A 72,089-nucleotide genomic window follows, 5' to 3' on the forward strand; every position below is an offset into this window, starting at 1 on the left:
CAACAATCGCTGCAGAACCTGCTTGACATGCTGGACGTGGCTGGAAAGCTCCTTAGAGAAGATTAGAATGTCATCCAGGTAAACGAACACAAAAAGACCGATCATATCTCTCAGGACGTCATTCACCATACTCTGGAACACTGCTGGGGCATTGGTCAGTCCAAACGGCATCACCTGATACTCGAAATGACCCATCGGTGTATTGAAACCAGTCAACCACTCGTCCCCCTCTCTGATCCGGACCAGATGATATGCATTGCGTAGGTCCAGCTTGGTGAACACAGTAGCACCCTGTAAGGAGTCGAAAGCAGAGCTCATCAAGGGTAGGGGATACTTGTTCTTGACCGTGATATCATTCAACCCCCGATAATCAATACAAGGTCGAAGAGAGCCATCCTTTTTACTCACAAAGAAGAATCCTGCCCCCAGGGGTGATGACGAGGGACGAATGAGACCAGCAGCTAGGGACTCCTTTATGTAGGTCTCCAAAGCCTCACGTTCAGGTCGGGAGATGCTGTATAACCGTCCCTTGGGATAGGCAGCTCCAGGGAACAGGTTTATGGCACAATCATACGGTCGGTGGGGAGGGAGTGACAGAGGCCTCTGCTTACTGAACACTTCCCCCAAATCGTGATATGTCTCGGGAACCAGGGACAAATCTGGGGGGTTAGCCTCAATAACCTGACTGGGAACAGAATGGGAACAGGCAGTCTTGAGGCAGTTAGCATGACAATCAATGCTCCAACTAGTTACCTTGCCAGTCACCCAATCGAACGTGGGATTGTGTTCTTTCAGCCAGGGGTATCCAAGGACCAGAGGAACATGGGAAGAAGGCAGAATGAAGAATGAGATAACCTCAGAATGATTCCCTGACAACAGCATCTTAACCGGTTCAGTCCTCATCGTGATACGTGCCAGACTACTGCCGTTCAGAGTGGTAGCTTCAATGGCTTCCGGTAATCGCTCCTTGGACAGCCCCAGCTGTTCCACCACGCCGGCATCAATAAAGCTTCCATCGGCACCTGAATCGACGAAAGCGTTAATCGCTAAACTCTGATTCCTGTTCATGAGGGTAGCCGGGAAACGGGGTCTGACAGGGGTATTGAGAGGTTGAAACTGGCTCGCTAAAAGTCCTCCCAACTTTAGCGAGCCGAGCAGTTTGACGGCCGCTGGGAACAAGTGGAGATGTAATGTCCCGAACTACCACAGTAGAGGCAGCGGTTGGTCTTACGTCTATGTTGGCGCTCCTCCTTGGTTAACCCGTGCCGCCCCACTTGCATGGGTTCAGAATCTGGAGGCAGGACCTCTCCACTAATCCCGTGTGGTGGACAATGATCGACGCATTCTGGTCCACCTCCTGACCCGACTGGAAACTGAGAAGCTGATTGATTGGACGGGCCCCATTGCTTCTCCCTCCTTCTCTCTCGAACTCTGTTATCCACCCGAATAGACAAAGCTACCAAACTGTCCAGGTCACTAGGCTCCGGATAGGAGATCAACTCATCCTTGAGTTGCTCCGACAGCCCCTGGTAAAAGGCTGCTTGCAGTGACTCCTCATTCTACCCACTCTCCACAGCCAATGTCCTGAATTCGATTACGAAGTCGGCAACGCTGCGAGTTCCTTGGCGAAGAGAAAACAGGCGCTTAGCTGCGTCCTTACTTCGGACTGGATGGTCAAACAGCTTCCTCATCTCTGCCGTGAACTGCTGGTATGACGCCATGCAGGTGTCCTGTTGTTCCCATACGGCTGAAGCCCACTCCAGGGCTCTACCACGCAGCAATTCAATAACAAAGGCTATCCTAGCCTTGTCTGTGGCGTAACAGTGGGGCTGTAGATCGAACACTAATCCACACTGCATAAGAAAGGAACGGCATCTTCCCAAATCCCCTTCATACTTCTCAGGCGTCGGAACCTTCGGCTCACGGAAGGGCACAGCTCCAGAAGCAGCAGGCGAGAGAGGCGAAACCGGCGGTGGATTCTCCACCGGAAAACTGAGCTGAGCCTGGATCTTCGTCAGACTGGTAGAAAAGTTCCGAACCGATAACGCTATCTCCTGTAGCGCCGTGCTGTGTTGTCCCAACATCATTTCCTGATGGGTAATGGCATGGCGAACAGAGTCCAGGTCCGCTGGGTTCATTTATGGCCGGATCGTTCTGTCACGGTTCTCTAAGACCGAACCCAGAAGCAGACCAGGACAAGGTGAGTTGAACGAATGTGAGTGTTTATTTACAGATAAAAAGATGCAGAATAGTCCAGGAGACGGAGCGGGTGGCGGAGATGAGTAGGTGGTGGTGAAGTGGCAGATGAACTGATGGCACGGCAGGGGTTGGGTGAAGGTTCCGGGAGAATGACTGTAGACAGAAAAAACGGAGGTAAGTACAAGGCAGGTCAACAAGGTGCAAAATACAACAAAACTAACGCTAGTACTCAGAGGCTGATACGCTGGCAAAACATACTGTTTATGGCTAACGATCCGGCAGGGAATGGATGTCAGGTCAGAGCTTATGAAGGGGTGATGATCAGGACCAGGTGTGCCGAAGCTGATGAGAAGCAGGTGTGGGTAATCGAGAGATCACCCGCCTAGCAACGTCGCCCGGCAACCGGACAGGGTGCGTTCAGGCACCTTCGGGAAACAGGAGATTCAGAGCAGAAAAACGGCAACACAGGCAGGAACAGACTCAGGACGCAGGGTTCATGACAGTTCTACACTGACTGCAGTGTGCAAATGCATGCTTTTTAGCATTAGAAAAACTCACCAGTTTCTAGAATCCATAATAAATTCCAGTACGCTCCTTCACCTGTCTTCTTGAAATTTTAATCAAAATGTGTGCTGATCAACAGAGCCAAACTAGCAACTCTGTCATGTGTTGGATATTTGTCAACAACTCTGACATGCACGGCCATTCCAGTGTCACGGCTCTAGGGGTGGGGGAGGGGGGAGGGGGAGGGGGCTAGGATTATATAATAATATAATAATAATAATATGCCATTTAGCAGACGCTTTTATCCAAAGCGACTTACAGTCATGCGTGCATACATTATATATATTTTTTGTGTATGGGTGGTCCCGGGGATCGAACCCACTACCTTAGCGTTACAAGCGCCGTGCTCTACCAGCTGAGCTACTGTATAGGATGCCGAACTCTGCAACACTTTAGGTTAGAAACAAGCTGTTAAAGGCACAAGAAAGACACACCTCTGGTGTAAATGGGGATATCTTTGTTTAGTCTCTATGGCTGAGTTATATGACCTTCAAAAGTAAATAACTTAAAACAGTTTTCTTTTTACTTTCAATGGGAATTTAGTCATATTTTACAATGTAAGACTGTCACAATCAATTGAGGGATCACCTTCTGAAAACTGCAGACAATTACTTTTGACTAACCATGGTAAATTCTACACATACTTTAATAGTTAGTTGAAAATGTATTTGAGCTATTAAAGTGCAACAGCCAGCAGACCAGGGTTTAAACCAGCAACCCTTGCAGTTATGCAAGCACACCACCTGTGCCATTAAGGTCCAGACCTTTTGTTAGATGCCGCATTACAGGTTACAATAGCACTGCCAATTACAGCCTTTTGGTTGCTCCAAGAAATCTGGCTTTGCATGTGGAAATGTTGTATAATGCTCCTTTAATAGAAAATCACCCTCCAGTGTAAAAACCATGGAAATAAAAAATAAACCTTCTTGTTTTTAATAGATAATGTATACTCAGGTTGGCCTAATTAACTAACCTGGACAATTACTAAATGTGCCAACAAATGGGTTTTTATCACAACATTTCAACCCCCAATTCTTCATAGCATAATTCTGTAATCCCTGAACATTTTCCAACTGACGTTTGCATCTTGCTGCTTGGAGAAAGGGTTGGTGATATTTGTGGGTAGTCTCTGACATCCAGGAGTGTTACTGATCCCCTGTTCTGTATTCAGAACCGAGTCCCACCACACTCCTCACCCACAAACACACCCAGCCTGTTTACCCATTGCCCACCCATTGTCACTGTGTGTGTGTGTGTTTGTGTGTCACACAGTCACGCCCCTTCAAGTGCCTGACCCCCCCTCCCATCGCCCTACATGCTCCCAATCCTGACATGGCACGATTTCTAATCTCTCCCCTTCTGCCCTCCTGGGTCTAAGACGGACAGGATCACCACTCCTCCCTCGCCCTCCCTCCCTCCCTCAATCATGAGCTCAGAATGTGTTATGTTACTGTGTCTCTGTACATTCCCATGCCACCCTGCCTGTGGCCCTCCTCCTGCAGCTCAGCCTACCTGCTGACCCCATCATGTAAGAAGTCTTTTCCACTCTCTCTCTTTGTGTGCGTTTATCTCACACTGTCGGCTGGCCTATCTTACATAACTGTTTTCTGATTGAGGTAGTTTCCTACGTGTATGCACTGTGCACCATTGGTGGCAGCTTACTGTGCTATTTTAAATATATACTGTACACTGTGTTTGATTTACCGTTCCATCAAATGAGTTGTGGCATATGTTAAAAACTGTTAGCACAGATTTAGCACAGATACAGAACCTATCAGCAAGCTGTTTTGGGCCAGAGAAAGCAGGTGATACAGGGCTGGAGCAGGGAGTGTCACTGCTCCCATGTGGGCTGGGTCCATTTCCTGTGTGCTTGGCCGGTGGTGGGCTAGGTGGCAGGTGTGCTGGAGGGGGACAGGGTACAGGGTACAGGGTTAGCCCTGCTGGAGGCTGGAGCAGGACAGGGGCTGGGGAGGAAGTGCTCTCCCCATGTGGACTGGCCCTCAGCCTGGACTGACTGCAGCCTCAGCCGCTGCCCTGTCTCTCCCCTCCTCTCCTCAGAGGTGACTAATTCCTTTCCACTCTTACTCACTGCTCTGGAGCTGTTCTGTTTGTGATTTGGGCTTTGTGGATCTCTTTCTCTGGGTCTCTGTGTCTCTGATATGGACTCAACTCCGTTTTGGAATTTGTTTAATAAACGATCAATAGCACCATTTCACTGAACTCTGGCTAGCCGCTTCCATTCTGGGATTTCTGGAGCCAGCAGCTATGCATGCTGTCTGAAGATATTTGGACCACAGCGCATGCAAAGTGCAGCCCTGTTTGTAATCTCTAAGGATTTAGATCCAATTTTGGATTATAGTTAGACTAAGTGAAAAGTCATTATGAAGACCCCCCCACTGGGCTGATGGGCACTGAGGACTTCAGCCAGAGCACCAACCCACACCCTGTAAGCTCTTAAGTATGTATAATCTACGCTTTTCAATTTGAAAAATAGGCATAAAAGGTTTAAGTCATTATCTGTCTGGGGCTTGGTTTGGGTTTAGCCCGTGGCTGGAGTTCAGCTGGCAGACTTGGTGTGGTACTGGTAGGTTTTGAGGGGGCAAGGGGGTAGATGGTTTCTGGAATGGTCGCTGGGGACCTTGGGTGCTTCGCCCGTGCCCGGTACGGTGGCAGAGATGGCATGCTACGCCCCTGTGGGGGTCCCTCCGGCCAGACCGTTCCTTCAGACTAAATGCCAAACCCGACCAGTCTAAACTTCCTACCTAGCCCTCTCAGGAACATTTTAGTTAAGCTCTGTAAGTTGAATTCTAGCAATACCTATAATATGGCTGTGATTGGCATTTCCCCTGGTTTGTATACAATTTGCATACGTTTTGTTTGTACCCCAGCAGCATTTTGAGAGTGGTTATGCAAGTCGTTGCACCAGAGGAATAGTCACAGTTTTAAATGCATAGGGACTTATTATCAATTGTCTGCAGACTTATTGCATTGAAGTTATTACATGTTATGCACTTTAATTTTTTTAGAGACTTGAAATGTTAGTTTCTCTCAAACAGTAAATTGCAAGACCTTGAAATTTGTCTGGAATATTCCCAACATAGCAAGCCTTTGATGTATCAATTTAAATTAGTTGGACAGATTGCCGTGTTTAATGTGGTGGAATGTAAGTTGATAGGCTTGGAATCCATTTCTCCCTAAACTGCAAGTTGCGTAAGTTAAACTGTAGCACTTAGCTTCCCTTTGATTTGCCAATTACAGCGCACTTGGCTTGATCACATGGTTTGATGGTCAAATTGCACGTCTCATTATGTTTTCCCACCAGGACTTGATAGGCCTTTGAGGATGGTGGCCATAATGATAATAATTAGTATCGATTGCACTTGAAACTTCATAGGAATAATATGTGGCCCTATCAGTCCTAGAGGATAATCCAGAGAGCTCAGTATTTGGTGCTCCCTCATTTCACAGTTTATCTGGTAAAGCTCCTCTGAATCTGTGCTACCTGAGAGGAATCTCTCTCACTTAATTCCCATGGTAATCCTGAGAGACCAGAGACAGACAGAGTACACTGACACAGCCAGAAGAGCACTAAAACAACAACAACATTGTCTGGGCGGCAGGTAGCTTAGTGGGTAAGAGCGTTGTGCCAGTAACCGAAAGGTCGCTGGTTCTAATCCCTGAGCCGACTAGGTGAAAAATCTGTCGATGTGCCCTTGAGCAAGGCACTTAACCCTAATTGCTCCTGTAAGTCGCTCTGGATAAGAGCGAAGCACGGGGGTGGCAGCATCATGCTGTGGGGGTGCTTTGCTGCAGGAGGGACTGGTGCACTTCACAAAATAGATGGCATCATGAGGAAGGAAATGTATGTGGATATATTGAAGCAACATCTCAAGACATCAGTCAGGAAGTTAAAGCTTGGTCGCAAATGGGTCTTCCAAATGGACAATGACCCCAAGCATACTTCCAAAGTTGTGGCAAAATGGCTTAAGGACAACAAAGTCAAGGTATTGGAGTGGCCATCACAAAGTCCTGACCTCAATCCTATAGAAAATGTGTGGGAAGAACTGAAAAAGCGTGTGCGAGCAAGGAGGCCTACAAACCTGACTCAGTTACACCAGCTCTGTCAGGAGGAATGTCCCAAAATTCACCCAACTTATTGTGGGAAGCTTGTGGAAGGCTACCCGAAACGTTTGACCCAAGTTAAACAATTTAAAGGCAATGTTACCAAATACTAATTGAGTGTATGTAAACTCCTGACCCACTGGGAATGTGATGAAATAAATAAAAGATGAAATAAATCATTCTCTCTACTATTATTCTGACATTTCACATTCTTAAAATAAAGTGGTGATCCTAACTGACCTAAGACAGGGAATTTTTACTAGGATTAAATGTCAGGAATTGTGAAAAACTGAGTTTAAATGTATTTGGCTAAGGTGTATGTAAACTTCCGACTTCAATGGTATGTTTGGACCTTTGCCCTGGCTGTATTATATCTTACTGTCTCCTAGGACATGAGGTCTCCCTGCTCCTCTCACCCCCATCCTCACCATGACCAATAGTTCCCCCCAGGAATCATTCTGTAATGCAGTTAAACAGATGTTTAATGAAGATGTTATTCCCTCATTACTGGCAGTGGGATGGGGATAGAGTAGAGGGGGGTAGAGTGGGGTAGATAGACAGCATAACAAAGTACCAGTTTTAATATTCCTCTCGCCCATGGGCCTGAGATTGTGTCGGCCTCGGACGTCAATATTACATCCCTCACCCACCACAGGCAGTCTTAATAAGGCACCAGGCTAGAAGATGGATCAGACTCGGCAATTACAATTCAGCCAGAATTAGTTAATGGAATCTATAGAGCAACATTTATATATCAGTGGTGGCTGCCTAATGACTTTGTTAAAATAGCAGCAGCGGTATAAAAATGGCTTTCTATGAATCGAATAAACATAGGATTTCTGTAATTAGTTTTTTTCTGTTTTGTGTAATTTTTGTGTGTTGGGCTGGAGATTAAGATGGCATTCTGGGAGAAATTGTCATGTCAGTGGCTGCATTGTTTGAGCAGGGTTATGGTGATTCATTTTGCACGCACTGTGTTCGGGCGGGCGCTCTCCTGGAGTAGGGGTGTCTGAGCCTCATTCTGCTCTCATCCTTTTTACCCCTTTCCTCATCTCTCTCTTCTCTCCTCTTCTCTCTCTTCTATCCTCTTCTCTCCCTTCTCTCTCTTCTCTCCTCTTCTCTCTTCTCTTCTCTCTCTTCTCTCTTCTCTCCTCTTCTCTCTCTTCTCTCCTCTTCTCTCTCTTCTCTCTCTTCTCTCCTCTTCTCTCTCTTCTCTCCTCTTCTCTCTCTTCTCTCTCCTCTTCTCTCCTCTTCTCTCTCTTCTCTCCTCTTCTCTCTCTTCTCTCCTCTCTCTTCTCTTCTCTCTCTTCTCTCTCTTCTCTCCTCTTCTCTCTTCTCTCTCTTCTCTCCTCTTCTCTCTCTCCTCTTCTCTCTCTTCTCTCCTCTTCTCTCCTCTTCTCTCTCTTCTCTCTTCTCTTCTCTCTCTTATCTCTTCTCTCCTCTTCTCTCTCTTCTCTTCTCTCCTCTTCTCTCCTCTTCTCTCTCTTCTCTCCTCTTCTCTCTCTTCTCTTCTCTCTCTTCTCTCTCTTCTCTCCTCTTCTCTATCTTCTCTCTCTTCTCTCCTATTCTCTCTCTTCTCTTCTCTCTCTTCTCTATCTTCTCTCCTCTTCCCTCTCTTCTCTCCTCTTCTCTCTCTTCTCTCCTCTTCTCTCTCTTCTCTCCTCTTCTCTCTCTTCTCTCCTCTTCTCTCTCTTCTCTCCTCTTCTCTCTCTTCTCTCTTCTCTTCTCTCCTCTTCTCTCTCTTCTCTCCTCTTCTCTCATCTTCTCTCTCTTATCTCCTCTTCCCTCTCTTCTCTCCTCTTCTCTTATCTCCTCTTCTCTCTCTTGTCTCCTCTTGTCTCCTCTTGTCTCCTCTCTTCTCTCCTCTTCTTTCTCTTCTCTCCTCTTGTCTCCTCTTGTCTCCTCTTCTCTTCTCTCCTCTTCTCTCCTCTTCTCTCCTCTCTGCTGATGTTGCTGCCTCTGCCTAATTGGAGAGTTTAAACAGAAATGTGTGCACATTGAGGAAGGTTAGTTTGCTAGCTGCTGGAAGGCACGTACTAGGTATTATGAATGCATTTATTACGTTTTAATATTTATATATGTAGCAGCCATACTGTCATGTTTATGATCTACTATACATGTGTAATGTATGCTTTATAGGAGATAGTTAAATTGTTACCCCTATTTTTCCTAGCTTGGCCCAAAAACAGGGTTGCATGCCTGTTTTCCAAATGTGATACAACAGAGCACTAAGCCACAAACACTGTCATATTATCTAAAGAACCTCAGTGTTCAGCCCACTGTCCTGTCCTGGCCACAGCTAAGCCCTGGGGTGTCAGTGTTACTGAGCCAAGGCCAGCTGGAACCCTCTGTCACACCAGACCAGACCATGCCGGGACACCACTTCATGGGCTTCATCCTAGCCTCTTCAGGAATGTGTGATTCTTTTCCAGCCATGTCTCTCTCAAAGCGCCACTCTCTGGGTGAGGGAACAGTGGAGGGCCGATCTGCGATGGCACAGCTGTGGCATTATGTGGTCCCTGGGGTGGTGTGTGACAGTCCATCCCCTGGCCTGGCCCTTTGTGTTGCCTCATTCACTACACATTCACTACAGACAGCTGCTGCTGCTGGTGTGGCACTTTGTGTGGTATTATTGTGGCCAGCCCAGGCAGGCAGGCGTTTGGTGCTGGGCTGCAGTGCAGGGCTGGCAAGCCTCTGGCCCATGTTTAGGATCTGAGGGGGTAAATGAGGGAGTTTCTGCTTTGACTCTTCAAAGTGACAGGGGCAAGCTATTAGTGTCCTACTGTCTGTCCTTGTGGAAGACACTGGGAACTACAGTGCATTCAGAAAGTATTCAAACCCCTTGACTTTTTCCACATTTTGTTACGTTACAGCCTTATTCTAAAATGGATTAAGTTATTATTTTTCCTCATCAATCTACACACAATACCCCATAATGACAAAGTGAAAACAGGTTTTTAGACATTTTAGCAAATGTATTAAACATAAAAAACATAAATACCTTATTTACATAAGTATTCAGACCCTTCCATTGATCATCCTTGAGATGTTTCTACAACTTGATTGGAGTCCACCTGTGGTAAATTCAATTGATTGGACATGATTTGGAATGGCACACACCTGTCTATATAAGGTCCCACAGTTGACAGTGCATGTCAGAGCAAAAGCCAAGCCATGAGGTTGAAGGAATTGTCCGTAGAGCTCCGAGACAGGATTGTGTCGAGGCACAGATCTGGGTAAGGTTACCAAAACATTTCTGCAGCATTGAAGGTTCCTAAGAAAACAGTGGCCTCCATCATTCTTAAATGGAAGAAGTTTGGAACCACCAAGACTCTTCCTATAGCTGGCCGCCCGGCCAAACTGAGCAATCGGGGGAGAAGGGCCTTGGTCAGGGAGGTGACTAAGAACCCGAAGGTCACTCTGACAGAGCTCCAGAGTTCCTCTGTGGAGATGGGAGAACCTTCCAGAAGGACAACCATCTCTGCAGCATTCCACCAATCAGGCCTTTATGGTAGAGTGGCCAGACGGTAGGCACTCCTCAGTATAAGGCACATGACAGCCCACTTGGAGTTTGCCAAAAGGCACCTAAAGGACTCTGACCTGTAGCTCAGCTGGTAGAGCACGGCGCTTGTAACGCCAAGGTAGTGGGTTCGATCCCTGCGCGACCACCCATACACAAAAAAAATGTTTGCACGCATGACTGTTAGTTGCTTTGGATAAAAGTGTCTGCTAAATGGCATATTATATTATTATTATAGAAACAAGATTCTCTGGTCTGATGAAACCAAGATTGAATTATTTGGCCTGAATGCCAAGCGTCATGTCTGGAGGAAACCTGGCACCATCTCTACGGTGAAGCATGGGGGTGGAAGCATCATGCTGTGGGGATGGTTTTCAGCGGCAGGGACTGGGAAACTAGTCAGGATCGAGGGAAAGATGAACAGAGCAAAGTACAGAGAGATCCTTGATGAAAACCTGCTCCAGAGCGCTCAGGACCTCATTCCCAATTCACAAAATACAATTTCTTTACAGAATTTCTGTTTAGAATTCCTTAGTCATCCAGTTAATTACCCCAGTGATGAGACTGAGACATTCTGGCAAGCTGGATCAGTTCAGGGTAAAATACCGTCACTGAGAACATGTTATTCTCCTGCCATGTCTCAACCAGACAGCTATTGTCACTGAGCCACAACATTACAGCACAGCAGCACCCTGCACCACATTGAGCTTTGATAACAGGAAACATGGCCACAATGGTGTCATATCCCCTCCCTCTTCATCTCCTTACCATCGGAGCAGCCAGCCCCATCCCCAGCCAGCCCCATCCCCAGCCAGTCCCATCCCCAGCCCAGAGAATGAGCCACGGAGAGGCTGACTGGGACCCAGGTGGCCCTCTGCAGACAGACAGGTCATTTAAACCTGAGTGTACACACATCACTGGGTTCTAACACACTGACAGGCCCTGAGAGAGAGATGTGTCAGCCTCTCAGAAGGAATAAAGGGCCGGGGGACAGGAGAGTGTGTGTGTTCTAGACAGGCATGTCTTTAGAAGCCATAGCGAGCCTGGTGTAATATCCCCATTACTTCCAAGGACCCCCACTACCTCTCAGCACCCTGCTCTACCCTAAAACTAGCACCCCTGCTAAGCGTGTGGGCTGGGGGTTAATTGCCGCGTAGGGGGGTAGAATTGAGGGTGAGGGGCGTCCCTGGACCTCAAGAAAAGTCCCCATCTGCCCCCCACCCCCTTCTCCTACCATTCAAGTTACAGCTAATTCCTGGAGTGGTGCAGTGAGAAAGACGCTGCTATCTCTTACTAAGACTGAACCCCCCCCACCCCATCAACACCCCCCCCCACAATCCTGCATCACATAGAACACAGAGCAAAAAGACTGGCGGAAAGGAGAGGGAAAAAATGAAGGAAAAAAGTAGTCGGCAAGCAATACTTTTTTTTACTCTCCTCCCTCTCCTTTTTTTTCTGATTTACCGCTTTCCTCAGAAAGCTCCATTGTTCCTCTAGCCTAAGTCTCATCAGGCCTTTTGTGGCTGACTATCACAGCGGCAGGCAGAGAGCTGGAAATGTATAAATGGTATCATGCCTTGTGATTAATGGCGGTGCTTATGAGTCAGGTCTGATATCGGGCCTGCTCTCTACTCAATTTCAGATACCGTTAATGGAATCTGTCTTCTGCGATTGTAATGTGGGAGCGCCTAATTTGCTATGGAGCTTGAAGCTGTCACCGGCAAGGGATTGTGGGGTCATAAGGGACCTGGCAGCCGTTTGGCCTGCAGCTTGTATCTGCCGTGCTGAATAGAGCAGCTCTCTGCCTGTCAGTTAGCTGATAGGCTGATGAGGACTCTAAGCCACTCTACACAATGGCGGAAAGGGCCATACTGCCTGACTTCCCTAATTGTCGAGCCCGCTCATATTTCAGAGCCAGCATGCCGTGGACTGGGCTGCTTTTTTCTTCCTATTTTTTCCTCTCTCTCCTCCTCAACTTTTTTTCTCTGTTTTCTTCATTTCATCCTCACATACTCTCACCCCCAACTCTCACACATCTCTGTACTATTTTAGTTCTCTTCCCCTTCTTCTTCTCCTCCTCATTTGTCGTCCCTCTCCCTCTGTGTCTCTTTTTAGTAAGTGGTGGGTCTCGCATATGACAGATTATCCCAAGTTTGCTTCAATTACCACTAAAGAGATGGAGGCAGGAGAGGAAGAAAGGGGGGAAACGTTTGTGCACACATTATTGAGGTAAAGGAGTATACAGTGCCTTGCAAAAGTCTTCACCCCCCTTGGCGTTTTTTATATTTTGTTGCATTACAACCTGTAATTTAAATGGATTTTTATTTGGATTTCATGTAATGGACATACACAAAATATTCCAAATTGATGAAGTGAAATGAAAAAAATACTTGTTAAAAAAAATTCTAAAAAATACATTACGGAATAGTGGTGCGTGCATATGTATTCACCCCCTTTGCTATGTGCAATCTAAGTGTCACATGATCTGTCACATGATCTCAGTATATATATATACACCTGTTCTGAAAGGCCCCAGAGTCTGCAACACCACCAAGCGAGGGGCACCACCAAGCAAGCGGCACCATGAAGACCAAGGACCTCTCCAAACAGGTCAGGGACAAAGTTGTAGAGAAGTACAGATCAGGGTTGGGTTATAAAAAAATATCAGAAACTTTGAACATCCCACGGAGCACCATTAAATCCATTATAAAAAAAATTGAAAGAATATGGCACCACAACAAACCTGCCAAGAGAGGGCCGCCCACCAAAACTCACGGACAAGGCAAGGAGGGCATTAATCAGAGAGGCAACAAGGAGACCAAAGATAACCCTGAAGGAGCTGCAAAGCTCCACAACGGAGATTGGAGTATCTGTCCATAGGACCACATTAAGCCGTACACTCCACAGAGCTGGGCTTTACGGAAGAGTGGCCAGAAAAAATACATTGCTTAAAGAAAAAAATAAGCAAACACGTTTGGTGTTCGCCAAAAGGCATGTGGGAGACTCCCCAAACATATGGAAGAAGGTACTCTGGTCAGATGAGACTAAAATTGAGCTTTTTAACCATCAAGGAAAACGCTATGTCTGGCGCAAACCCAAAACCTCTCATCACCCTGAGAACACCATCGGCAGGGACTGGGAAACTGGTCAGAATTGAAGGAATGATGGATGGCGCCAAATACAGGGAAATTCTTGAGGGAAACCTGTTTCAGTCATCCAGAGATTTGAGACTGGGGCGGAGGTTCACCTTCCAGCAGGACAATGACCCTAAGCATACTGCTAAAGCAACACTCAAGTGGTTTAAGGGGAAACATTTAAATGTCTTGGAATGGCCTAGTCAAAGCCCAGACCTCAATCCAATTGAGAATCTGTGGTATGACTTAAAGATTGCTGTACACCAGCGGAACCTATCCAACTTGAAGAAGCTGGAGCAGTTTTGCCTTGAAAAATGGGCAACAATCCCAGTGGCTAGATGTGCCAAGCTTATAGAGACATACCCCAAGAGACTTGCAGCTGTAATTGCTGCAAAAAGTGGCTCTACAAAGTATTGACTTTGGGGGAATAGCTATGCACACTCAAGTTTTCAGTTTTTTTGTCTTATTTCTTGTTTGTTTCACAATAACAAATATTTTGCATCTTCAAAGTGGTAGGCATGTTGTGTAAATCAAATGATACAAACCCCCAGAAAATCCATTTTAATTCCAGGTTGTAAGGCAACAAAATAGAAAAAATGCCAAGGGGGGTGAATACTTCCGCAAGCCACTGTATATTACAGTATCTTGGAGCTTTACCACAAACTCCAATGTGGGAGGGATGGTAGTGATTGTTGATGTGTTTCTTTCTTTAATAATTGACCCTAGGCCAAGACAGAGGGTACTGTGAACCTCACCATGATTCTACAGTGAGTATTATTAGTCATTGCTATAGCATTAATTTATGTTTTAGATTTTTGGTTGGCACAATTCACACATTTTAATTGAACACTTTGTTTTACACATTGTTTCCATTTATTTGAGCTTTTAGGGTATTTTATTTCAAATAGTTTTTCTGGTATATTACATTAAATGTTGAATATTTAAGGTTATTTGTTGGATAATGTGATCTGTAGAAGTGAAAGAGTGGTTTTCTAATGCTTTTGGCTCTAGACATCACACAAAAACCCATCAGTTCTGTTCTGAAGGAGGGAATCCATCCATCGCCAGGACTGGAGCCTGTCTCTCCCTCTCTTTCTCCTCTCTCCCCGGCGTTTGTTCTTCCCGCTCCCCTCTCTCCCATCAAAGCAGAACTGAACCTGCTTAGAGGGCCAAATCTCTGTGTTCTGTTTCTCCAGCAGTTTGAAATGATCACTCAGCTCTGGTGTTTAAGCATGACAAGCTGTGATGACAGACACTGCAATATAGCTAGAGAGATTGTGTTTTCCTCCAACAACCCCCTCTATCGCTCCCCACCGTCATCCAGCTTTTGGTATTTTTCTACGGCTGACTACGGGCGGGGAGTGTGCGCTTCTTAAGACCCCCCACCACCAGCCCCCCTCAGCCCGGCCCCCACCCACTTCCATCACCCCCGCTGGTTGATGGACAAGCACACCTTCAAGACGAGGGAGAGAGGCGAACATGACAAGCATGTCACATTGGGGACGTAAACCTCTCTAGAGAAGCTGACACAGTCTTACACACATAACACACACACACACATCGGCCTACACTCCCCGATATAGAGACTCAATACGCTGTCAAAAAGAGATGGGTATTAAAGAAGAGGCAGGGAACTATCTCTCTGCTCTGGGGAACTGTCTCTGTGACTGACAGGCTCTCTGACAGGGGTTGGGTGGAGGACACATTCATTGGTGTCTGTCAATCGGATGGAAGGGTGCATACAGTCAACAGAGTTAGTCTGTTTGAATGGGGAGAGGGCAGTTATTTGTGTCTTCCAGTCGCAAGAAAAGGAAGTGGGAGGGTATTCAGTAATTGGTGTCCTTCAGTTTGATGGAGGTTTGAGGGATGCGGTCATAGAGACATTGGTGTCTGCTAATCAGAGGTTTTTGGTGTGTGTGTGGCAGGGCTCAGCTGGACCACTGTATGGCTGACCTGTCCCTCCCTGTGCTGATCCTGGCTGGACTGGGCCTGTCCTCTCCTCCTGGGATAGGTAAGGAAACACACCAGACAGACAGACAGACAGACAGACAGACAGACAGACAGACAGACAGACAGACAGACAGACAGACAGACAGACAGACAGACAGACAGACAGACAGACAGACATTCATTCTCTCAGACAGGCACAATCCAAGTCCATATACACTCTATCTTCATTCCTTCTAGAGAAATAAAACCATTGCCAAGTGCTTTTAACATGAAAATAAACTATTCTAGCTGTCGTGCTGTCAAGGCACTGTACAATTAAAAGAAGAAAGGGAGATTTTGATGTATGTGTGTGTTTGTCTACTAGGTGTAATGATGTGTATGTGAATGCATGTATCTGTATGTAGCAGTGCTCTCTGATGCAGTAATTCATTACAGTAGTGCCTATGCTGGGGTCGGTTGGGTGCCACTGATAAGGCAGAGCAGAGCCAGGAAACCCATGAGCAGGGCTGTCCCCAGGGCACTGCCCACCCCCTGCCTCCCCCTGCCTCCCCTGACTCCCCCTGCCTTCCCTGGGGGGCACCCAGACACACTTGGCTTCACACACACATGGAAACACAAGCATGTATGTGCGCGCACACACATGTGCGCAAACACATGCGCAACATACGTGGGTCATTCCATTGAAATTCCATGAAAATGTCAGCAAAGTTTTCTGAAATACAGCACAAATAAAGATGTAATTTTTTTCCACTTTTCGTTTTCATTCACATATGTGTTTTGATTACCACTAGGGGATAGTGTTTTCTCATTATTTGATAAAACCATTTACAACCATCCTCTGTGCTGTCATGGTGATGTGAGGCAGAGTGGTAGGCCCCGTCACACAGTGACTCACACTCTGTCATCCAGACCCAACATTAGGAAAGTAATCATGCTGTGGGCTACAGAACATGTTAGCTGTGATAGTGTGTCTGTCTACAGGCGGAGTGATGTTATCTCTCTTGTACCTCGATACATTTGGGAGGGAATTGCACTGCATGTACTGTATTTTCATGTACCTATTGGGAGGTTGAAAATAAATGTGATTTGTTAAATGAACAGATACCCTGCACATACAGTACCAGTCAAAAGTTTGGACACACCTACTCATTCAAGAGTTTTTCTTTATTTTTACTATTTTCTACATTGTAGAATAATAGTGAAGACATCAAAACTATGAAATAACACATATGGAATCATATAGTAACAAAAACGTGTTAAACAAATCAAAATATATTTTATATTTGAGATTCTTCAAATAGCCACCCTTTGCCTTGATGACAGCTTTGCACAATCTTGGCATTCTCTCAACCAGCTTCGCCTGGAATGCTTTTCCAACAGTCTTGAAGGAGTTCCCACATGTGCTGAGCACTTGTTGGCTGCTTTTCCTTCACTCTGCGGTCCGACTCATCCCAAACCATCTCAATTTGGTTGAGGTCGGGGGATTGTGGAGGCCAGGTCATCTGATGCAGCATTCCATCACTCTCCTTCTTGTTAAAATAGCCCTTACCCAGACTGGAGGTGTGGTGGGTCATTGTTCTGTTGAAAAACAAATGATAGTCCCACTAAGCCCAAACCAGATGGAATGGCGTATCGCTCTAGAATGCTGTGGTAGCCATGCTGGTTAAGTGTGCCTTGAATTCTACATAAATCACAGACAGTGTCACCAGCAAAGCACCCCCACACCATAACTCCTCCTCCTCCATGCTTTACGGTGGGAAATACACATGCGGAGATCATCCGTTCACCCACTGCGCGTCTCACAAAGACACGGTGGTTGGAACCCAAAATCTCAAATTTGGACTCCAGACCAAAGGACACATATCTACCGGTCTAATGTCCATTGCTCGTGTTTCTTGGCCCAAGCAGGTCTCTTCTTATTATTGGTGTCCTTTAGTAGTGGTTTCTTTGCAGCAATTCGACCATGAAGGCCTGATTCACACAGTCCCCTCTGAACAGTTGATGTCTGTTACTTGAACTCTGTGAAGCATTTATTTGGGCTGCAATTTCTGAGGCTGGTAACTCTAATGAACTTATCCTCTGCAGCAGTTAACTCTGGGTCTTCCATTCCTGTCACGGTCCTCATGAGAGCCAGTTTCATCATAGCGCTTGATGGTTTTTGCGACTGCACTTGAAGAAACTTTCAAAGTTCTTGAAATGTTCCGTATTGACTGACCTTCATGTCTTAAAGTAATGATGGCTGTCGTTTCTCTTTGCTTATTTGAGCTGTTCTTGCCATAATATGGACTTGGTCTTTTACCAAATAGGGCTATCTTCTGTATACCCCTCCTACCTTGTCACAACACAACTGATTGGCTCAAACGCATTAAGAAGGAAAGAAATTTCAGAAATTAACTTTTAAGAAGGCACACCTGTTAATTGAAATGCATTCCAGGTGACTACCTCATGAAGCTGCTTGAGAGAATGCCAAGCGTGTGCAAAGCTGTCATCAAGGCAAAGGTTGGCTATTTGAAGAATCTCAAATATAATTTTTGTTGTTGATTTTTTAACACTTTTGTGGTTACTACATGATTCCATATGTGTTATTTCATAGTTTTGATGTCTTCACTATTATTCTACAATGTAGAAAATAGTAAAAAATAAAGAAAAACCTTGGAATGAGTAGGTGTGTTCAAACTTTTGACTGGTACTGTATGTGAATTTGTCCCAACACTTTTGGTCCCCTAAAATGAGGGGACTATGTACAAAAAGTGCTGTGTTTTCTAAACGGTTCACCCGATAAGGATTAAAAATGTAAGCTGACAGTCTGCACTTTAACCTCATAGTCATTGTATAATTTCAAATCAAAAGTGATGGAGTACAGAGCTAAAACAAAACAAAAATGTGTAGCTGTCCCAATAATTACGCAAGGCACTGTATATGGTATTTCTATATACAGTAACTATTGTAAATCCAGTGGTCTTATGGTGATAAATGCCTGTCTTTCCCCTTCAGGAGGCGCCGTGTTGTTCCCTGGCTGCTGATGGCCATGCTGCTACTCTACTCCCTGTTCTTCGCCTGGAGAGCCAACCTGGACACCAGCAGACCCCTACTGCTGGGAGTGGTGAGTGTTGAGCCATGGGGCTTAGTTAGGGCAGGGAGGTGACTGGATGGGCCTGAGTTGGGCTGCCACAATCTCCTCTGGCCGTGTTGTGTGTTTGGTCTCTCTGCAGGTGGAGTGGCTCTGGCTCCAGAGCGATGCTGTGGTGTGTGTGCTGGCTGGGCTGGGCCTGAATTGGACACACACAGGCCTGGAGAGGAGGCTAGGACATGGGAGTCTGTGGAGGGCCAGATGCCGGATCTTCACTGTAGGTCTCCTGGCACACATGGCGCAATCAACCATCGGTAAGCATCATATCTAGTAAAATGAACATCAACTGACTTTGGCTTGATGGCACCATCCTGTGTGTGGTGTTACAACACTGTAGTATTTTTACTGGCACCAACTGATTTCAGGATGACAGACAAACTAGAAAATAAATGTTGACTTGTAGCTAGAGCACGTGTCAAACTCAATAATATTTATTTTGCGGGAAATAACGATCTCAGTCGACATTGAAATGACTTAAACTAAATCCAAACTGTGTAGAAATGATAATGACCTGCATTTATGGTCTCCTCACTCTGTCCAGCTTACTAACAGTCATCAAATGAAAGCTTGACAGTCAGGGAGCATCGAAAATGTTAAAAGCGATGGATAGAGGACTCGTTTTTGCAGATTTAGACGGCAAGAAAATATAATCCATTTTAAGTGCGCTCCTCCGGACCTCGATGGAGACAGAATGCGGCCCGAGGGGAAAATGAGTTTGACACCCCTGAGCTAGAGGGTCACACACAAAACATCTTGAGAATTTTACTGACAAAAATCTCTCTGCACTTGTTTCACCTGAGCTATCCCAATCATTGTCTCTGTACTTCAAACTGGGGCCCTGCACTCCACATGCCAGGTATTTCATTCTCCCGTCTCTCCTCACCCCATGGTAGGGGCTAAAAAGAGGCACGGTTAGCACATAGATTCCACTGTGAATGCTGAGTGTGAGATGTTAGCCATGAGAGGCAGCAGATTACACCAGTGTGGTGCTGCGCTCTGCCAGGCAGACTGAGGGAGCCATCACACAGCTGCTTTGATCAGGGGGAGAGCCTGTCCTACGCTGTCAGACCCATCGCACCTGTCTACCCACGATTAAATAGACAGAGCTGGGGTGGGGGGAATGACAACTTACCACAGAGGCACTTGAAAGCATGCATACAGTACAAAGACACACACACACACAGAGACCATCCTCAGTAGTGGAGATGTACAAACAGAACTTCACTAAAAGGAAATGTACACAGACACACAGTTGTAAGAGAAGATATGTTAACTCCTGTTGACTTGTAAAGGTTTGTGTTGCATCCCTCCCAGGGGGTGTGATCAGAGCAGTAACAGTGTGGTGGAGCGGTTTGGGCGGGAGCTTCTGGTCCCTCCAGACTCTATCATCCTGACCCGGGGAGACCTCCCAGGGAACTCCCTGCGCTACCTCTACTACTGCCAGGGGGTCCGGCCTGATGTATGCCTCGTTGACCAGGAGGTCGATACTTTGCCACTTAGGGTAACTTGCATTGGTTTTAAGTCCAGGTCAGGAATTCCATTTATTCAGCTTTATGATAATAGCTTTGTAAATAGAGGTCATACATGATAGACAATAGATGATCCTAGTAAGGCTCCTGTTTGTTGACCTCTCTCTCTGCTCCTCCAGATGATGACGTAGAGCTGGTACGTGGCCAAGCTGGGCCAGCATCACCCTTTGGTTCACTTCCAAGGGCGCTGGTGGGACCCGGTCTACACTGAGGAGAAAGACACCTTCAGTCTGGAGCAGTTCCTCTCTCACAACACATAGTGAGTCACTGGGAGAGAAGGGAGGGAGAGGGAGAGAATACCATAGAGATACATACGGTGTCTTTCTTTATGGAGAATGCATGGATTGACTGAATGGATGAAAGGACGAGTGAAAAATGAGAGTGAATGAAGAGGACAACAATGGAATGAGTAGAAAGTGTGAGGAATGGTGAGATTGAAGGAGAGCACTGAGTGGTTGATACAATGAGGAGTGCATGGAGGAGATAAGAACTACAGTATTAAGGACTATAACACCAGGCTACTGCCCCATGAGGAGTCATAATACTTCGTCCATGTCTGTGAAAGACTGTGGAGAAAGACTGAAAATAAACATATACAGTGCATTCTGAAAGTATTCAGACCCCTTGACTTTTTCCACATTTTGTTACGTTACAGCCTTATTCTAAAATTGATTTAATTGTTTTTTTCCCCTCATCATTCTACACACAATACCTCATAATGGCAAAAAACTGAAATATCACATTTACATAAGTATTCAGACCCTTTACTCAGTACTTTATCGAAGCACTTTTGGCAGCGATTACAGCCTCAAATCTTCTTGGGTATGATGTTACAAGCTTGGCACACCTGTATTTGGGGAGTTTCTCCCATTCTTCTCTGCAGATCCTCTCAAGCTCTGTTAGGTTGGATGGGGAGCGTCGCTGCACAGCTATTTCCAGGTCTCTCCAGAGATGTTTGATCAGGTTCAAATCTGGGCTCTGGCTGGGCCACTCAAGGACATTCAGAGACTTGTCCTGAAGCCACTCCTGTATTGTCTTGGCAGTGTGCTTAGGGTTGTTATTCTGTTGGAAGGTGAACCTTCGCCCCAGTCTGAGGTCCTGAGCGCTCTGGAGCAGGTTTTCATCAAGGATCTCTCTGTACTTTGCTCTGTTCATCATTCCCTCAATCCTGACTAGTCTCTCAGTCCCTGCCGCTCAAACACATCGCCACAGCATGCTGCTGCCACCACCATGCTTCACCGTAGAGATGGTACCAGGTTTCCTCCAGACTTGACGCTTGGCATTCAGGTCCAAGAGTTCAATCTTAGTTTTATCAGACCAGAGAATCTTGTTTCTCATGGTCTGAGAGTCCTTTAGGTGCCTTTTGGCAAACTCCAAGTGGCCTGTCATGTGCCTTTTACTGAGGAGTGGCTTCCGTCTGGCCACTCTACCATAAAGGCCTGATTGGTGGAGTGCTGCAGAGATGGTTGTCCTTCTGGAAGGTTCTCCCATCTCCACAGAGGAACTCTGGAGCTCTGTCAGAGTGACTATCAGGTTCTTGGTCACCTCCCTGACCAAGGCCCTTCTCCCCCGATTGCTCAGTTCTGCCGGGCGGCCAGCTCTAAGAAGAGTCTTGGTGGTTCCAAACTTCTTCCATTTAAGAATGATGGAGGCTACTGTGTTCTTGAGGACCTTCAATGCTGTAGACATTTTTTGGTACCCTTCCCCAGATCTGTGCCTCGACACAATCCTGTCTCGGAACTCTACGGACAATTCCTTTGACCTCATGGCTTGGTTTTTGCTCTGATATGCACTGTCAACTGTGGGACCTTATATAGACAGGTGTGTGCCTTTCCAAATCATGTCCAATCAATTGAATTTACCACAGGTGGACTCCAATCAAGTTGTAGAAACATCTCAAGGATGATCAATGGAAACAGGATTAACCTGAGCTCAATTTCGAGTCTCATAGCAAAGGGTCAGAATACTTATGTAAATAAGGTATTTCTGTTTTTTATTTTTAATACATTTGCTAACATTTCTAAAAACCTGTTTTCGCTTTGTCATTATGGGGTATTGTGTGTAGATTGCTGAGAATGTTTATTTATTTAATCCATTTTAGAATAAGGCTGTAACGTAACAAAATGTGGAAAAAGTGAAGGGGTCTGAATACTTTACGAATGTACTGTATACAGTATATTTATGTTTTATCCATCTGACTATATTACTTGAGGGATACAGAGAACAAATGGGTTGGACAGGACTCCTGTAAATGCCAAGCCCACCAGGGGGCAGTGTTTGCTTGGCCAACAGGGGGGCAACACTGACCAGTGGGATCAACCCTCAGGGCACAGCATAGGAGAGTGGAGCAGTAGGAATGGGAGAGAGTTGAAAGGTGTGCGTGTGTGCACATGCTTGTGTTTGTTGGGTATGAGGTGGAGGCACATATGCTTCCCATGTATGCTTATTCAATTCTATCAGAAGTCACCTGGGGTGAGAGTGAGTATTGTTTGAGGGGAGATAGATAGCTGAGGGTAGTTCCCTTTAGGGCCTCCGGCACTGTGGTTCAGCTCTGTCCACCTCAGCAGCATGGTCACAGTGCCTGCCTGGTCTGCAGGGGGGCTGTGCTGGCCTACATCAGGCTGCCTGACGGGGACCCCAGCTGGGAGAGGAGCTTCTCTCGCTGGCCCCTGGGCGTGTGTGACCACTTGGTGCCTGTCCAGGAGCCCTTCCACCCGGAGGAGTGGGCCCGCCGCACCCACTACATCTACATCTGGACCGAGCCACACAACAGATACACAGTACACTACACCTACAGCCCAGAGGGCCCTCTGGAGGGGTGGGGGCCCCGCTCAGCAGGAGAAGCTTACAGTTCATGGGGAGTCTGTGGTGTTCTGCTAGCTGCCATGGAAATGGTCATATTGTATGCCATAGCATGACGAACATGCTAGGCAAGTTAGTTAGGAATCCAGTGATCATACACTTCTATAGCACAATAGGAATCTTCTGTTCAGTGATACTCTTTGGTGTTGACTTCTCTATGTGGTCTTTCACAATACTGGCAGAGACTTAACGGACGTTCCTACAGCAAGGTTTCCTCTGTTCTCCGTGCTCTGATCCAGCAGCTCTTTCTGCGTTATACCAAAGCAAGACATTAGGCCTTCAGCCATTTGAAATGAGACTGAAGATGAAACATAATGAGTTTCTTATTGCGTTTTGTCAATAAGTGTGTCAAAAGTGGAATTAGTCAAAGCTCCGTATTCTGTTGCCGTTGCCAGCAGTCCCTCATTCACTGCGATAATCATGGCTGAATACTGTGACATTATTTCCTTTGCCCTCACTACAAGCGTGTCCGTCGATGCCCGCAAGCCAAATATTAGCTCGGAACCCTGCTAAAATATTATTTTGAAGAAGAGGTCGTGTTTATACGCAACAACATGAAACAGGATATATGGTTCCTTCCATGTCTAATGTGTTGGTATTATTGTTGCTCAACAGTACTGTACTGTATATTCACATTGGGTTTGTGAAAACCTAAACCTGCACACTTTGAACAATGTATATTAACATCCATAATGATACAGAATTAATATGATTGTGTGGAAGGAATGATGCGTAAGAAAAGCCCTAGGGGTGTTGAGATAAAGAGCTGTTTTTGTGTCTGGTTCCAGTTTCCACCCAGGGTCCTGGGAGAGGGTGGCTAACGAGGAGATGTGGCAGGCCAGGTACAGTAAAGAGTTAACATTGAAAACACTGACTCCCTTTTCTCTCTTACGGTCACTGTATATATGTATAGTTTACAGATAGAGCCTCTATGACAGATCACCCTAATCTGCTAGCTAAAACATCTACATAACCCACTCTGGTGTGGTAGAGCACCAGCTATTCTACATGAAATGCTGTTGTGTAGCTAGCATCTACATAAATCACTCTTTTCTGCTAGTGCATCTCTGTGGATAAATCTCCACGGTTCATCCATCCATCCAGCACTTAGCCCTGAGCCTGTGATATGTTCTGTTTGTTTCAGGATGAAGACTGCTTTCTTTCTGTTTGACCTAGCTGAGAGGATCCAGGGAGAGGGGAAAGCTCGCCTGTTTGAGCTCTCCTACACTGTGAGGCAGTCCTCCCATAGCAAATAAATAGGAGGATGAGCATGAACCATAATCGCATAGCTTAGAAGTACCATATACGGTCAATAATTGTATATTGGTGCTTGTTATGGTCATTGTATACAAGTTGTGTTCTTTGTGATTGACAGCTGTATAAGGAGATCGTGGAGAGGCACACAGACTACCCTCCCAACTGGGATAGGAACCTGGCCCTGGCCAGCGAGAGGCTCCTGCGCTCGGGGAAACAGGGCCACAGCCCTGACAGCCTGCTGACCTGCAGCATCCAGCACTTCAGCATGTACCTGGACAAGGAGCCCACGGACTCCCAGGCCCCCGCCATCCGCACCGCCGTCTCCCACCTGCTGCAGGAGAGGACCAGGGTCCGGCAGAGACGCACCCCCTGAGGGAGGGGAGGGTTAGATGGAGCAGGCACACAGGGAGTGGGCTTCTACTGTTACTACAGGACACTATTGACATGGAGACTCTTAGGAGAAGAGGTCCTCACAACTCATTGTTGAAAGGAGGTTCCAGTGTTGCAGCCAGGGTACTTTGACTGGTGCTCTAGCCTCTTGTGGTTGGGCTAAAGGGTTTTCTCAAGGGTTGAACAGACTGGGCTCTCTGGAGGTGTTTGGATACAGGTTTACCTGCACTCATAGATCATGTAACAATGTATGTATGACGACCTGCACCATTCTTCCATGAAGTAGGTCATGAAAAACGTCCCTTGTCAAAGACTTGGCTAGAAAATGGTACATAATATGGAGGTGGTGTTGTTGGAGGTAGTGCTGGCGATGAGGCTCTCTGTGATGGGGTGGGGTTGTCCAGACAAACAGGACCCTGGCTGCACCTCACACTGCGGGAATGTTTTCCACTGGGGACGTTACATGACTTTTGCAGCCTGGACTGAACCCAATCAAGTTGTTCATGTCTCCCACACACACACACTCTTTTATTGACTATTTCCCTGCCTCTCTCTGCATCTCTTCCTCTGCCTCTCTCACGGCTTTTAACGTTGTGATTATGTGGCCTCCTGCTGATTTAGTTCTCTTTTTCTCCCATTAGGAGGGTCAGGCTGAGATTGAGGGAAACCCAATTTGTGCGCAGAAATGGGGGATTAGAGCAGGCTCTTAATCTGGGACAGACTTGTGCAGTGCCACGCTGTCCTCTGGGATCTTAGCACGACCCCGGCTCCCAATCGCCACCACTGCCCACCAACTATCCATCCATCTGAGATGGTCCTTTAAAAAACAAATGGATTCAAGGAGCTTTTTTTCTCCTTTTGACGGCAGAGCTATAATCCCTCACAAATTTTAATGAAATATTAAATGTTACACTGCCAGGGACCCTTTTAGAGGTGTGTGTGTGCTCCTCCTGTGAAACACAGACATGCAGAGAGAAACACACACACACACTGAATATTGGAGCGCTTTCATCTCCAGAGAGACATTCCGTTGCGCAGACATTGAGAGTCATAACTACAGTCACACAGACACTCAGAGACGTTGCGGACAGACACTCAGAGACGTTGCAGACAGACATGCAAAGGTCCTCAGCAGCACGACCCAGTCTCCTAGAGAGATGGACCCAGTCACTTGAGGCTGGTCTGAGAGACATGATGGCATGCAGAGCCAGTGGACAGAGTACACTTGATAACATCTTTAACTATCTCACCTTTCATTGATACCTTTCCCTTTCATTCCCTCTTCCCTCTGTTCTTGCATAGACCTTCTACCTCGCTTACCTTTCACAGTCTCAGTCAATGAACACGCTATTTTTTCTGCTGTCCACAGATTAAAATACTCTAATAAAGATTCACTTTTCCACTTAAAATGTTCTCAGAGCTTTTTTCTACTGTGTTTATTTTTCCTATGAGACATTTTATTTCTGGTGTATGTATTTACTGATGTATCAAATATGACAAATTAGTATTAAAAGGAGATGCAAAAAAAATCGATGTGAATCTATAGTAGAATGTACAGCTGTTTGATATATATGTTGTGTTTTTCGCTCACTTTCTCACCTTACATTATAATTTGCCTTTTCTCGTGTCCTCTCTTCTACTTGAATCTCCCTCTCTGTCCTCTCCCTCTTCTTTCTCCCTCCCTCGCTCTCTCTCATCCCTCTCTTACATCCCTCTCTCTCCCTGTCTCTCCCCCCCCCCCCCTGTCTCTGAGAGTCAGTTGCCCACCCCAAATCAGCAAGCTGCCGAAGGATTGTAGGAACCCATGGAATCGCCGTGACCACAGATGCAGGCAGGGAGCCACAGCAACGCTGGAATGTGGGGCGTCTGAGGAGATAAGAGCTGTGAGCCCAGCCAGGGAGAGAGGGAGAGGGAAGGGATGGAGGGAGAGGGGGAAAGAGACAGAGAGAGGGTGAGAGAGAGGCAAGCCTGTGAATGGGAGACAGAGAGACAACACTATAAACAGCCGGAAAAAGAGAATAGCGACAGAGCAGAAAAGAGAGGGGGGGTACATGGGGGGCACACACTGGAGATGGGAAGCCAGCCTTATTCGTCTTTGCATTTCATTTACATCCCTGGCCGTATCGACCAATCGGATTGGGAGCAAAGCCCAGGGCTTAGGAGGGGAATAAAAAGACAAAATGCCTTTGCTGCTCTCATCCCTCCCTGATAATACCCCTTCTGTTTTTCTTTTCTCTTTTTCTCCCGTCTATAAGTAGATACTGTCCGAAATGCCAGCGGAAAAGCGACACCTCCGCTTGCTGTGCATCTCAGATAGACCGAAAGGGAGCAGGGGCTGAAAAGACAGCTTTAGCGTCTGGGCCTATCTCCTCTGCTCTCTGGCTGGATGGAGAATGTTGGGGTAGAGGGGGTGGTGTTTGGGAACAGAATGGTGGGTGGAATAGGCATAATGTACTGAGCTGGCCACAGATTTTGCATCATCTTACACTCTGAAAAACTTCCCTGCAGATCAGTTTCCTAAGCAGGTAAACCTGTTTCAAGGGTGTTTACTCTCATTTCTGTGATCCTGGCCAATGACCGCGACTGAACTTGACATATTTTTAGCACAGGATTGTTCTTGTTATTCATCCATACTTGTAGGTTTGTGTAATGCAGTGGCTGTTGATGGTTGGTTTTGCACTGTAGGTCTTATAGATGACAGTGTGGAGTGGAGTGTCCCCATAGTAGTGCTGGGGCTCCAAGGTGCCTTAGCACCAGCAGACAAGCTGGAATATCCAAGGTGTTTCCAATTTTTATCATTGGTTGTTTTTCTAGTGTAGGCCCAACAAGCCAAAAGTCTAATAGAACATGCATGGGACCAAAGCACGTTCCTTTGTGTTATATGGTTATTTTACTCTTGGAGAATGACTATGTTGACCTGTTGTAATGCGTGAGTTGCCATGCTTGCAGGTTGAGTTTGCCATTGCCTTGACGAGTGTGTGTCTCAGTGTGTGACAGCCATTGTTTGAGACCCTGCAGGTACAGTGTGTTTGTGGGTTTACGGAGAGTCTGTTTGTACAGGTGCTAGCAGCTCTCTCCATTGTCTTTACTGTATATTTCTTTGTGTTGGTTTGTTTGTCTCCTGTTGTGCGGAAAGTCTAAATGTGTATTCTCCGCCTGTGTTTTTAAAGGGACAAAGTCATTGTGTTGATGAGAACTTTGTCCCTGTCTTGGTGTAGGAATACAAGGTCTATTGTGTTGTCACATGACCTTGTGTTGTTGCTGCTGCTGATATAGAGCTTATTGAAAGGACTTGTTGTTGAACAGATGAGTATCCTTCACAACAGGGACCTACAGCAAAGCATGTAGACACAGGGAGGGAGGCCCTGTTACCTGCCTCCACCAGACGCCTGGGGAAGATGGTCACCTCAGGACCCCCTACTATACCTCCACAGCATCCTCCTCCTCGTCTCTTTTAATAAAGCCCTCAACAATAGGGACAGATATGGGAGGGATTAGGGGTCAGGGGGTTGGGGGATTTGGCCATCTACGTTTTCAGGATCAATCTTGAACCCTTGCTAATCTCTGGCCCCAGCCCCTACATACCTCCAATGGGCTGCCTGGCCCTAGCCTGGGTGAGGCCTGGCCCTGCCTGGCTGTGCTGCTCCTTTAGCAGGACATGAGAGGTGGGTGGTGTCTGGCTGATAGGAAAGGAGCCATGTTCCTCTGTCCAGGTTGGGGAGGTGGTTGAGGGATAAGGACTTTACCCAGGCAGCCAGGGGCATGGAGGACCACAGGGGATGTATGGACTAAGGGTTTTTACCCTGTCTCCATAGTACACCTCCGCCCTAAATCTCGACTGACAGGTTTGTGCGTTTTTTCAATATGTATTACAGTATAGTAAATGTGAAAACCTCTTGGAGTTATACTTGGCTAAGTTAATTTTATCCTAAATTCCCGTTGTTATCTTGTGTACACACATTTGTTTATTTGATACAGCCCCTCTGCACCACTGCACTTTCTTATATCAAAGACAGCAGTGCAGAGCATAATTCAAAATGGCTACTGTGGAGAAAGGTCTCGCTCCGCATTACTATGGAAAGGCAGAAAAAGCCCCTTTCTCCGCTCCCTTAGATCTATTTAAATAATTGAGGAGTAAACTGACAAATTAGGCACCTTTATGGACGCCCCTGGACCCTCTCAGGGGTCTCTCTGTTTCCCCTATACAACAGAGCGCCACTGGGCATGTGATAATATCTCTGTTGGTTTTGAGAGGGGGTGAGGGAGTGGGCCAGAAGGGGTTTCACCAATCAAGCAGGCCACACTTCCTCCCTCAGGTTCTAATTTTGTGCGACATTAAAGAGCTCGGCCTCCATTTAGGACACAGAGAGGCATTTTCATAATTTGCCGCGTCTCTCAGCTCGCTTGGGGGGCCTCTTTTTCTATCTCTCTCTCTCTCTTCTGTCTCACTCCGTGTCTGAATGAGAGGCCTGGGGAAGAAGAGAGATTCATACCCTTGGTTTCTGTTGGCTGACTGTGTTTCTGCATAAATAAACTGGTAGTAGGTGAGGATACAGTAATAGTATAAAACAATCTCTGTTTAGACCTGAATCATGTCAGGTGTACATCACTACAGGTGTGTATCATTTACAACTCAGAGTAATTAAATATGCAAATAGTAAAACAACATGACCCTATTAGAAATCAGCTCACATTGTTCCTAAACACATGTATTTTGATTGTTTTCCTTTTGCTCGACACCACCACTCACAGCACAAGCATGAGTAAGCATTGATTCACATGTGATTGGTCACATCATTCACTGTCTCATGGGAGCATTTCACAGCTGACATACAGACAAGCTAATCTAAAATCCCCCAATTTACAAATGGAAATCCCACCATTCAATTGAGCTAATAGAGGGACTTGAATGGGGTAATGAGATGTGGTGTAATACTGTGTAAAAAGGCTGTAATGTTGTGTTGGTGTATGAGACTGTGTGACTGGGTGTTTGACTGTGTACAGTGATTAACGGGGCCTGCGGGGCTGACGGCGGCTCCGTGGCTGGGAAAGGGTGCTCCTCTCTGGGCAAGCAGATATGCCTGTCTACCGCTGGAGGTGGAGCCCTCTGTACCAGGACCAGAGGTGCAGGAGTGAAAGTACTCCCTGTGCTCTCAGTTCTTCCTCTCTCTCGCAACGCTGCTGCAGTGCTTGCAGATGTGCACAAACAAGGGAGGATTAAAGCAAAACGAATCTAAACAGACAAATGGAATTAGAGTGATGGGTGTCGGTGGGCTGGTTTCGGAGTGATAAACATAATGATGCTGTGTGCGTGTGTTCCAGTGTCTAGGGGATTATCTGTGGTTAGGTGTGTATGGCTGGGTGACTGCTTCTGGGTGTCTTTCTGTGTTTGCCTATCCGTCTGTTTTTGTAATTATGTGTGTATATATTTACTCAGTCTTTACTTGTATATGTGACAAATGTGTTACTGCAACTTGCCTCACAAACATCAGTCTGTGCCCTCTGCTTGTGACGATGTGTATGTCTCTCCTCTTCCTGTCGGCATTTGTTGGAATCATATTTTATTTTTGTTTATCACAGTACGTCTGTGTACAGCTGTTAATCCCAGACAGACAGGACTGCTTTTGTCTACTGGATATACACTGAGTGCACAAAACATTAAGATCACCTGCTCTTTCCATGACATAGACCAGCGGTACTCAACTCTTACCCTACGAGGTCCGGAGCCTGCTGGTTTTCTGTTCTACCTGATAATTAATTGCACACACCTGGTGTCCCTGTCAACGATGTAGTGATGGTGTGGTGGGGAATCAGGCGCAGAAGCAGAGGTACAGTCCAACAAGACTTTACTAAGCAAAATAATCCACAAGCGGCAGGAGGCCAAACAGACGCGCACAGGCGTCAACACACGATCGCACGAAAACACAGTGCGCAAAACTCTCCTAAACAGAGGAGGACACTACGAATACTGGCGTACTGGAAAAATAACACAGCTACGCAACCATCTGACAAGCGACAATTACACACAACACTATACACACAAACAGGGAACTAAATAGGGTGCATAATGAGACCTAACACAAAACAGGTGTGGCTAACAGACAAAACTAATCAAACAGGAAACACAGAACATAGAACGGTGGCAGCTAGAATTCCGGAGACGACGAACGCCGAAGCCTGCCCGAACAAGGGAGAGAGGCAGCCTCGGCCGAAACCGTGACAGTACCCCCCCTTGACGCGCGGCTCCAGACGCGCGCCGACTCCGGCCTTGGGGACGACCCGGAGGCCGCGGCGCAGGGCGCGTCGGATACCCCCGATGGAATTCCGTCAGGAGCGACGGGTCCAAAATGTCTCTCCTCGGCACCCAGCACCGCTCCTCCGGACCGTACCCCTCCCACTCCACTAGATACTGAAGACCCCCCCTCCGACGTCTAGAATCCAAGATGGATCTCACGGTGTACGCCGGTGCCCCCTCGATGTCCAACGGGGCGGAGGGGTCTCCAAGATCTCATGTTCTTGGAGTGGGCCCGCTACCACCCGGCCTGAGAAGGGACACATGGAACGAGGGGTTAATACACTTATACTCCACTGGTAACTGTAATCTATAACATACCTCGTTCAACCTTCTCAGGACTTTAAATGGCCCTACAAACCGCCGACCCAGTTTCCGACAGGGCAGGCGGAGGGGCAGGTTTCTGGTAGAGAGCCAGACTCGATCTCCAGGTGCGTACACAGGCCCCTCACTGCGGTGTAGGTCGGCGCTCGTCTTCTGTCGACGTATGGCACGCTGCAGATGGACGTGTGCAGCGTTCCACGTCTCCTCCGAGCGCCGCACCCACTCATCCACAGCGGGGGCCTCGATCTGGCTCTCATGCCATGGTGCCAGAACCGGCTGGTACCCTAAAACACACTGGAAAGGGGTTAGTTGGGTGGAGGAGTGGCGGAGAGAGTTCTGTGCCATCTCGGCCCAGGGCACATATCTCGCCCACTCCTCCGGCCGGTCCCGGCAGTATGTTCTGAGAAACCTGCCCACATCCTGGTTTACGCGTTCCACCTGCCCATTACTCTCCGGGTGGTAACCCGAGGTGAGGCTCACCGAGACCCCCAACCGCTCCATAAAAGCTCTCCAGACTCTGGAGGTGAATTGGGGACCCCGGTCAGCCACAATGTCCTCGGGCACCCCGTAGTGCCGGAACACATGAGTGAATAGTGCTTCGGCGGTCTGTAGGGCAGTAGGAAGACCCGGCATGGGGAGCAAACGACAGGCCTTAGAGAACCGGTCCACAACGACCAGGAGTGTAGTATTCCCTTGAGAGAGGGGAAGGTCAGTTATAAAATCCACCGAGAGGTGGGACCATGGTCGTTGTGGAACGGGCAGGGGCAGTAACTTACCCCTAGGCAGATGTCTAGGCGCCTTACACTGGGCGCACACCGAGCAGGAGGAAACATAAACCCTCACGTCCCTGGCCAACGTGGGCCACCAATATTTGGCACTAAGACAGTGCACTGTCCGGCCGATACCCGGATGTCCAGAGGAGGGTGACGTGTGAGCCCAATAGATCAATCGATCCCGACACTCGAGCGGAACATACTTCCGACCCTCCGGGCATTGTGGTGGACTAGGGTCGGTGCGTAATGCCCGCTCGAGCTCAGAATCGAGCTCCCACACCACCGGTGCCACTAGACACGACTCCGGCAGTATGGGAGTGGGCTCCACGGACCTCTCCTCCCCGTCATACCGCCGAGACAGCGCATCTGCCTTACCGTTTTGTGACCCAGGGATGTAGGTGATCTTAAAAGAGAAACGGGTCAAAAACATACTCCATCTAGCCTGTCGAGGGTTCAGCCTCCTCGCTGCCCGGATGTACTCCAGGTTACGGTGGTCCGTCAAAATGAGGAAAGGGTGTTGAGCCCCCTCAAGCCAGTGCCTCCACACCTTAAGGGCCTGTACCACAGAGTTTAGGTGGCGCGCCTGACCGTTGTGAAAGCACGGCGCCAATACCGGCCTCAGACGCGTCCACCTCTACCTGAAATGGTAAAGAGGGATCCGGATGCGCCAGCACCGGAGCCGAGGTGAACAGGTCCTTCAGCTTCTCAAACGCCCTGTCCGCCTCGACTGACCACTGCAGACGCACCGGGCCCCCCTTTAAGAGAGACGTGATGGGAGCTGCCACTTGCCCAAAACCCCGGATAAACCTCCGGTAGTAATTCGCAAACCCCAAAAACTGCTGCACCTCTTTCACAGTAGTTGGTGTTTGCCAATTACGCACGGCTGACACTCGGTCTACCTCCATCTTCACCCCTGACGCAGACAACTGATACCCCAAAAAGGAAATCGACTCCTGGAAAAACAGACACTTCTCTGCCTTCACATACAGGTCGTGCTCCACCAGCCTCCGCAACACCCTGCGCACCAGGGCCACATGCTCGACACGGGTAGGTGAGTACACGAGAATGTCATCTATGTACACCACGACTCCCTGTCCCTGCATGTCCCTGAAGATCTCATCCACGAATGATTGGAAAACTGACGGAGCATTCATCAACCCGTATGGCATGACTAGATACTCGTAATGGCCCGAGGTGGTACTAAAGGCTGTTTTCCATTCATCATCCTTCCTGATGCGCACCAAGTTGTACGCGCTCCTGAGATCTAATTTCGTGAAGAAACGCGCCCCATGCAACGACTCAGTCATGGTCGCAATCAGCGGGAGTGGATAACTATACTTCACCGTAATCTGATTGAGACCACGGTAATCGATGCACGGACGCAAACCACCATCCTTCTTCTTCACGAAAAGAAACTCGAGGACGCGGGGAAGTGGACGGCCGTATGTATCCTTGTCTCAGTGATTCGTCTATGTAAACCTCCATAGCTTTCTTCTCCTCCTGAGACAGAGGATACACATGACTCCGTGGGAGCGCAGCTCCTGCCTGAAGGTCTATCGCACAATCCCCCTGCCTATGGGGGTGGCAACCGCGTCGCCCTCGCCTTACTAAACGCAATAGCCAAATCCCCATACTCAGGTGGAATGTGCAATGCGGGCACCTGGTTTGGACTCTCCACCGAGGTAGCCCCTATGGAAACGCCCAAACATCTACCCACACACTGAGCAGACCACTCCATCAGAGCCCTCTCCTGCCACGAAATAACGGGGTTATGGGTACTTAACCAGGGCATGCCCAGCACCACCGGATACGCAGGAGAGTCAATCAGAAACAGTTGAATTATCTCCTGATGACTCCCCTGCGCACACATCCTAAGTGGCGCCGTGACCTCCCTGATTAAGCCCGTACCCAACGGACGACTATCTAGGGCGTGAACGGGAAAAGGAACATCAACAGGGAGAAGGGGAAACCCTAACTCTAAACAAAACTTCTTATCAATAAAATTCCCAGCCGCGCCTGAATCTACCAGCGCCTTATACTGGGAATGAGGTGCCACCTGCGGAAAACGCACAGGCATACAAAAATGGGCAACAGTGAGCTCTGGGTGAGTGGGGGCGCCTACTCACCTGGAGGGAATCCCCAGTGCGGGACCTGTCGTCATCTCCCCGAGGAGGCCATCCCCAGCACCTAGCCGCGGTGTGTCCTCCCCGACCACAGTTGGTGCAGTGGATGGACCCCTCACCTGCCGACTCCTCCTATCTCTAGCGCCAGCGCCCCCGAGCTCCATAGGACACGGCTCGGATGCGCTGGAGGGTGAAATGGACGGACCCCCCTCAGGACGTCCGCGGGAGGCCAATAGGTTATCTAACCTGATTGACATGTCGACCAGCTGGTCGAAAGAGAGACTGGTGTCCCTACAGGCCAGCTCCCTACGGACGTCCTCTCTTAGGCTACATCGATATATATCTACGAGGGCCCGCTCATTCCACCCTGCATCAGCCGCTAGAGTACGGAATTCCAGCGCGAATTCCTGAGCACTCCTCCTCCCCTGCCGGAGGAAGACCAGACGCTCCCCGCCGCTTTCCCCTCCGGGAGATGGTCGAACACCGCCCTAAAGCGGCGGGAGAACTTCGTCGTAGGTGATACTCGCGGCGTCGATCTTCCTCCACTCCGCGTTGGCCCACTCCAACGCCTTCCCGGACAGGCAGGATATCAGGGCAGACACGCTCTCATGCCCCGAGGGTGCCGGGTGTACGGTGGCCAGGTACAACTCCACCTGGAGGAGGAATCCCTGACACCCAGCCGCGGTTCCGTCGTAGGCCCTCGGGAGAGCGAGTCGGATCCCTCGGTGTTCTGGCGCTGGAATGGGCAGGCTGGCCGATGGTGCTGGCTGGGCTGGCGGTGAGGAAGGTGTTGGAGGTGCGCCCCAGCCTCGGAGCGTGGTGATTACCTCCTGCAGGGCGGTTCCCATCTGGAGGATCTGTTCCTGTTGCTCCCGAACCTGGACCTCCAGTCTCGTCGGCGCTGCTTCGGCTCCCGCTGATTCCATGTTTAAGGTGTGTAATTCTGTCAACGATGTAGTGATGGTGTGGTGGGGAATCAGGCGCAGAAGCAGAGGTACAGTCCAACAAGACTTTACTAAGCAAAATAATCCACAAGCGGCAGGAGGCCAAACAGACGCGCACAGGCGTCAACACACGATCGCACGAAAACACAGTGCGCAAAACTCTCCTAAACAGAGGAGGACACTACGAATACTGGCGTACTGGAAAAATAACACAGCTACGCAACCATCTGACAAGCGACAATTACACACAACACTATACACACAAACAGGGAACTAAATAGGGTGCATAATGAGACCTAACACAAAACAGGTGTGGCTAACAGACAAAACTAATCAAACAGGAAACACAGAACATAGAACGGTGGCAGCTAGAATTCCGGAGACGACGAACGCCGAAGCCTGCCCGAACAAGGGAGAGAGGCAGCCTCGGCCGAAACCGTGACAGTCCCAGGTCTAAATTAGTACCTGATTAGAGGGGAGCAATGAAAAAATGCAGTGGAACTGGCTTCCAGGTCCAAAGTTTGAAGGACATAGACTGACCAGGTGAATCCAGGTGAAAGCTATGATCCCTTATTGATGTAACTTGTTAAATCCACTTCAATCAGTGTAGATGAAGGGGAGGAGACAGGTTAAAGAAGGATTTTTAAGCCTTGAGCCAATTGAGACATGGATTGTGTATGTATGCCATTTTGACGGTGAATGGGCAAAACAAAAGATTGAAGTGCCTTTGAACGTTGTATGGTAGTAGGTGCCAGGCGCACCGGTTTGAGTGTGTCAAGAACTGCAACGCTGCTAGGGTTTTTACGCTCAACAGTTTCCCGTGTGTATCAAGAATGGTCCACCACCCAAAGGACATCCAGCCAACTTGGCATAACTGTGGGGGAAGCATTGACGTCAACAGGGGCCAGCATCCCTGTGGAACGCTTTCTACACCTTGCAGAGTCCACGCCCTGACGAATTGAGGCTGTTCTGAGGGCAAAAGGGGGTGCAACTCAATATTAGGAAGGTGTTCCTAATGCTTTGTACACTCAGTGTATGATGTGTGTTAATGTGTAGGCCATCTTCAGTGTCTATGTGCACTGATCATATAAACACATAACATGAAGTTTCCTGTGTCAATGAAAATATGAACGTTTCCGAAAGTGTACAATATAAATTGTAATGTCTCTGATGTGTTCTTGTCAATGTCCAGCAGTTGAAGACTTGTTGTTTTCCTCTGGTTTCTACAACAGGCTATGTGTGTGCTGGGGAGTAGAAGAGGAACGAAGAGGGACCAATGGGGGGTTCTGATCAGCAGCCTGGGGCTCCCCTGCTGAGGGGCTCTGGGATTAGGGCTAAACCCTGCCCTGCCAGATGGGCACCAGCACCACATCAATCCCACCACCACCGACCTTAGACCTCAGGGCCAGGCGGAGCCCTGCTCCCTGGCCTGCACTTGGCCCTGTGGACTGGACACTAGGGAGATGGAACCCCTGGGGTAGCTCGGAGTAAATGGTTCTCCTCAACACAGGGAGGTAATGCTGATAATACATTATTAAACTTCAACTACCTCAACTAGCCGGTGCCCCCGCACATTGACTCTGCACCGGTACCCCCCTGTATATATAGCCTCCCTACTGTTATTTTATTTTACTTCTGCTCTTTTTTTCTCAACACTTTTTTGTTGTTGTTTTATTTTACTTTTTTATTAAAAATAAATGCACTGTTGGTTAAGGGCTGTAAGTTAGCATTTCACTGTAATGTCTGCACCTGTTGTATTCGGCGCATGTGGCCAATACAATTTGATTTGATTTGATTTGATTATGTTGATTGTAATTACATTTTTTTTTAAATATGTATTTTACCCCAATAGCTGTGGCCTTAAGCCCTGGAACTGTCCTACACTGCTAGCCTACAGGACTCCTACTGTACATGCAAATAACACTGGAGGGAAATCTGTTATGTTGTAAGTTTGTTTGTGTGTGTGTTGTTCGAACATTTTGGCTCAGGTGTGTATGTCGAGTGCCCTCTGCACCTGCTTGGAAGTAGCAAAAAAAAGAACGTACCCCTTTTCCATGTGTTAGTCTGGGTTTCTACTTTATTACTTTAACCAAAGAGTCAAATAATAAATTATTCAACTGGTGTTAAATCAGACTAATTGGAGTAATTGGAAGTATTATTAAGGGACAATAGGAAATATTAAGACTTCAAAGTCATTCCTGGCAAGCACACAGCTCTAAAATATCTACATTGTAGTATTTCCCCACCTGGATCAGTTATCCACAGCCTCTCCAGCAGCGTTACTTACAAAATATTCTCTGAATTACTAGAAAGAAAATTACATGAAAGAAGTGTACAAACAAATAAAAGATTACAGGCTGTGAACATGTTCAGTCTAATGCCCTTTCAACAAGCAGTGCTCCACACAATGCCTTTCTCTCCCCAAGCTAAATGTGGATTTCTCCCTAAATACTAGCCCCTGCTGGCCAGCCATGTGCTCCTCCAGGAGCTGTGAGCAGTGAATCTGCAGCACCTCTGTAATGACAGTGTTCCATGCCACTGCCCTGTCTCCTTAACTGGTATTAGTTAGGCTTTGGAGTTCAAGTGGCTACAAGGTTTAGACGCAGATTTTCAAAAAGGGAAGAAAGAGAGTCTGGCTGTTGTTCTTGAAAAGCTGTGTTTATCCAGGATTAGAGACACCAACATGTTAATAATTGTTTCTCACAGAACTGCAGAGAAGTACTTTCCTGTAATCCCCTAATCAGGCATTACACCTCTGAGCGAAGCCACAACGCAGGCGCATGCTGGCTGTGACACAGCACACCCACACTGTATAAAACACCACATTTTCTCTAACTTATCACATCCACTTTACAGACACCCACCACCACACTTCTTGCCTCATGTCTTAAACAGTACAACGTGAATTTCATATTAAGTACAATATACTGAGAATATGATTTTGTGCATCTTGATGGATGTGGTAAAGGTGATAGACTTACTGAGTACTCATTCCATCACCCTGCTGCCACGCTATTGGTCACAGGGGTCAGACATGAGTGTTAGACAAGCGTTATTGCCTCATAGTACAGGACGTCCCAGAGACATGCTGACATGAAGAGGCCAGAGCGGGGTGGTCCGTCTGTAGACTGGCTGTTCTGACAGCCCAGCTCCTGGTCCTCAGAGGGTGGTCTACAGTAAGTAACCACAGAGGTCAGAGGTAAGGCCCTCTTTTATTTTTATTTTATTTAACCTTTATTTAACCAGGTAAGTGTCAGTAGGTGCTGTAGGTGGGTGTGGTGTGGAATCAGGCGCAGGACGCAGAAGTTAAGTCCAACAAATACTTTTAGTAGAGCACACAAAAATACAATCCAAACAGCCCAGAGGCGAGAAAATGCGCACACAGGCGTAAACAAACGGGCGCACTAAACATGTGCGAAAATCCTCTCCTAAAATACAAAGGAGGCAAGCTACAAATAGCGCACCGGAAAGGGTAGCGCACCAACACGACAATGGAAACAATCACTCACAACACCTGACAAACACAACGAGAACTTATAGGACACTAATGACACTAAACGACAACAGGTGTACAATTCCAGACAAGACCAAACGAACATAGAAACATACAACGGTGGCAGCTAGTATTCCGGAGACGACGAACGCCGAAGCCTGCCCGAGCAAGGAAGAGAGGCAGCCTCGGCCGAAACCGTGACAGTACCCCCCCCTTGACGCGCGGCTCCAGACGTGCGCCGACTCCGGCCTCGGGGACGACCAGGAGGACGTGGAGCAGGGCGCGTCGGGTGACTACGATGGAATTCCGTCAGGAGAGACGGGTCCAAAATGTCTCCCCTCGGCACCCAGCACCGTTCCTCCGGGCCGTACCCCTCCCACTCCACCAGATATTGGAGACCCCCCATCCGACGTCTCGAATCCAAGATGGACCGCACTGAGTACGCCGGTGCCCCCTCGATGTCCAATGGGGGCGGAGGAGTCTCCCTGATCTCATTTTCTTGGAGTGGGCCAGCTACCACCGGCCTGAGAAGAGACACATGGAACGAGGGGTTAATACTTTTATACTCAACAGGTAGTTGTAATCTGTAACACACCTCGTTCAATCTTCTCAGGACTTTAAATGGCCCCACAAACCACCGACCCAGTTTCCGACAGGGAAGGCGGAGGGGCAGGTTTCTGGTAGAGAGCCAGACTCGATCACCAGGTGCGTACACCGGTCCCTCACTGCGGTGGAGATCGGCGCTCGCCTTTTGACGACGGAGGGCCCGCTGCAGGTGGACGTGTGCAGCGTTCCACGTCTCCTCCGAGCGCCGCACCCACTCATCCACCGCAGGAGCCTCGATCTGGCTCTGCTGCCAAGGTGCCAGGACCGGCTGGTAACCTAACACACATTGGAAAGGGGTTAGGTTAGTGGAGGAATGGCGTAGGGAATTCTGGGCCATTTCTGCCCAGGGAACGTACCGTGCCCACTCCTCCGGCCGGTCCTGGCAGTAAGATCTAAGAAACCTACCCACATCCTGGTTCACACGTTCCACCTGCCCATTACTCTCCGGATGGTAACCCGAGGTGAGGCTCACCGAGACCCCCAACCGCTCCATAAAGGCTCTCCAGACTCTGGAGGTAAATTGGGGACCTCGATCAGACACAATATCCTCGGGTACCCCGTAGTGCCGGAAAACATGGGTGAATAGCGCTTCGGCGGTCTGTAGGGCCGTAGGAAGGCCCGGCATAGGGAGCAAACGACAGGCCTTAGAGAACCGGTCCACAACGACCAGTATAGTAGTATTCCCCTGTGAGGGAGGAAGGTCAGTGATGAAATCCACCGAGAGGTGAGACCATGGTCGTTGTGGAACGGGCAGGGGTAGTAACTTACCCCTAGGCAGATGTCTAGGCGCCTTACACTGGGCGCACACCGAGCAGGAGGAGACATAAACCCTCACATCCCTCGCCAACGTGGGCCACCAGTACTTAGCACTAAGGCAGTGCACTGTCCGGCCGATACCAGGATGTCCAGAGGAGGGTGACGTGTGAGCCCAATAGATCAATTGATCCCGAACCTCGAGCGGAACGTACTTCCGACCCTCCGGGCATTGAGGTGGACTAGGGTCGGTGCGCAGCGCCCGCTCGAGTTCAGCATCGACCTCCCACACTACCGGTGCCACCAGACAAGACTCCGGCAGTATGGGAGTGGGCTCCACGGACCTCTCCTCCGTGTCATACCGCCGAGACAGCGCGTCTGCCTTACCGTTCTGTGACCCAGGGATGTACAGTGGGGAGAACAAGTATTTGATACACTGCTGATTTTGCAGGTTTTCCTACTTACAAAGCATGTAGATGTCTGTAATTTGGACATCAGGGATAAAATTGTAGACCTGCACAAGGCTGGGATGGGCTACAGGACAATAGGCAAGCAGCTTGGTGAGAAGGCAACAACTGTTGGCACAGCGCACGCAAGGTCCCCCTGCTCAAGCCAGCGCATGTCCAGGCCCGTCTGAAGTTTGCCAATTTACATTTTACATTTTACATTTTAGTCATTTAGCAGACGCTCTTATCCAGAGCGACTTACAGTTAGTGAGTGCATACATTTTCATACTGGCCCCCCGTGGGAAACGAACCAACAACCCTGGCGTTGCAAGCGCCATGCTCTACCAACTGAGTTTGTATTTATCCATACAAGATGTGGTCTGAAAATAATAAGCATCAATACTAAGATAAGACACATTCATTTAGCAATAACAAACAAGATATACAGCTCTCATCTGTTATAATAATCCAATGACTGAAACGAAAATACAAGTAGCTAGCAACATCAGACTAACCAGCTAACAATGACAGGCGAAAATGTAGCTAACAATGTTAGATAGCTAGCATAAAAACGAGATACATAATGCTGTAATAATGACGAAAATATTCTTAAACTATTGACAACCAATGACCATCTGGATGATCCAGAGGAGGAATGGGAGAAGGTCATGTGGTCTGATGAGACAAAAATAGAGCTTTTTGGTCTAAACTCCACTCGCCGTGTTTGGAGGAAGAAGAAGGATGAGTACAACCCCAAGAACACCATCCCAACCGTGAAGCATGGAGGTGGAAACATCATTCTTTGGGGATACTTTTCTGCAAAGGGGACAGGACGACTGCACCGTATTGAGGGGAGGATGGATGGGGCCATGTATCGCGAGATCTTTGCCAACAACCTCCTTCCCTCAGTAAGAGCATTGAAGATGGGTCGTGGCTGGGTCTTCCAGCATGACAACGACCCGAAACACACAGCCAGGGCAACTAAGGAGTGGCTCCGTAAGAAGCATCTCAAGGTCCTGGAGTGGCCTAGCCAGTCTCCAGACCTGAACCCAATAGAAAATCTTTGGAGGGGAGCTGAAAGTCCGTATTGCCCAGCGACAGCCCCCGAAACCTGAAGGATCTGGAGAAGGTCTGTATGGTGGAGTGGGCCAAAATCCCTGCTGCAGTGTGTGCAAACCTGGTCAAGACCTACAGGAAACGTATGATCTCTGTAATTGCAAACAAAGGTTTCTGTACCAAATATTAAGTTCTGCTTTTCTGATGTATCAAATACTTATGTCATGCAATAAAATGCAAATTAATTACTTAAAAATCATACAATGTGATTTTCTGGATTTTTGTTTTAGATTCCATCTCTCACAGTTGAAGTGTACCTATGATAAAAATGACAGACCTCTACATGCTTTGTCAGTAGGAAAATCTGCAAAATTGGCAGTGTATCAAATACTTGTTCTCCCCACTGTATGTGATCTTAAATATGAACCGGGTCAAAAACATATTCCACCGCGCCTGGTGAGGGTTTAGTCTCCTAGCTGCCCGGATGTACTCCAGGTTACGGTGGTCCGTCAAAATGAGGAAAGGGTGTTGAGCCCCCTCAAGCCAGTGCCTCCACACCTTTAGGGCCTGTACCACGGCTAACAGCTCCCTGTCCCCTACGTCATAATTTCGCTCCGCCTGGACTGAGCTTCTTGGAATAAAAAGCACAGGGGCGGAGTTTAGGTGGCGTGCCGGACCGTTGCAAAGCACGGCTCCTATACCCGGCCTCTGACGCGTCCACCTCTACCTGAAATGGTAAAGAGGGATCCGGATGCGCCAGCACCGGAGCCGAGGTAAACAGGTCCTTCAGCCTCCCAAACGCCCTGTCCGCCTCGGCTGACCACTGCAGACGCACCGGACCCCCCTTCAAAAGAGACGTTATGGGAGCTGCCACCTGTCCAAAACCCCCGGATAAACCTCCGGTAGTAATTCGCAAACCCCAAAAACTGCTGCACCTCCTTCACAGTGGTTGGCGTTTGCCAATTACGCACGGCTGACACCCGGTCTACCTCCATCTTCACCCCTGACGCAGACAACTGATAACCCAAAAAGGAGACCGACTCCTGGAAAAACAGACACTTCTCTGCCTTGACATACAGGTCGTGCTCCAACAGCCTCCGCAACACTCGGCGCACCAGTGCCACATGCTCGACTTCGGGTAGACGAGTACACGAGAATGTCATCTATGTACACGACCACCCCCTGCCCCTGCATGTCCCTGAAGATCTCATCTACGAATGATTGGAAAACTGAAGGAGCGTTCATCAACCCGTATGGCATGACAAGATACTCGTAATGGCCCGAGGTGGTACTAAAGGCTGTCTTCCATTCATCGCCCCCTAATGCGCACCAAGTTGTACGCGCTCCTGAGATCTAATTTAGTGAAGAAACGCGCCCCGTGCAATGACTCCGTCATGGTCGCAATCAGCGGGAGTGGATAACTGTACTTCACCGTGATCTGATTGAGACCACGGTAATCAATGCACGGGCGTAACCCACCATCCTTTTTCTTCACAAAAAAGAAACTCGAGGACGCAGGGGAAGTGGAGGGCCGTATGTATCCTTGTCTCAGAGATTCGTCTATGTAAGTCTCCATAGCTCTCTTCTCCTCCTGAGACAGAGGATACACATGGCTCCGTGGGAGCGCAGCTCCTGCCTGGAGGTCTATCGCACAATCTCCCTGCCTATGGGGAGGCAACTGCGTCGCCCTCCCTCGACTTACTGAACACAATAGCCAAATCCCCATACTCAGGGGGAACGTGCAATGCGGGCACCTGGTTTGGACTCTCCACCGAGGTAGCCCCTACGGAAACGCCTAAACATCGACCCACACACTGGGCAGACCACTCCATCAGAGCCCTCTCCTGCCACGAAATGAACGGGTTATGGGTACTCAACCAGGGCATGCCCAGCACCACCGGATATGCAGGCGAGTCGATCAGAAATAGCTGGATCATCTCCTGATGACCCCCCTGCGCATACATCCTAAGTGGCGCCGTGACCTCCCTGATCAAGCCCGATCCCAACGGACGGCTATCTAGGGCATGAACGGGGAAGGGGGCGTCAACAGGGAGAAGGGGAATCCCTAAGGCTAAACAAAATTTCTTATCAACAAAATTCCCAGCCGCGCCTGAATCTACCAGCGCCTTATGCTGGGAATGAGGTGCTACCTGTGGAAAATGCACAGGTATACAGAAGTGCGCAACAGAGAGCTCTGGGTGAGTGGGGCGCCTACTCACCTGGAAGGACTCCCCAGTGCGGGGCCTGTCGTCTTCTCCCCTAGGAGGCCATCCCCAGCACCTAGCCGCGGTGTGTCCTCCCTGACCACAGTTGGTGCAGGAGATGGACCCCCTCGTACTCCGACCCCTCCTCTCTCTAGCGCCAGCGCCCCCGAGCTCCATGGGGCTCGGCTCGGAGACGCTGGAGGATGAAATGGACGGACCTCCCCCGGGACGTCCGCGGTTAGCCAGCAGGGTGTCCAGCCTGATGGACATGTCGACTAACTGGTCGAAAGAGAGGCTGGTGTCCCGACAGGCCAGCTCCCGACGGACGTCCTCACGTAGACTACAGCGGTAGTGATCGATGAGGGCCCGCTCATTCCACCCTGCATCCGCCGCTAGAGTACGGAATTCCAACGCGAACTCCTGGGCACTCCTCTTCCCCTGCCGGAGGCAGAACAGACGCTCCCCCGCCGCTTTCCCCTCTGGTGGATGGTCAAACACCGCCCTGAAGCGGTGGGGGAACTCAGCGTAAGTGATGGTGGTCGCGTCTATCCTCCTCCACTCGGCGTTGGCCCATTCTAACGCCTTGCCGGAAAGGCAGGAGATAAGGGCGGACACGCTCTCGTGTCCCGAGGGCGCCGGGTGCACGGTGGCCAGGTAAAGCTCCACCTGGAGAAGGAAGCCCTGACACCCGGCAGCGGTCCCATCGTAGGCCCTCGGGAGCGAGAGTCGAACTCCTCTGGGTTCCGGAGCGGGAATGGGCTGATTTGCTGATGGTGATGGTAGGGACGGTGGCGTTGGGGGTGTTCCTCGGGTCTCCCAGCGTTGGAGCGTGTTGATCACATCCTGCAGGGCGGTCCCGATCCGCAGGATCTGGTCGTTCTGCTCCCGAACCCGATCCTCCAACGTCTCCTGTGCTGCTGCGGCTCCTGCTGATTCCATTCAGAGGGTGAGTGATTCTGTCAGTAGGTGCTGTAGGTGGGTGTGGTGTGGAATCAGGCGCAGGACGCAGAAGTTAAGTCCAACAAAGACTTTTAGTAGAGCACACAAAAATACAATCCAAACAGCCCGGAGGCGAGAAAATGCGCACACAGGCGTAAACAAACGGGCGCACTAAACATGTGCGAAAATCCTCTCCTAAAATACAAAGGAGGCAAGCTACAAATAGCGCACCGGAAAGGGTAGCGCACCAACACGACAATGGAAACAATCACTCACAACACCTGACAAACACAACGAGAACTTATAGGACACTAATGACACTAAACGACAACAGGTGTACAATTCCAGACAAGACCAAACGAACATAGAAACATACAACGGTGGCAGCTAGTATTCCGGAGACGACGAACGCCGAAGCCTGCCCGAGCAAGGAAGAGAGGCAGCCTCGGCCGAAACCGTGACAGTAAGCCAGTTGAGAACAAGTTCTCATTTACAACTGCGACCTGGCCAAGATAAAGCAAAGCAGTGCGATAAAAACAACAACACAAAGTTACATATGGGGTAAAACAAAAGGGGTAAAACAAAACATAAAGTCAAAAATACAACAGAAAATATATATACAGTGTGTGCAAATGTGGCAAGTTATGGAGGTAAGGCAATAAATAGGCTATAGTGCAAAATAATTACAATTAGTATTAACACTGGAATGATAGATGTGCAAGAGATGATGTGCAAATAGAGATACTGGGGTGCAAATGAGCAAAATAAATAACAATATGGGGATGAGGTAGTTGGGTGGGCTAATTTCAGATGGGCTGTGTACAGGTGCAGTGATCGCTAAGGTGCTCTGACAACTGATGCTTAAAGTTAGTGAGGGATATAAGAGTCTCCAGCTTCAGAGATTTTTGCAATTCGTTCCAGTCATTGGCAGCAGAGAACTGGAAGGAATGGCAGCCAAAGGAGGTGTTGGCTTTGGGGATGACCAGTGAGATATACCTGCTGGAGCGCAGACTACGGGTAGGTGTTGCTATGGTGACCAATGAGCTAAGATAAGGCAGGGATTTGCCTAGCAGTGATTTATAGATGGCCTGGAGACAGTGGGTTTGGCGACGAATATGTAGTGAGGACCAGCCAACAAGAGCGTACAGGTCACAGTGGTGGGTACTATATGGGGCTTTGGTGACAAAACGGATGGCACTGTGATAGACTACATCCAATTTGCTGAGTAGAGTGTTGGAGGCTATTTTGTAAATGACATCGCCGAAGTCAAGGATCGGTAGGATAGTCAGTTTAACGAGGGCATGTTTGGCAGCATGAGTGAAGGAGGCTTTGTTGCGAAATAGGAAGCTGATTCTAGATTTAACTTTGGATTGGAGATTCTTAATGTGAGTCTGGAAGGAGAGTTTACAGTCTAACCAGACACCTAGGTATTTGTAGTTGTCCACATACTCTAGGTCAGACCCGTCGAGAGTAGTGATTCTAGTCTGGTGGGCGGGTGCCAGCAGCGTTCGATTGAAGAGCATGCATTTAGTTTGACTAGTGTTTAAGAGCAGTTGGAGGCTACTGAAGGAGTGTTGTATGGCATTGAAGCTCGTTTGGAGGTTTGTTAACACAGTGTCCAATGAAGGGCCAGATGTATACAAAATGGTGTCGTCTGCATAGAGGTGGATCTGAGAGTCACCAGCAGCAAGAGCGACATCATTGATATACACGGAGAAAAGAGTCGGCCCAAGAATTGAACCCTGTGGCACCTCCATAGAGACTGCCATAGGTCCAGACAACAGGCCCTCCGATTTGACACATTGAACTCTATCTGAGAAGTAGCTGGTGAACCAGGCGAGGCAGTCATTTGAGAAACGAAGACTATTTAGTCTGCCAATAAGAATGCGGTAGTTAACAGAGTCGAAAGCCTTGGCCAGGTCGATGAAGACGGCTCCACAGTACTGTCTATTATCGATCGCGGTTATAATATTGTTTAGGACCTTGAGCATGGCTGAGGTGCACCCATGACCAGCTCGGAAACCGGATTGCATAGCGGAGAAGGTACGGTGGGATTCGAAATGGTAGGTGATCTGTTTGTTAACTTGGCTTTCAAAAACTTTCGAAAGGCAGGGCAGGATGGATACAGGTCTGTAACAGTTTGGATCTAGAGTGTCACCCCCTTTGAAAAGGGGGATGACCGCGGCAGCTTTCCAATCTCTGGGGATCACAGATGTTACGAAAGAGAGGTTGAACAGGCTAGTAATAGGGGTTGCGACAATTTCGGTGGCTAGTTTTAGAAAGAAAGGGTCCAGATTGTCTAGCGCAGATGATTTGCAGGGGTCCAGATTTTGCAGCTCTTTCAGAACATCATCTGTCTGAATCTGTGTGAAGGAGAAGCGGGGGGGGCATGGGCAAGTTGCAGCGGTGGGTGCAGAGCTGGTGTCCGGGGTAGTGGTATCCAGGTGATCCAGGTGGAAACCATGGCCAGCCGTAGCAAAATGCTTGTTGAAATTCTCAATTTTTTTAGATTTATCGGTGGTGATAGCGTTTCCTAGCCTCAGTGCAGTGGGCAGCTGGGAGGAGGTGCTCTTATTCTCCATGGACTTTACAGTGTCCCAAAGCTTTTTGGAGTTAGTGCTATAGGATGCAAATTTCTGTTTGAAAAAGTTAGCCTTTGCTTTCCTAACTGCTTGTGTATATTGGTTCCTGACTTCCCTGAAAAGTTGCATATCGCGGGGGCTATTTCATGCTAATGCAGTACGCCACAGGATGTTTTTGTGCTGGTCAAGGGCAGTCAAGTCTGAGGAGAACCAGGGGCTATATCTGTTCTTAGTTCTGTATTTTTTGAATGGGGCATGTTTATTTAAGATTGAGAGGAAATTACTTTTAAAGAACAACCAGGCATCCTCTACTGACGGAATGAGATCTATATCCATCCAGGATACCTGGGCCAGGTCAATTAGGAAGGCCTGCTCGCTAAAGTGTTTTAGGGAGCGTTTGACAGTGATGAGGGGTGGTCGTTTGACCGCGGACCCGTTACGGACGCAGGCAATAAGGCAGTGATCGCTGAGATCCTGGTTGAAGACAGCGGAGGTGTATTTAGAGGGTAAGTTAGTCAGGATGATATCTATGAGGGTACCCATGTTTACGGATTTAGGGTTGTACCTGGTAGGTTCGTTGATCATTTGTGTGAGATTGAGGAAATCTAGTTTGGATTGTAGGATGGCCAGGGTGTTAAGCATATCCCAATTTAGGTCACCAAGCAGTACGAACTCTGAGGATAAATGGGGGGCAATCAATTCACATATGGTATCCAGGGCACAGCTGGGGGCTGAGGGGGGTCTGTAGCAAGCGGCAACAGTGAGAGACATTTCTGGAAAGGTGGATTTTTAGAAGTAGAAGCTCAAACTGTTTGGGCACAGACCTGGATAGTATGATAGAGCTCTGCAGGCTATCTCTACAGTAGATTGCAACTCCACCCCCTTTGGCAGTTCTATCTAGACAGAAAATGTTGTAGTTGGGGATGGACATGTCAAAATTTTTGGTGGCCTTCCTAAGCCAGGATTCAGACACTGCTAGACCATCAGGGTTGGCGGAGTGTGCTAACGCAGTGAATAACTCAAACTTAGGAAGTAGACTTCTGATGTTAACGTGCAGAAAACCAAGGCTTTTACGGTTACAGAAATCAACAAATGATAGCTCCTGGGGAGTAGGACTGATACTGGGGGCTGCAGGGCCTGGGTTAGCCTCTACATCACCAGAGGAACAGAGGAGGACTAGAATAAGGATATGGCTAAAGGCTTTAAGAACTGGTCTTCTAGTGCGTTGGGTACAGAGAATAAAGGGGGCAGATTTCCGGGGGTTGTAGAAAAGATTCAGGGCATTATGTACAGACAAGGAAATGGAAGGATATGAGTACAGTGGAGGTAAACCTAAGCGTTGGGTAACAATGAAAGAGATAGCATCACTGGAGGCACCGATTGAGCCGGTCTCGGCGTGTATGGGGGGTGGAACAAAGAAACCATTTGAGGCAGTTTGATAGGGACTTGGGGTTCTACAGTAAAAATGGTATAATAAGAACTAACTGGAACAGCAATAGGCAAGGCATATTGACATGGGAGAGAGGCATAAAGCAATCACAGGTGTTATTAGAGAGAGATAAGACAACAACTGGCAATGGCGACGAATGTTTGGGCTGAGGCTAAACAGAATAAACAGGACAGGGTACCGTGTAAAGGAACAGTCCAGCAGGCATCAGCTGTGTAGCTGAGTGATCATAAGGTCCAGTGAACAGCAATATGTGAGTCCGAGAGCAGTTCAAATTGGTGCTTCAGCACAGTGAGCAGGAAGCACGGTTGTAGTTTGTGTGTGCTAGCGGGCCGGGGCTAGCAGATGGATCTTCGTGGTCGTCGCAACGGGAAGCCTGTTGAAACCACAGACGATTACGTCGGCAGACCAGTCGTGATGGATCGGCAGGGCTCCGTGTCGGCTATAGGAGGTCCCGTCCGGTTGACAGAGAGGTAGATAGCCGGGAGATGTGCTTGACTCAAGGCTAGCTCAAGGCTGATTAGCCAACAACAACGTTCATATGGTTGCAGCTAGCTAGTTGCGATTATCCAGTGCTAAAAATCCAGTGATTCAGTGATTCCGGCAGAAAATCTGATAGGTTCTGGGTCGATAACTCGCTGTGCAGACAGTGCAGACTGGCCGATAATAGTCCAGACTAGAGCTGGCTGGTAGGCAGTGCAGGCCACGGACAATGGAGAAAAAGCCGCTAACGGTGGCTAATAGCAAGTAGCTAGTTAGCTGGTTAGCTGGCTACTCCCGTCCGGTAGACAGAAAGGTAGATAGCCGGGGCTAGCTCAAGGCTCAAGGCTAACTGGTGCTACGGGGGCAGTGGTGATTAGCCTACAGCGACATCCATTCGGTTGTGGCTAGCTAGATCCGGTGTTAAGGTCCAGTTATTCAGTTATTCCGGCAGAAAATCAGATGTTCTGGGTGAAAACTGCTGACGGCGGCTAATAGCAAGTAGCTAGTTAGCTGGCTGGCTAGTTTCAACTGGAGATTTTAGATAAAGGTGAGTAAATAATAGAATCCGTTCCACATTGAGTGAGGCGGGTTGCAGGAAAGTATATTTAGTAGAAGGATGAAAAGTGTGATAGGGAAATGTATACCTGAAATACAAAAAAAATACAAAAAACAGGCTATTTACATGGACACACGACCGCACTGCTACGCTATCTTCTCTGGGACTGGAGGTTATTGCTTTGATTGACTGACACTTGATAGTTTGGTTCCTAATATGCCCTCAGACTCTGGTTAATAAAACACAATTGTGTCCTTTGTTGATCTTATATGATAGCCACCAAATTCAGTATTGGGGGAAGAGATGACACCATCAAGCCCTAATGCAACCCCCCCACCTTAGAGGCTGCTGCAATATGTACAGTGCATTCGGAAAGTATTCAGATCCCTTGACTTTTTCCACATTTTGTTATGTTACAGCCTTATTCTAAAATTGATTAAATTGTTTTTTCCCCCCTCATCAATCTACACACAATACCCCATAATGACAAAGCAAAAACAGGTTTTTAGAAATGTTAGAAATGTTTTTTTTTCTTTTTACGGAAATATTACATTTACATAAGTATTTAGACCCTTTACTCAGGACTTTGTTGAAGCACCTTTGGCAGCGATTACAGCCTCGAGTCTTCTTGGGTATGATGCTACAAGCGTGGCACAACTGTATTTGGGGAGTTTCTCCCATTCTTCTCTGCAGATCCTCTCAAACTCTGTCAGGTTGGATGGGGAGCGTCGCTGCACAGCTATTTTCAGGTCGCTCCAGAGATTTTAGATCGGGTTCAAGTCCTGGCTCTGGCTGGGCCACTCAAGGACATTCAGAGACTTGTCCCGAAGCCACTATTGCGTTGTCTTGGCTGTGTGCTTAGGGTTGTTGTCCTGTTGGAAGGTGAACCTTCGCCCCAGTCTGAGGTCCTGAGCGCTCTGGAGCAGGTTTTCATCAAGGATCTTTCTGTACTTTGCTCCGTTCATCATTCCCTCGATCCTGACTAGTCTTCCAGTCCCTGCCACTGAAAAACATCTCCACAGCATGATGCTGCCACCAACAAGCTTCACCGTAGGGATGGTGCCAGGTTTCCTCCAGAGAATCTTGTTTCTCATGGTCTGAGAGTCCTTTAGGTGCCTTTTGGCAAACTCCAAGTGGGCTGTCATGTGCCTTTTCCTGAGGAGTGGCTTCCATTTGGCCACTCTACCATGAAGGTCTGATTGGTGGAGTGCTGCAGAGATGGTTGTCCTTCTGGAAGGTTCTCCCATCTCCACAGAGGAACTCTGGAACTGTCAGAGTGACCATCGGATTCTTGGTCACCTCCCTGACCAAGGCCCTTCTCCCTCGATTGCTCAGTTTGGCTGGGCGGCCAGCTCTAGGAAGAGTCAAGGTGGTTCCAAACTTCTTCCATTTAAGAATGATGGATGCCACTGTGTTCCTGGGGACCTTCAATGCTGTAGAAATGTTTTGGTACCCTTCTCCAGATCTGTGCCTCGACACAATCCTGTCTCGGAGCTCTACGGACAATTCCTCGACCTCATGGCTTGGTTTTTGCTCTGTCAACTGTGGGACCTTTTATAGACAGGTGTGTGCCTTTCCAAATCATGTCCAATCAATTTAATTTACCACAGGTGGCCTCCAATGAAGTTGTAGAAACCTCTCAAGGATGATCATTGGAAACAGGATGCACCTGAGTTCAATTTCGAGTCTCATAGCAAAGGGTCGGAATCCTTATGTAAATAAGGTTTTTCTGTTTTTAAATTTTTCATAAATTTGCAAAACATCTAAAAACCTGTTTTTGCTTTGTCATTATGGGGTATTGTGTGTAGCTCAGTTGGTAGAGCATGTCGCTTGCAACGCCAGGGTTGTGGGTTCGATTCCCACGGGGGGCCAGTATGAGAAATAAAAAAAATTATGCACTCACTCTGGATAAGAGCATCTGCTAAATGACTAAAAATGTAAAAAATGTAGATTGATGAGGGCACATTTTTATTTAATCCATTTTAGAATAAGGCTGTAATGTAACAAAATGTGGAAAAAGTCAAGGGGTCTGAATACTTTCCGAATGGACTGTACATAGACATGGAACACTGGTCACTTTAATAATGGAACACTGGTCACTTTAATCATGTTTACGTACTGTTTTACCCATATCATATGTATATACTTTATTCTAGTCAAGGCCATCCTATTCAACTATTGATGTACATATACAGTGGCTTGCGAAAGTATTCACCCCCTTTGGCATTTTTCCTATTTTGTTGCCTCATAGCCTGGAATTAAAATGCATTTTGGGGGGGTTTGTATCATTTCATATACACAACATGCCTGTACACAGCGTTGTACGAGATCTTCAGTTTCTTGACAATTTCTCGCATGGAATAGCCTTCATTTCTCAGAACAATAATAGACTGACGAGTTTCAGAAGAAAGTTATTTGTTTCTGGCCATTTTGAGCCTGTAATCGAACCCACAATTGCTGATGCTCCAGATACTCAACTAGTCTCAAGAAGGCCAGTTGTATTGCTTCTTTAATCAGCACAACAGTTTTTAGCTGTGCTAACATAATTGCAAAATGGTTTTCTAATGATCAATTAGCCTTTTAAAATGATAAACTTAGATTAGCAAACACAACGTGCCATTGGAACACAGGACTGATGGTTGCTGATAATGGGCCTCTGTACACCTATGTAGATATTCCATAAAAAATCTGCCGTTTCCAGCTACAATAGCCATTTACAACATTTACAATGTCTACACTTCTATTTTAATGGACAAAAAAATTGAAAAGTCAAAAAGTGACCCCAAACCTTTGAACGGTAGTGTGTGTGTGTATGTATGAATGTATGTATATATACACTGCTCAAAACACTAAAATAACACATCCTAGATCTGAATGAATGAAATAATCTTATTAAACACTTTTTTCTTTACATAGTTGAATGTGCTGACAACAAAATCATACAAAAAGTATCAATGGAAATCAAATTTATCAACCCATGGAGGTCTGGATTTGGAGTCACCCTCAAAATTAAAGTGGAAAACCACACTACAGGCTGATCCAACTTTGATGTAATGTCCTTAAAACAAGTCAAAATGAGGCTCAGTAGTGTGTGTGGCCTCCACGTGCCTGTATGACCTCCCTAAAATGCCTGGGCATGCTCCTGATGAGGTGGCGGATGGTCTCCTGAGAGATCTCCTCCCAGACCTGGACTAAAGCATCCGCCAACTCCTGGACAGTCTGTGGTGCAACGTGGCGTTGGTGGATGGAGCGAGACATGATGTCCCAGATGTGCTCAATTGGATTCAGGTCTGGGGAACGGGCGGGCCAGTCCATAGCATCAATGCCTTCCTCTTGCAGGAACTGCTGACACACTCCAGCCACATGAGGTCTAGCATTGTCTTGCATTGGGAGGAACCCAGGGCCAACCGCACCAGCATATGGTCTCACAAGGGGTCTGAGGATCTCATCTCGGTACCTAATGGCAGTCAGGCTACCTCTGGCGAGCACATGGAGGGCTGTGCGGCCCCCCAAAGAAATGCCACCCCACACCATGACTGACCCACCGCCAAATCGGTCATGCTGGAGGATGTTGCAGGCAGCAGAACGTTCTCCACAGCGTCTCCAGACTCTGTCACGTCTGTCACATGTGTTCAGTGTGAACCTGCTTTCATCTGCGAAGAGCACAGGGCGCCAGTGGCAAATTTGCCAATCTTGGTGTTCTCTGGAAAATGCCAAACGTCCTGCACGGTGTTGGGCTGTAAGCACAACCCCCACCTGTGGACGTCGGGCCCTCATACCACCCTCATGGAGTCTGTTTCTGACCGTTTGAGCAGACACATGCACATTTGTGGCCTGCTGGAGGTCATTTTGCAGGGCTCTTGCAGTGCTCCTCCTGCTCCTCCTTGCACAAAGGCGGAAGTAGCAGTCCTGCTGCTGGGTTGTTGGCCTCCTACAGCCTCCTCCACATCTCCTGATGTACTGGCCTGTCTCCTGGTAGCGCCTCCATGCTCTGGACACTACGCTGACAGACACAGCAAACCTTCTTGCCACAGCTCGATTTGATGTGCCATCCTGGATGAGCTGCACTACCTGAGCCACTTGTGTGGGTTGTAGACTCCGTCTCATGCTACCACTAGAGTGAAAGCACCGCCAGCATTCAAAAGTGACCAAAACATCAGCCAGGAAGCATAGGAACTGAGAAGTGGTCTGTGGTCACCACCTGCAAAACCAGTCCTTTATTGGGGGTGTCTTGCTAATTGCCTATAATTTCCACCTGTTGTCTATTCCATTTGCACAACAGCATGTGAAATGTATTGTCAATCAGTGTTGCTTCCTAAGTGGACAGTTTAATTTCACAGAAGTGTGATTGACTTGGAGTTACATTGTGTTGTTTAAGTGTTCCTTTTATTTTTTTGAGCAGTGTATATACAGCTGTGGAAAAAATTAAGAGACCACTGCAAATGTTTCTTAAATCATCATCTCTACATGTATGACAGCCATTCCATTCCAGTGTCTGTCTGTTGAATTCCAACACAGGCACACCTCATTCTACTGAATTAGGTACTGATTAGGTGATCACATTAACCAAATCTTATTTAACGAGGAAAAGTATAAAACCCACTGCTGTGGTCATCACTATCCTCTTGCAATAGGACCAGCTGGATGGCAAAAACAGTGCTAATAGTACCTCAAAAGTAATATTACTCAAAAAAGAACTATTGACCATGCCAAAAGAGATGAAAAGGAAAGTTTTGAGTGAGGAAAAGAAGGGTTCAATTCTGGCTTTACTGGCAAAGGGATACAGTGAGCGTCAGGTTGCTTCCATCCTTACAATTTCAAAGACAGCGGTTCATAAGAACAAGGTCAAGCAGCAGACATTGGGGACAACAAAGCTACAGACCGGCAGAGGGTGAAACCGACTCTCTACTGACCGGGATGACCGCAAACTCATTTGAATGTCACTCAACAACCATTGGATGACATCAAGTGACCTACAAAAAGAATGGCAAACGGCAGCTGGGGTGAAGTGCACGGCGAGGACGGTTCGAAACAGGCTCCTAGGGGCAGGGCTGAAGTCGTGCAAAGCTAGAAAAAAGCCCTTCATCAATGAGAAGCAAAGAAGAGCCAGGCTGAGGTTTGCTAAAGACCATAAGGATTGGACTGTAGAGGACTGGAGTAAGGTCATCTTCTCTGATGAGTCCAATTTTCAGCTTTGCCCAACACCTGGTCGTCTAATGGTTAGACGGAGACCTAGAGAGGCCTACAAGCCACAGTGTCTCGCACCCACTGTGAAATTTGGTGGAGGATCGGTGATGATCTGGGGGTGCTTCAGCAAGGCTGGAATCGGGCAGATTTGTCTTTGTGAAGGACGCATGAATCAAGCCACCTACAAGGTTGTCCTGGAAGAAAACTTGCTTCCTTTTGCTCTGACATTGTTCCCCAACTCTGAGGATTGGTTTTTCCAGCAGGACAATGCGCCATGCCACACAGCCAGGTCAATCAAGGTGTGGATGGAGGACCACCAGATCAATCTCCAGACCTGAACCCCATTGAAAACTTCTGGAATGTGATCAAGAGGAAGATGCATGGTCACAAGCCATCAAACAAAGCCGAGCTGCTTGAATTCTTGCGCCAGGAGTGGCATAAAGTCACCCAACATCAACGTGGTGGAGCGCATGCCAAGACGCATGAAAGCTGTGATTGAAAATCAGGGTTATTCCACCAAATATTGATTTCTGAACTCTTCCTAAGTTAAAACATTACTATTGTGTTGTTTAAAAATGAACATTAACTTATTTTCTTTGCATTATTTGAGGTCTGACAACACTGCATATTTTTTGTTATTTTGACCAGTTGTCATTTTCTGCAAATAAATGCTCTAAATGACAATATTTTTTTGGGGAATTTGGGAGAAATGATGTCAGTAGTTTAAAAAATGTTATTTTTACCCAAACACATACTTGTAAATAGTAACACCAGAGAAACTGATAATTTTGCAGTGGTCTCTCAATTTTTTTCAGCAGCTGTATATATATACAGTGGGGAGAACAAGTATTTGATACACTGCTGATTTTGCAGGTTTTCCTACTTACAAAGCATGTAGAGGTCTGTAATTTTTATCATAGGTACACTTCAACTGTGAGAGACGGAATCTAAAACAAAAATCCAGAAAATCACATTGTCTGATTTTTAAGTAATTCATTTGCATTTTATTGCATGACATAAGTATTTGATCACCTACCAACCAGTAATAATTCCGGCTCTCACAGACCTGTTAGTTTTTCTTTAAGAAGTGCTCCTGTTCTCCACTCATTACCTGTATTAACTGCACCTGTTTGAACTCGTTACCTGTATAAAAGACACCTGTCCACACACTCAATCAAACAGACTCCAACCTCTTCACAATGGCCAAGACCAGAGAGCTGTGTAAGGACATCAGGGATAAAATTGTAGACCTGCACAAGGCTGGGATGGGCTACAGGACAATAGATTTGTAAGTAATTAATTTGCATTTTATTGCATGACATAAGTATTTGATACATCAGAAAAGCAGAACTTAATATTTGGTACAGAAACCTTTGTTTGCAATTACAGAGATCATACGTTTCCTGTAGGTCTTGACCAGGTTTGCACACACTGCAGCAGGGATTTTGGCCCACTCCTCCATACAGACCTTCTCCAGATCCTTCAGGTTTCGGGGCTGTCGCTGGGCAATACGGACTTTCAGCTCCCTCCAAAGATTTTCTATTGGGTTCAGGTCTGGAGACTGGCTAGGCCACTCCAGGACCTTGAGATGCTTCTTACGGAGCCACTCCTTAGTTGCCCTGGCTGTGTGTTTCGGGTCATTGTCATGCTGGAAGACCCAGCCACGACCCATCTTCAATGCTCTTACTGAGGGAAGGAGGTTGTTGGCCAAGATCTCACGATACTTGGCCCCATACATCCTCCCCTCAGTACGGTGCAGTCGTCCTGTCCCCTTTGCAGAAAAGCATCCCCAAAGAATGATGTTTCCACCTCCATGCTTCACGGTTGGGATGATGTTCTTGGGGTTGTACTCATCCTTCTTCTTCCTCCAAACACGGCGAGTGGAGTTTAGACCAAAAAGCTCTATTTTTGTCTCATCAGACCACATGACCTTCTCCCATTCCTCCTCTGGATCATCCAGATGGTCATTGGCAAACTTCAGACGGGCCTGGACATGCGCCTCTCCTCTCCCCTACCTGTGCTTGGACCAGGGACCCTCTACACACATCGACAACAGTCACCCTCAAAGCACCGTTACCCGTCGCTCCACAAAAGCCGCGGCCCTTGCAGAGCAAGGGAAACAACTACTTCAAGGTCTCAGAGCGAGTGACGTCACCGATTGAAATGCTACTAGTGCGCACCGCTAACTAGCTAGCCATTTCACACCAGTTATACTTTGCTACAGGAGGGACTGGTGCACTTCACAAAATAGATGGCATCATGAGGAAGGAAAATGATGTGGATATATTGAAGCAACATCTCAAGACATCAGTCAGGAAGTAAAAGCTTGGTCGCAAATGGGTCTTCTAAATGGACAATGACCCCAAACATTCTTCCAAAGGTGTGGCAAAATGGCTTAAGGACAACAAAGTGAAGGTATTGGAGTGGCCATCACAAAACCCTGACCTCAATCCTATAGAACATTTGAACTGAAAAAGTGTTTGCGAGAAAGGAGGCCTACAAACCTGACTCAATTACACCAGCTCTGTCAGGAGGAATGGGCCAAAATTCACACAACTTATTGTGGGAAGCTTGTGGAAGGTTACCCAAAATGTTTGACCCAAGTTAAACAATTTAAAGGCAATGCTACCAAATACTAATTGAGTGTATGTAAACTTCTGACCCACTGGGAATGTGATTAAATAATTATCTCTACTAATATTCTGACAGTTCACATTCTTAAAATGAAGTGGTGATCCTAACTGACAAAAGACAGGGAATTATTACTAGGATTCAATGTCAGGAATTGTGAAAAACTGAGTTTAAATGTATTTGGCTAAGGTGTATGTAAACTTTCGACTTCAACTGTGTTTATATTTATGTACACTACCAGTCAAAAGTTTGGACACAGCTACTCATTCAAGGGTTTTTCTTTATTTTTACTATCTTCTACATTGTAGAATAATAGTGAAGACATCAAAACTATAAAATAACACATATGGAATCAAGTAGTAAACAAAAAAGTGTTAAGCAAATCAAAATATATTTGAGATTCTTCAAATATTCACCCTTTGCCTTGATGATAGCTTTGCACACTCTTGGCATTTTCTCAACCAGCTTCACCTGGAATGCTTTTCCAACAGTCTTGAAGGAGTTCCCACATATGCTGAGCACTTGTTGGCTGCTTTTCCTTCACTCTGCAGTCCGACCCATCCCAAACCATCTAAATTGGGTTGAGGTCAGTGGATTGTTGAGGCCAGTTCATCTGATGCAGCACTCCGTCACTCTCCTTCTTGGTAAAATAGCCCTTACACAGACTGGAGGTGTGGTGGGTCATTGTTCTGTTGAAAAACAAATGATAGTCCCACTAAGCCCAAACCAGATGGGATGGCGTATCGCTGCAGAATGCTGTGGTAGCCATGCTGGTTAAGTATGCCTTTAATTCTAAATAAATCACAGACAGTGTCACCAGCAAAGCACCCCCCACACCATAACACCTCCTCCTCCATGCTTTACGGTGGGAACTACACATGCGGAGATCATCCATTCACCCACACCTGTATCTCACAAAGACAGGCAGTTGGACCCAAAAATCTCCAAAGACCAAAGGACACATTTCCACTGGCCTAATGTCCATTGCTTGTGTTTCTTGGCCCAAGCAGGTCTCTTCTTATTATTGGTGTCCTTTAGTAGTAGTTTCTTTGCAGCAATTCGACCATGAAGGCCTGATTCACACAGTCCCCTCTGAACAGTTGATGTTGAGATGTGTCTGTTACTTGAACTCTGTGAAGCATTTATTTGGGCTGCAATTTCTGAGGCTGGTAACTCTAATGAACTTATCCTCTACAGCAGAGGTAACTCTGGGTCTTCCATTCCTGTGGCGGTCCTCATGAGAGCCAATTTCATCATAGCGCTTGATAGTTTTTGCGACTGCACTTGAAGAAACTTTCAAAGTTCTTGAAATGTTCCGTATTGACTGACCTTCATGTCTTAAAGTAATGATGGACTGTCATTTCTCTTTGCTTATTTTAGCTGTTCTTGCCATAATATGGACTTGTTCTTTTACAAATACGGCTATCTTCTGTATACCCCCCCTACCTTGTCACAACACAACTGATTGGCTCAAACGCATTAAGAAGGAAAGAAAATCCAGAAATTAACTTTTAAGAAGGCACACCTGTTAATTGAAATGCATTCCTCATGAAGCTGGTTGAGAGAATGCCAAGAGTGTGCAAAGCTGTCATCAAGGCAAAGGGTGGCTATTTGAAAAATCTCAAATATAAAATATATTTTGATTTGTTCAACACTTTTGTGGTTACTACATGATTCCATATGTGTTATTTCATAGTTTTGATGTCTTCACTACTATTCTACAATGTAGAAAATAGTAAAAATAAAGAAAAACCCTTGAATGTGTAGGTGTGTCCAAACTTTTGACTGGTACTGTATATATAGTAAAATAATGCTTGTCCTAATATTTCAATATTATTATTTTTATTTGTTATTTTAAAAAAGGACTCCCCTTTTTCTCCCCAATTTTGATCTTGTCTCATCGCTGCAACTCCCCAACGGGCTCGAGAGGCGAAGGTCGAGTCATGCATCCTCCGAACCGCGATTCTTAACACCCGCCCGCTTAAGCCGGAAGCCAGCCACACCAATGTGTCGGAGTAAACACCGTTCATCTGACGACCGAGGTCAGCCTGCAGGCGCCCGGCCCACCACAAGGAGTCTCTAGAGAGCGATGAGCCAAGTTAAACTCCCCCGGCCAACCCCTCCCCTAACCCGGACGACGCTGGGCCAATTGTGCGCCGCCCTATGGGACTCCCGATCACGGCCGGTTGTGATACAGCCCGGGATCGAAACCGGGTCTGTAGTGACTTAGACCGCTGCACCACTCGGGAGGCCTATTTCAATATATTTCTTAATTCCATTATTTTACTTTTAGATGCACTGTTGGAGCTAGGAACACAAGCATTTCGCTACACACACAATTACATCTGCTAAATATGTGTATGCGACCAATACATTTGTATTTGATTTATTTGATCGTATTTGAGACAAAGACGCTCATTTTACGCCTCTTACAATAGGTGACGGGGTTACCAAAAACACCCTTCCTCAGTATGTCTATACCCCCTGTGTTGGGAGGCATAAGGTCAGACATAGAGCCACTTATGAGCAATGAATGCTGGGAGAATGATGGGGCCAAGGCCCATCTCAGTGGGCGAGGTGCAGGACCTCACACCCCTGGCTGGGACCAGGTCAGAGGGCAGATACACATGGCAGGTTAGGAATAACAATGCACTCATTAATAGAATAGTTATTCCACATAGCTATAATATACAGTAAAATGTGTTGGACGAAAGGCAGTGGTTGGTAAAATTTATGATTTACTTAGCTGAAAGAGTATCTTGTTTGGGATGTATAAAGGACATCCTTTGGGTTCTGTCTGTATTGCATGTATTGCTCTGTGTATTTCAGTACATAGGAAGCAATGAGGGGTGATGGCTATTGTTCAGGACGTTTTAGCATGCACATGTTAACAGTTTGGTTGTATTAACATATCTGTCAAAAGTGGCAGATGTTTCTGTGTTCTATTTTACGTGTTTTGTTTAAGTGCTTGTTTATAAAAAGGCTTTCATTAAACATGCGTGCAATACAATAGGCCTGCGCTGTTCCAATTGATCCATCCACACTCATCCTCCCATCTATTGTTTCATTATTTCACTCTGCTTTTTCCCCTCCTTTTGGTTTTCATTTTGTTTGTTGTTCTCCTGGCCTCGCTCCCTCCCTCTCTCCTTGCAGGGACTGGCTGGAGAGTGTGATGAGGGGATTGGCAGGGATTAACCTGGGAAATGTAATTAGTGGAGCTGTCGTCCCTGCCCTTAACATTTCAATCTCCCTTTCTCTCTCCCTGCCTGCCTGGCTGGCTGGGGCTTGGCCTATGGCGGCCAGGTGCCGTTGGATGGGGGTGGAGGGGCAGGCGGGCAGAGGCAGGACACGTTTCACAAACAGATTAGTCCCCCAGCACTGAGTGGCTCTGATGGAGGAATGTGATGGAGAAGGAGGGAAGGGAGGGATGGAGTGATGATGGAAAGATACAAATGGTGTTTTTCCTGTTCTAGAGGATGGGTGGTTGACTGACTGCGTGCCTGGACTCTCTGTGACCAGTGGCCTGGCCACACCCATCCCCAGGGAGGTGGGGTGTTGTTGAACTTGGAGAGGAGAGGAGGAGGGGGGTGTAGACAGTGTGAGCTTGGGGTATTCACCACTCAATCCGAAGCCGGCACTGTTGCATTGTACTCCTGATGCTAAACTCCCCATTAACCCATCTGGGACCCCCATCTCATCCCAGCCCCACCACCCAACCCCACACCCCTTACAACACAACACACACTCGCCAGGGCTGTGGTGGTTGCGTGCTAGAAGTGTGCCTGGCTGTCCCCAGAGCACCTGTTGGGGAGCATCTCTAGCCAGATCACATTAAAGACTTGCTGGAGGAATGTCACCAACTCCCCCAGCACCTCAGGAAACACCTTCCCACCCCACCCGTCTACCAGCCCTGCCATGCCCCCTGACCCACTGGTCACTGGTGATCCTCTGTTAATATTCCACACACGTCTGACTCTGGGGACCGGTCCCTCTGCCCCCCTATGGGACCGCTGATAATTCAAGTCAAACATGATGCCTCTGCTTGTTTAAGTGTTCCAAAGTGTTTCATTCAGTCAGGGTGGGCAGAGGCAATGTTCTAACCTTGACACGATATCAATGTCACACTATGTTTATAGGATAATCAATTTAGTTTGAAAGAGTTCCCCCTGCTATTTTACAAATATTCAACAGAGATGAAAAAAAAAGGAATGAATTTAGATAAATGTCACGGTGTATCTAAGTAAGTGTGATGGACTCCTATTTGGTTGAGTTTTGGGGGTATACTAGATAGATTTGATGGAGTGTTAGGGTATAAACGAGGTAATGGAACAGAAGGATTCTTGTTTACTTCCTCTGCCTTTTCTTCTTCTCCCTTCTCTCCAGTGTGCCCCCCTCACTGGCCTGCGCTGTGTCAGTGTGCCACTAATTAAGGACTCTATGGCCTGCACTCATTAGTAAACTGTAGCATCCTTACTGTCCTGGGAGGGAAGGGGGAGAGGGAGGGGCGAGAGGGAGCTTAACATCTGATTCAGTTTGAGGACCTGCTGTCTCCTGTGGCAAACACTTCTGTTGGTGTCCATAAGGTCATGAAGAACAACTATTGGGTTAAATATACAGTATATATATTTTTTTCATTCCGTTTTTCACTCTATTATTGTTATGGTCTTCTTCCATCCATATTAGTAGCATGTATTATCATTGATGTTTCTGATATGAACTGTTCCCTTGAAAGGAAATACTGGACCAATACTGGAGCATTTTGTTGAGCTCTTGTTTGTTTTATTTCATTGTCCTGTTATCTTTTGTTCAGTATTCACTGCCTATTAGTATGTTTTACAATTGACTAAGTCAGCGTTAATCAGAGTTGCATTTTGTTGTTGTTTGATTCATGTGTGTACTGTTTGTCCGCTCTTTTAGGTGTGGCCATTGTTGTCGCTTTTGTTTTTGTTTAAACTCAATCACAACTTCCCCATCCCTCCCAACGCTTCAGCTGCCCCACCACTTCTTTCTTCCTTTTCATGGAAATGAAAAACAAAACAAATGGGTGTGTTGTTGTTTATGAAAGTAGGCCAAACAACTGCTGACAAACAAGAGGGGTAGTTGTAGGTCAGGACGGCACAAGCCATGCGTTACTGTGTCAGAGAGGACAGGCTGTCGTCGGTCGGCCACAATGGACACAATAACATGAGAACAACATACATGCACCCCCTCTGAGATGATGTAGCACAGTCTAGACTGGGTGCCACATCATCACACGCACAAGTCATCAACATAATTATCACAAAGTCAAAACAAAACTCAGAATACGAGGGATTGCAACCACTCAGAATCAACAAATATACCTATAAAAAAACACCCATACTGACTATTTTAGATTATATTATGGCAGATTGAATGGAACAATTGAAATTAGAAACACAAATGTTAAGCTCACAGGTATACTAACGGCTTCTACTCAACCAAGTTACAATGCATTTTTAAAGGTCTTGTTGATAATTGGCAGGTTCCATGGCTCAGTATCCGACATGTTGTCTATTTAATTATTTTTTTTTCACTTGACCTGAAGGTTAGGATCCTCATCATCACAACCAAGAGGGACTTGACCTCAGTGACCCCTAGATGCTTCTGACACGACCCCAATAACCTGTCGAAGCTAGTTTGCTCCACTCACCAAGCAGTTATTAAATCAAAGACCAACACAGCCTCTGGTGAATCTGCCCAATCTGAAGTGAGTAGCTAATCAATTTACCATTTCAATTAATCTGTTTTATTCTTCTGTGAAACAACAAGCGTTTCCTATGAGTGATTAAAGCATTATCCCTACTGCCCTGCAGCAGCAGCCAATGGCTGAAGTACACAGAGACTCCATTGTTTGGTGAAAACCTCTGGGGGATCAGCCATCAGTAGGCTATAGAGGCCCAGTTCAGACAGACCTTGAATGAGGGGCTGAATACCCCAGGCAACTGACTGAGGGGATCAGACTGTAAACAGGTTCAACTAGGGGGTGCTGGAGGACTGTGTGAGGGATCCCAAATGTATATAATGCCTATTTATTTAACTTCATTGATTGGTTCTCTTTCAGCATAGATGGCACCTCATACTGATGCTGTATCAGTAAATGGATTACCATAGTTGCCTACTACTCTATACTTTAATGGATAGCAATCAGTAAAGAAAATACAAGGAAAACAATACCTTGTAACTGCACTATTAAACAGCAGTAATTGACAGCAGTGTGTATGTCAACAGCAGTGGAGACTGACCAGTTATATGAGTGGGCAACGCTAGAGCCCACAATGCATTTCTGTGTAGACCTCATTTAATCATAATGAATACAATTGTTTCAACAAAATAACAACAACAACAAAAAAATCCCTTTCCTCTGTGCCCCCCTCCTCCTTGGCATAATACCTCGGGTGACACACACATAACAGATGCCCCCTGATGCTCACACACATAAGCGGGCACGTGATTCAGGAGCCTGCGGCCACAGGCCTGTCAGCCTCATGGCATTGTGTTCCCCCTGGGCATGCAGGCTGCCCCCGGCCACCCTAAATACCCCTTTGTCTGGGGTTGGATAATAACCGGTGGCCAAGCCGCTGATATGGCACGCGTGCGGCCGCTCAGCCCTCGTCTGTGGCCCAAACAGGTGGGTAGGAGAGGGGGAAGGGGGAGAGAGGGTAGATAATGAGAGGGGAGGGCTGCATCTGTCCCTATACCCAACGACTCCCTTGCGTTGTCCAGACCAGACCCAGACCAGCCCCAGCTACCACCCCATATGGTCTCAGGAGAGAGGGAGGAAAACCAGGGACAAACAGGTAGAGGGGGGTAGGGGGATTAGAAGAGGTAGACATCAGAGGGATAGAAGACATTGGAACATTTTCAAATTAGCCTTATACAGTGGGGGGAAAAAGTATTTAGTCAAATCAAATCAAATCAAATTTTATTGGTCACATGCGCCGAATACAACAGGTGCAGACATTACAGTGAAATGCTGTCAGCCACCAATTGTGCAAGTTCTCCCACTTAAAAAGATGAGAGGCCTGTAATTTTCTTCATAGGTACACGTCAACTATGACAGACAAAATGAGAAAATAAATCCAGAAAATCACATTGTAGGATTTTTAATGAATTTATTTGCAAATTATGGTGGAAAATAAGTATTTGGTCACCTACAAACAAGCAAGATTTCTGGCTCTCACAGACCTGTAACTTCTTCTTTAAGAGGCTCTCTGTCCTCCACTCGTTACCTGTATTAATGGAACCTGTTTGAACTTGTTGTCAGTATAAAAGACACCTGTCCACAACCTCAAACAGTCACACTCCAAACTCCACTATGGCCAAGACCAAAGAGCTGTCAATGGACACCAGAAACAAAATTGTAGACCTGCACCAGGCTGGGAAGACTGAATCTGCAATAGGTAAGCAGCTTGGTTTGAAGAAATCAACTGTGGGAGCAATTATTAGGAAATGGAAGACATACAAGACCTCTGATAATCTCCCTCGATCTGGGGCTCCACGCAAGATCTCACCCCGTGGGGTCAAAATGATCACAAGAACGGTGAGCAAAAATCCCAGAACCACACGTGGGGACCTAGTGAATGACCTGCAGAGAGCTGGGACCAAAGTAACAAAGCCTACCATCAGTAACACACTACGCCGCCAGGGACTCAAATCCTGCAGTGCAAGACGTGTCCCCCTGCTTAAGCCAGTACATGTCCAGGCCTGTCTGAAGTTTGCTAGAGTGCATTTGGATGATCCAGAAGAGGATTGGGAGAATGTCATATGATCAGATGAAACCAAAATATAACTTTTTGGTAAAAACTCAACTCGTCGTGTTTGGAGGACAAAGAATGCTGAGTTGCATCCAAAGAACACCATACCTACTGTGAAGCATGGGGGTGGAAACATCATGCTTTGGGGCTGTTTTTCTGCAAAGGGACCAGGACGACTGATCCGTGTAAAGGAAATAATGAATGGGGCCATGTATCGTGAGATTTTGAGTGAAAACCTCCTTCCATCAGCAAGGGCATTGAAGATGAAACGTGGCTGGGTCTTTCAGCATGACAATGATCCCAAACACACCGCCCGGGCAACGAAGGAGTGACTTCGTAAGAAGCATTTCAAGGTCCTGGAGTGGCCTAGCCAGTCTCCAGATCTCAACCCCATAGAAAATCTTTGGAGGGAGTTGAAAGTCCGTGTTGCCCAGCGACAGCCCCAAAACATCACTGCTCTAGAGGAGATCTGCATGGAGGAATGGGCCAAAATATCAGCAACAGTGTGTGAAAACCTTGTGAAGACTTACAGAAAACGTTTGACCTGTGTCATTGCCAACAAAGGGTATATAACAAAGTATTGAGAAACTTTTGTTATTGACCAAATACTTATTTTCCACCATAATTTGCAAATAAATTAATTAAAAATCCTACAATGTGATTTTCAGGAGAAAAAAAAATCTCATTTTGTCTGTCATAGTTGACGTGTACCTATGATGAAAATTACAGGCCTCTCTCATCTTTTTAAGTGGGAGAACTTGCACAATTGGTGGCTGACTAAATACTTTTTTCCCCCACTGTATGTAAGATTTCACTTGGATCAGACCCCTACCCCTAAGACATATTAAATGCTTGGCCTTCAGTAAGAGATGCCCTGTTGTCTTGTCTGGGCTCAGTGGCCTACCATACTGGCTAGACCCAGAGAACATCACCCCTCCAACATGAGACAGATACTATGCATGACATGTCAATGTGTTTGTTGGCTCCACTTCCAAGCCAAAACACTGGCATATTTATGTAGTGGGAATAGGGTCAGCTGGAATGGAGAACTAATTGAGAAAACAAAAGCCAAATTAGGCAGGAGTTTGATGAGCTGATGAGGAACAGATGTAATTTATTAAGTGATGTAAAGTGGAATGGGACTCAGCTTTTTGGAGGATTATTACATGTATATTTGACCAATTACATATTGATTGTGTTCTTTCTGTGTAATAAAATACATATAGTAATATTTTTGTATATGCCTTCATCAACAATATGTCCATCAGTTAGTTATATGAATATCTATGCCTGGTTTAGCCTACCATAACTAGGTGTCAGGTTCGATGTGTATGCGGCGAGTGAAGTCAAGCGCAGGACACAGAGATACTAGCAGACTTACTTTACTAATAGTAAAGAACAAAACAAAACCTCCGAACCAGGAGGGAAAAACATCAAACACGTAATATGAAATACAGCAATGCTGATACCGCCTAGACACAACAATAACACACAAATACCAAACGTGAGACAAGGGTAATTATAGGATATACAATCAAACATAATATACAACAGGTGTAACTACTCAAGACAAAACAAGACAAACACCGAAAAATCGATCGGCAGTAGCTAGTACTCCGGGGACGACGAACGCCGAAGCCTGCCCGAGCAAGGAGGTGGAGCAGCCTCGGCAGAATCCGTGACAGTACCCCCCCTTGACGCGCGGCTCCAGCCGTGCGCCGACCCCGGCCTCGGGGACGGCCAGGAGGACGCGGAGCAGGGCGAGTCGGATGACTCTGGTGGAACTCCGTCAAGAGGGAGGGATCTAGGACGTCCCTCCTAGGGACCCAGCACCGTTCCTCCGGACCGTACCCCTCCCACTCCACGAGATACTGCAGACCCCCCATCCGACGTCTCGAATCCACGATGGAACAGACTGAGTACGCCGGAGCCCCCTCGATGTCCAGTGGGGGCGGAGGAGCCTCTCGTATCTCATTCTCCTGGAGTGGACCAGCTACCACCGGCCTGAGGAGAGACACATGGAACGAGGGGTTAATGCAGTAATTTATGTGCAGTTGTAACCTATAACATACCTCGTTCAATCTCCTCAGGACTTTAAATGGCCCCACAAACCGCCGACCCAGCTTCCGGCAGGGCAGGCGAAGGGGCAGGTTTCGAGTCGAGAGCCAGACTCGATCTCCAGGTGCATAAACTGGACCCTCACTGCGGTGGCGATCGGCGCTCGCCTTATGCCTACTGATAGCCTGTTGCAGATGGACATGCGCAGCGTTCCATGTCTCCTCCGAGCGCCGAAACCACTCATCCACCGCAGGAGCCTCGATCTGGCTCTGATGCCAGGGTGCCAGGACCGGCTGATACCCCAACACACACTGAAAAGGAGTAAGATTAGTGGAGGAGTGGCGAAGTGAGTTTTGGGCTATCTCTGCCTAGGGGATATACCCCGACCACTCCTCCTGCCGGTCCTGGCAATAGGACCTCAGAAACCTACCCACATCCTGGTTTACTCTCTCCACCTGCCCATTACTCTCAGGGTGAAAACCTGAGGTAAGGCTAATCGAGACCCCCAAACGTTCCATAAACGCCCTCCAGACTCTAGAGGTGAACTGGGGACCCCGATCAGACACTATGTCCTCAGGCACCCCGTAGTGCCGGAAGACGTGTGTAAACAGGGCCTCAGCAGTTTGTAGGGCAGTAGGGAGACCTGGCATTGGAATGAGACGGCAGGCCTTAGAAAACCGATCCACAACGACCAAAATCGTGGTATTCCCCTGGGAGGGGGGAAGGTCTGTGACAAAGTCCACCGATAGGTGAGACCACGGCCGTTGTGGAACGGGTAGAGGTTGTAACTTCCCCCTGGGCAGGTGTCTAGGCGCCTTACACTGAGCGCACACCGAACAGGAAGAAACGTAAACCCTCACGTCCTTTGCCAAGGTGGGCCACCAGTACTTCCCGCTAAGGCAGTGCACCGTTCGACCTATACCCGGATGACCAGAGGAGGGTGACGTGTGAGCCCAATATATCAGTCGATCATGGATCTCGAGCGGCACGTACTTCTGCCCCTCTGGACACTCAGGAGGAGTAGGGTCTGTACGTAACGCCCGCTCGATCTCCGCATCGACCTCCCACACCACCGGTGCCACCAGACAAGACACCGGAAGTATGGGAGTGGGCTCAATGGACCTCTCCTCTGTGTCATATCGCCGGGACAGGGCGTCTGCCTTCACGTTCTGTGACCCTGGTATATATGTGAGCTTAAATACAAACCGGGCAAGAAACATGGCCCACCTAGCCTGACGAGGGTTCAGTCTCCTCGCTGCCCGGATGTACTCCAGGTTACGATGGTCAGTCAGAATGAGGAAAGGGTGTTTAGCCCCCTCAAGCCAATGCCTCCACACCTTTAGGGCTTGAACCACCGCTAGCAGCTCCCTGTCCCCCACGTCATAATTTAGTTCAGCCGGACTGAGCTTCTTAGAATAAAAGGCACAGGGACGGAGTTTAGGAGGCGTGCCCGAGCGTTGAGACAGTACAGCACCAATCCCCGCCTAGGACGCATCCACCTCCACTTGGAACGCCAAAGAGGGGACCTGATGTGCCAGCACCGGAACCGAGGTGAACAGGTCCTTCAGATGTCTAAACGTCCTGTCCGCCTCAGCCGACCACTGCAAACACACCGGGCCCCCCTTTAGCAGGGAGGTGATGGGAGCTGCTACCTGTCCAAAACCCCGGATAAACCTCCGGTAGTAATTGGCAAAACCCCAGAACCGCTGCACCTCCTTAACCGTGGTGGGAGTCTGCCAATTACGCACGGCTGAAACGCGGTCAATCTCCATCTCCACCCCTGACGCGGACAACCGATGTCCCAGGAAGGAGATGGACTCCTGGAAAAACAGGCATTTCTCCGCCTTCACATACAAGTCATGCTCCAACAGCCTACCCAACACCCGACGCACCAGGGACACATGCTCGGCTCGTGTAGCGGAGTATATTAGAATGTCATCAATATACACCACTACACCCTGTCCATGCAAATCCCGGAAAATCTCGTCCACAAATGATTGGAAAACTGAAGGAGCATTCATTAACCCGGAGGGCATGACGAGATACTCATAGTGACCCGAGGTGGTACTAAATGCTGTTTTCCATTCATCTCCCTCCCTAATGCGCACCAGGTTGTAAGCGCTCCTGAGATCCAATTTTGTGAAGAATCGCGCCCCGTGTAATGACTCCGTCATACTCGCAATCAGAGGGAGAGGATAACTGTATTTAATGGTAATCTGATTGAGACCACGGTAATCAATACACGGGCGCAAACCCCCATCCTTCTTCTTCACAAAAAAGAAACTCGAGGACGCAGGAGAAGTGGATGGCCGTATGTATCCCTGTCCCAGAGATTCTGTGACGTATGTCTCCATAGCCGCCGTCTCCTCTTGAGACAGAGGATACACATGACTACGCGGAAGTGCAGCGCCTGCCTGGAGGTCTATCGCACAATCCCCCTGTCTATGAGGTGGTAATTGAGTCGCCCTCTTCTTACTGAAGACGAGTGCCAAATCTGTATACTCAGGAGGAATGTGCAGTGCAGGCATTTGGTTCGGACTTTCCACCGTTGTTGCCCCTACGGAAACACCTATACACCGCCCGACACACTGATCAGACCATTCCCTGAGAGCCCTCTGTTGCCATGAAATGTTGGGGTCATGAGATATTAACCAGGGAAGCCCCAACACCACGGGAAACGCAGGAGAGTCAATCAAATACAACTGTATAATCTCCTCATGACCCCCCTGCGTCTTCATCTTAAGTGGCGCTGTGACCTCCCTAATCAATCCCGACCCCAAAGGGCGGCTGTCTAGGTCATGGATAGGGAAGGGCACATCAACTGGTATGAGGGGAATCCCTAACTTATAACAGAAACTGCGATCAATAAAATTCCCAGCTGCACCTGAATTGACTAGCGCCTTATGCTGGGAGTGAGAAGAAACCTCGGGAAACACAACTTGGATACACATGTGGACAACAGAGAGCTCTGGGTGAGTTGGGTGCTTACTCACCTGGAATGACTCATCAGTGCGTGGCCTGCTGCCTCGATTCCTAGGAGACCCTCCCCAGCACCGAACCGCAGTGTGTCCTCTGCGGCCACAGTTGGTGCAGGGGACGGCCTCTCTCCTGGTCTCTCTCCTCCTCTCTCTAGCACCAGCACCCCCGAGCTCCATAGGGCTCGGCTCGGAGGTGCTGGGGGATGGAATGGACGGCCCCAGCTCCGGACGTCCGCGGGTAGCCAACAGGGTATCCAGACGAATCGACATGTCCACCAGCTGATCGAAACTTAGGTTGGTGTCCCTGCAGGCCAACTCTCGGCGAACGTCCTCCCGTAGGCTGCACCTATAGTGGTCGATGAGGGCCCTCTCATTCCATCCCGCATTGGCCGCCAGAGTCCGGAAATTCAGTGTGAATTCCTGCGCGCTCCTCTTCCCCTGTCTGAGGTGGAACAGACGCTCCCCCGCCGCTTTCCCCTCTGGGGGATGATCGAAAACCGCCCTGAAGCGGCGGGAGAACTCCGCATAACTGACTGTAGCGGCGTCTATTCCCCTCCACTCGGCGTTGGCCCACTCCAGTGCCTTGCCGGACAGACAGGAGATGAGGGCGGAAACGCTCTCGTATCCCGAGGGCGCCGGGTGAATGGTTGCCAGGTAGAGTTCTACTTGGAGCAGGAAACCCTGACACCCGGCCGCGGTGCCATCATAAGCCCTCAGGAGCGAGAGCCGAATCCCACTGGACTCCGGAGATGGAACGATGGGTATGGCTGAGGGTGATGGTATTGTTGGAGGAGGTGTGGGCAAACCTCCTCTCTCCCATCGGCTGAGGGTGTTCATAACATCTTGCATGGCGGTGCCCAGTTTCTGGATCATGGCGTCTTGGTTGCTTACGCGCTCCTCCAATGATCCCGTTGGCACCGCTGATCCTGCTGACTCCATGGTGTGGTGTGTTATTCTGTCAGGTTCGATGTGTATGCGGCGAGTGAAGTCAAGCGCAGGACACAGAGATACTAGCAGACTTACTTTACTAATAGTAAAGAACAAAACAAAACCTCCGAACCAGGAGGGAAAAACATCAAACACGTAATATGAAATACAGCAATGTCGATACCGCCTAGACACAAAACAATAACACACAAATACCAAACGTGAGACAAGGGTAATTATAGGATATACAATCAAACATAATAGACAACAGGTGTAACTACTCAAGACAAAACAAGACAAACACCGAAACATCGATCGGCAGTAGCTAGTACTCCGGGGACGACGAACGCCGAAGCCTGCCCGAGCAAGGAGGAGGAGCAGCCTCGGCAGAATCCGTGACACTAGGACTGGTTTAGCCAATCATAACTAGGCCTGGTTTAGCCTACCATAAGTAGGGGTGGTTTAGCCTGCCATAACTAGGCCTGGTTTAGCCTACCATAACTAGGCCTGGCTGAGCCTCTGCGAGCGTAATGCCGGTGGCTGGTTATGGTCTGCTGTGGTGTGGGCAGTGCAGTAGGCAGGCTCAGCAGGAGATGGGGTCTGGTTCCAGTAGTAGTGTTGGATGGGCCGAGTAAGATGATTGGGAGCAGAGCAGAGTGGAGAAGGGCATGTCCTTCTCCATGTCCATCTCCTCATTCTGTCTAATCCTGTTTTAGCTCAGCAACACGGTGGGACTGGGCCTGCCTGGGTGACAGCTGACAGTATTACGACAGCTGGAGCATCTTCTCCTGACCCTGCACAGTAAAATAATAATACAAAAATTAAATGAAATTAGTCAAGGTCCCTCGGAGGTGG

The 72,089-nt window shown here is 47.7% G+C and overlaps 1 protein-coding gene and 1 long non-coding RNA gene across 2 annotated transcripts; both read left to right on the forward strand.

Annotated features, from left to right (window-relative positions):
* Positions 1–14,254: 14,254 nt before the first annotated feature.
* LOC121545220 lies at positions 14,255–18,579 on the forward strand. Its single transcript, XR_005996217.1, has 3 exons — positions 14,255–14,306; positions 15,465–15,550; positions 18,484–18,579. It is a non-coding gene; the product is annotated as an uncharacterized LOC121545220 (long non-coding RNA).
* Positions 18,580–18,694: 115 nt separating this feature from the next.
* tmem260 (transmembrane protein 260) lies at positions 18,695–26,027 on the forward strand. The gene is made up of 6 exons (XM_041854282.1): positions 18,695–18,873; positions 19,934–20,120; positions 20,268–20,407; positions 23,799–23,852; positions 24,155–24,239; positions 24,386–26,027. Exons 4-6 carry the CDS (start codon positions 23,839–23,841, stop codon positions 24,638–24,640), a joined length of 354 nt encoding a protein of 117 aa, XP_041710216.1. The 5' UTR covers positions 18,695–18,873; positions 19,934–20,120; positions 20,268–20,407; positions 23,799–23,838; the 3' UTR covers positions 24,641–26,027.
* Positions 26,028–72,089: the final 46,062 nt, after the last annotated feature.

This window comes from Coregonus clupeaformis, chromosome 29, assembly GCF_020615455.1.
Source record: "Coregonus clupeaformis isolate EN_2021a chromosome 29, ASM2061545v1, whole genome shotgun sequence".
In the NCBI taxonomy this organism is placed as follows: domain Eukaryota; kingdom Metazoa; phylum Chordata; class Actinopteri; order Salmoniformes; family Salmonidae; genus Coregonus; species Coregonus clupeaformis.

Coding starts and splice junctions, on each gene's coding strand:
- tmem260 (XM_041854282.1), top strand. Junction 24,240..24,385: donor TGTTTGAGCTCTCCTACACT/GTGAGGCAGTCC, acceptor TGTGATTGACAG/CTGTATAAGGAGATCGTGGA.